The sequence below is a fragment of the Mauremys mutica genome, chromosome 5, assembly GCF_020497125.1.
Source record: "Mauremys mutica isolate MM-2020 ecotype Southern chromosome 5, ASM2049712v1, whole genome shotgun sequence".
Classification (NCBI taxonomy): Eukaryota; Metazoa; Chordata; order Testudines; family Geoemydidae; genus Mauremys; species Mauremys mutica.
In genome coordinates this window covers 130,547,628-130,619,716 of record NC_059076.1, presented here as the reverse complement: position 1 = coordinate 130,619,716, position 72,089 = coordinate 130,547,628, and the positions used below count along the sequence as shown (strand labels likewise).

The following is a 72,089-nucleotide window of genomic DNA, read 5'->3' as shown; positions in this document are numbered from 1 at the left end:
GTCCTGTCAGAAAGGTTTGCTGCTAGGCTTGTTCAAGATAGAAGTTTTGGGGCAGGACTGATTTTTATCCCCCAGCAGCTAAATTGGGGCATTTGTTGCTGCCTAAATGATTTTATTCTCTGATTCCCTAAAATAATTCCTACTTGCTGACCACTCTGAGCATTTCAGGATTAAAAGAGGCACAGCCCTCCCAGAGCTTTTATGAGCAGTGCTGGCGTGTGAAGGGACTGAACCAAGTTCCCGAACTCCAGAGCTAGCAGAGGCTAGGAGGGTTGAGGAGGCTTCGAGCTCACCTTCCGGAAGGAAGGAACAATTCCTGTCACTCTCTAGCGAACCGCTCTGCTGGGGACTTGGAACAACACAGACCGGAGCTATTGGCTGTGTCCAGCCTTCCTCGGGCAGAGAGAAGACTGCAGCAGTATGGGGCCTTTGAGGGAGCAGTTGGGGACTTGTCATGTTCACAAGGTGGCTCAGATGGGAAAAAGCACAAACACGTATTTTCTCCTTTAGATGAGGGCACTTGATATTTGTGGGGGGGGTGGGAAGGGGCTGAGGACAGAGGTTGAGGTTTGAAGATTTAGTTGGTTTTACCCAACCCGGTACTGAGCATTGGAGGTCCTGGTTGCTTGGCTGGGGTTTCCTTCCACTGAGCTCCACCCCAATGCACTGTCAGCATCCAGATCCCTGCAGAGAGGACTCAGGGGCCAAGGTCCTACAGGACAAAGGTAACCTACAAAAACGCAGGTTTTATGAGACATTCATGGGCTCGAGGGGATGCTAAGGGCTGGAATTCCTCTGGGTTTGCACAGGCTTATTCCCCTGCAATAGTAATCACACCAGGACAGCAGGTTACAGCAACCCAAAGTGACTGCCAGCTGCATCCCCTATGTTATGTACTGCAGGTATAGCATGAATCCCTGATTACAAACACAGGCACATACACAAGGTTGGAGCCATCTTTTGTCCTCCCAAAACAAAACGGGTGCTGCTCCTCGGAAGTACTTGTGGCAGGAACAAAAAAAAAGGTCCAGTTACAAGTCATGTCCTTTAGTGGCTTCAGGATCTCTCTCTCTATGCCAAATAATGAATCTCCCCCTTGAGTTTAGTCTCTTCCATATCCTACGGTAACAGCTCTAAAATGATGGGAGAAAACATGACTATAGGGAGAAGACCCCAAAGCCCGACAGAACCCATTTCCTTATGAAAGGACAGCAGGTGCACTGGTACTGTCATTCTGTACAGGAAGCAGCAGTTACAGTGAGGAACAGAAACTGAGGAAAGCAGGGTACTGATCGGTATCACCGTGATGAGCTGTAGCCTTGCTGACAGTCCAGCATCATCTGCTTCAACCCTGCTGATGGTAAATGTGTCGTCACTGCCGGACCCACTCACTGAACCCAGTTGAGGCACCAGACGCATGGGAGGAGGCGGGATAGAAGGAACTTAGGAGCTCATCCCAATGTCTGTTGATACCAGGCTACGTTGCTTGTAAACATTGGAACTGGCTTTGCAGTTGATAGTGACACTGTCTTCTGGAGACACTCATAGTGATTCTGGAGTCTGAGTCTTCACAGTGTCCCCAGTGGAGTCTGCATGGGTAAAAAATTAGAAGAAATATGGATTCATAGACTATAAGGCCAGAACATGCCATTGTGATCATCTATACTGACCTCCTACATAGCACAGGCCATAGCACTTCCCTGAATTGATTCCTGTTTGCTGCAGCAAGGCTTTTAGAAAAACATGCCAGCTTGATTAAAACATTTCCAATAATGGAGAATCCAACACAACCCTTGGTCAGCTGCAATTTCCTTTTCAAAAAATATGCTGAATTGGATTTTTCTTACCTCAAGATCCAGCGGCAGAAAGTTGAAGGTAGACAAATTTCAGCTATGAATGAGGTGCAAATGTTTAAGAGTGAGTGAAATTAACCATTGGAACAACTTACCAAGGGTTGTGTTGGATTCTCCATTACTGGAAATTTCTTAATCAAGCGGGTATGTTTTTCTAAACAATTTGCTCTAGTTCAAACAGGAATTAATTCAGGGAAGGGCTATGGCCTGTGCTGTGCTGCAGCTCAGACTAGATGATCTCAATGGCATGTTCTGGCCTTATAGTCTATGAATCCATATTTCTTCTAATTCACCCCCACCTCCCACCATGCAAACTCCATTGGGGACACTGTGCTGAATCAGACTCCAGTGTCTCCAGAAGACACAGTCACTATCAACTGCAAAGCCAGTAACAAATGTTTACAAGCAACCTCGCTAGGTATCGACAGACACTGGGATACGCTCCCCAAGCTCCTTATCTATCCTGCCTCCTCCCATGCGTCTGGTGCCTCAGACCGGTTCAGTGAGTGGGTCTGGCAGGGATGACACATTCACAATCAGCAGGGTTGAAGCAGATGGTGCTGGATGTCAGCAAGATTACAGATCATCACAGTGATACCGATCAGTACAAAAAGCACCCTGCTTTCTTCACTTTCTGTTCCTCACTGTAACAGCTGCTTCCTATACAGAGTGACAGTACCAATGCACCTGCTGGCCTTTCATAAGGAAATGGGATCTGTCAGGCTTTGGGCTCTTCGCTCCAGCGTTCTGTTTCTCCCATCATTTTAGAGCTGTCACCATGGCATATGGAAGTGACTAAACTCAAGGGGGGGATACAGAGAGAGAGACCCTCAACTGGTGTAAATCAGTGAAGTTACTTGGGCTATGCTGATTTACACTAGTGGAGGATCAGTCCCATACAGTCACTGCTACTAAACTCTGTTGCTCTCCAAAGCTGCACATTACATTGCAGTCCTAGCACTTTCTTAATGAGCTTGGAAAATGCGGAGAATATAGATTTCAGCTCTACAAAGGAATAAGCCAGTAAATAAAACTCCAGAGCAGCAGAAATGTTAAAAGAAAATCAAAGCTAACCTTTAAAAATACATATTTCAGTAAATTAATGTTTTTAGATGATGAAAAGAGATTGTTCATATAGCAAGATTGTCTGGTTAGCAAGTGTCTAAAAGAATTCCAGCATATCCTTATGTACCTTTATACACGTGAGCATTAGACCAAAATCTCTGCAAGCCTACATCCACTGAAGTGAATACAATACCAGCAGCAGATAATATAGCTCAAATTGAATGTATTAATTCCTATCTTTCTATTAATGCTACAGAACATTCATATCAAGGCCACAAGATGGCAACACATACCCATGCTACTCTCCCTAAGTAATTTGTTACAGTCCTTAACTATGCTTACTGTTAGGAAGTTTTTTCCTAATATCTCACCTAAATCTCTTTTTTCACATTCTTGAAGACTGTTATGTCCCCCCTCATGGTCTCTTGTGTAGACGAAACAAATCCAATGTTTTCAATCTTTCCTGATAGGTCATGTTTTCTAGACTTGTAATTATTTTTGTAGCTCTCCTCGGTACTTTCTCCAATGTTTTCACGTCTCTCCCGAAATGTGGTGCCAAGAACTGGACACAAGACTCCAGCTGAGGCCTTAACAGTGCTGATTAGAGTAGAATTACTACTTCTCGTGTCTTTCTCTCAGAGGCAACATTAACTCTTCCACAGCCCGCTCTGTGTTGCGGGAAAATGCCCATGGAAGAGAAGGCCCCCAGAAGAGGGTGGCCGGGGTTCCTTGACAGTCCAATGGGTCAAGACTGAGGGGAAAGGGGAGACTGCCCTAGAGCCAGCAAAGAAGCTCAGTTCTCCCACAACCAGATGGCTCTAAACAGCTGTACATCCCCTAGAATGTATAGAGTTATGGGGCTGGATGTGCTGACTCTTCCACAAGGGACCCCAGCAACAAAAGGGATTGGCGAAAGCTATAGGAGAGGATTCTTGCAGTTTTCCTTCCTCTCCTTCAGAAAAACTCTAGTTGTTTAAATCCCACTCAACTCACAGTTCCTTACAGCCCCTAATATCCCGCTTCTCTGCCCAGGAAGAATTATAACTACAAGGGATGAGTTATTGTGAAATTAAACATCCTTGTGAAGACCCTTCTGTGAATCTGCTGAAGGCCCAAGGCTCTGATGAGACCAAGAGACACATACTGGAGGCAGACATCAGAGATCCACATCCACGCTGGATGCTGGTTTGAGAACTTTGTTTAGACCAGGGGTAGGCAAACTATGGCATGGGTGCCAAAGGCGGCACGCTTGCTGATTTTCAGTGGCACTCACTCTGCCTGGGTCCTGGCCACTGGTCTGGGGGGCTCTGCATTTTAATTTAATTTTAAATGAAGGTTCTTAAACATTTTAAAGACCTTATTTACTTTACCTACAACAATAGTTTAGTTATATATTATAGACTTATAGAAAGAGACCTTCTAAAAATGTTAAAATGTATTACTGGCATGCGAAACCTTAAATTAGAGTGAATAAATGAAGACTTGGCACACCACTTCTGAAAGGTTGCCAACCCCTGGTTTAGGCCCTTGATAAAGTGAGTGACCAATACTGAAAGTTGCTTCTAGATGCACAGACAAACTTGTCCATCATTTGGAGCTCTTTGTTTCTGGGATTTTTGTTCAGGTCCAACTCTAATCTAAACTTTGCAAATATAGGAAAAAGTTCTATCATCCTTTGGCCTGAGCTACAACTTAATACTTCTCACCAGCACAGCTACGCCAGCATAGCTGTGTTTTTTGACCAACATAGCTATGTTGCTATAAGAACTAGTGTAGATGCAGATATGGAGGCATAAAGTGCTTCTGCTGGTATAGATTACATCTCTAGGGGAACTGGTGTAAGCTGTGCTGGCAGTAGAAATTTTATACTGATAGAAGTTGCTACTACACTAGGACAGTTTGCCAGTATAGTTCAACCGGTATAGCTATGCCAGCAAAACATTAATATAGACAAAGCCTAACTCACTGTGAAGAAGAGACTATGCTAATATGAAATAGTATAATATCAGATGCTGTTAAAGGACAAGAGATGCTAAGTGGAGTTGTATGATGGTGTATGTTGTGGGACGAAGATCAAGAGGAACATATGCCATTAGGTGGACAGAGACACAGGGGATTGAACTCCTGGATGGAACCTCCACCGAGACTGCCTGCTTGTATCTTTGCCGGGGTGGGGGAAATTGGGAGGGTCATCAGGAGGCGAGAGGGAGAAGGGTGACAGAGGGTGGTGGACAGCTAGACAGTGATCAGGAAGGGTAGCACTGACGGGCTCTTATAAGATTATGTTTTCCCACTAGAGTAGGACATAGCAGAGTTCTTGAAAGCTACTGTTATTATCATTTTTATTCTGGTTAAATAGAAGTTTAGTGTTTTTTTCAAATCCATAAGTTTAAGACGCTGAAGGGGTCTGCAGGGCCCTAGAAACAGTTAGGAAAAGCGACCAGGATCACCCAACGTTCACGGGGAAGTGTCCTGAGAGGAAGATCAGGGAGGTAAAAGGGCTGCACTGGCAACCTAAAGATGAGGGTGTTGAACAAAGTGCCTGTCTTGGAAGGTGCAGATAAGGACACACATACTAAGCAGTATCAATAAAAGGACTTACAAAGTAAGATACTCATGGAATATCAGAGCTGGAAGGGACCTCAGGCAGTCATCTAGTCCAACCCCCTGCTCAAAGCAGGGCCAATCCCCAACTATTTTTTTGTCCCAGATCCCTAAATGGCCCCATCAAGGATTGAATTTACAACCCTGGGTTTAGCAGGCCAATGCTCAAACCAATGAGCTATCCCTCCCCCTCCACAAAGGAAGCTTTTCAGGTTCTGGCTGAAAGTTACCAGTGATACAGACACACACACACTGGGTACTGCATAAAACATACATTAATAACAAGATCCATTGCCAACTTTATGTGTGCAATACTCAGTTCAATCTACAGAACCTGCATTCTGAGACTGAGGGCAATACAAGATCCTCTCTTTGAACTGGGGAACAGAGAACGGACATTTACAGAGGGCAGCTGCTTTGCATATTTCCACCTGAGTGACATCTCCTTGCAATGTAGAACTCATATAAAGTGTTATTTCTTAGACTTTATACTGTAGATTCACACTGTCTTTCAGACTAGAGGGACAAAAATGATTTCACAGACTCATCTCATCTGGCTCCTAGTGCTCTGGATTCAGGGTAAGAACAACATCATGGGAATCAGTAGATGAAGAATCTCTCACCAAGACTTAATCATCATAGATTTCTTCATCAAACCTACATTAATTCTTCATCCCATGAGCTCACTGGAGAGCTCTCTCCAACAGACACAAATAATGCAACTAGATGGTTTAAATGAAAATTAGACAGTAGATATTTGCAGACTTATTTTTATAAGAGGTCTATTTCATGTAATATTTTTCCTCTCACCCAGATGCCACGGGACAGATTCTGATGACTCAGACTCCAGAATCCCTGGCAGTGTCTCCAGGAGACAGAGTTACCATCAACTGCAAAGCCAGTTCCAATGCTAATAGCAACATACAGTGGTACCAACAGAAATCAGGACAAGCTCCAAAGCTCCTTGTCTACACTGCTTCCACCCGTCCCTCTGGGATCCCAGACCGGTTCAGTGGCAGTGGATCTGGCACTGATTTCACTTTTACAATCAGCCGGGTAGAAGCTGATGATGCTGGAGATTATTATTGTCAACAATCTCAAAGCTGGCCTCTCACAGTGATACAGAGCAATGCAAAAACCTCCCTGCTTTCTTCAGCTTCAGTTCCTCACTGTAACAGCTATTTCCTATAGACAGAAAAGGCATTGTTCCAACTGCTGCTGTGTCAGAGTGGGGTGGAGTGTCTGTCCGTTTCAGGCACCTCACCCCTTATCCATTCCTTCCTGTCATTTCTACAGCTCCCCTGCACTGTAGTAGCACAATGATTGGATTTTTTGCAGGGTGATTATTAATAGCTTCCTTTTAACTACTGAAGAGTATTTGCTCTTATAGGCTGGATCCAATTGCACACTAACTTTACAAGATAGGTCTAACATTTCAGATGACAAATGGCTACCACTGTATAAAGCATCCAGACATTACTTGTGTAAGCAGAATGAGCAGAGTGGCAATATCCCTCCCCATACAAGCATAAAGCAGTAAAACCCCTTTCCCTAATCTGGTGCATGCCCATAAAGCAGCTCACAGATGGGACAGAGAAAAGGATTGTCTACACTACAGTTCCTGAGTCACTTCTGTATTCAAGTAACCTACAGATTCTGGTCTAGATTTCAGACAATCTCAAGTAGGAGAGGAAAAATGCTGACACCAGTTCAGTGTTTAGCCTATAGCAGTTACACCTTATCTGCCCTGGGCAGCAGCACACAGTGTCAATACCATTGACCATGCTGCTGTTCTCTGCAGGGGTTTAGCGGTGGAGGCAGTCTCTCCAGCAAGTCTACAGCAGCCTCCATCGCCCTTACACATCCTCAGCACCAGGGACAGGGACAATGGGAGGATGTGGCTAGCAGCAAATCCTGCTGCATTTCTCCTGCCCTTCCTTAGGCCTTATCCTAAGTAGCCCCCACACTCTGGTGTACATAGATTTCCTGCAGAGCTAGGAGCATTTCATTATCTGCTCATGCTAAGTTTCATTCCATTACTTAATATAAACAGTGATAGTATTTAATACCGTCTCAGCACTGTACAGACAACCCTCCCAATGCCTCTCTTAGGTTGGTAACACTATCATCCCATTTTACAGAAGGATGAAGTGCCTTGCCTAAAGTCACACACTGAGTCAGTGGCAGGATTAGAATTCACATCTCCAGCTTCCTAAACTTGTGCGTATGCTCTCATGCCACACTGCTTACTAGCAACAGAACGTGCTGTCGGGCAGAGTGAGTGTGTGATTTACAATCAGCCTTGCAAAGAAATATTTACTTGCCCAGGGAACAAAACTCACCCTCCTCTGACTTGGTAAGAATTAAAAAACTCAGTCCTTTGGTTAGAATGCTCCCATTAGTAGAAGTTCATAGTCCAGAGATTTGAGCAGGAAAGAGGTAAAATGGAGATGTTTCCAGAGCCTTTTATAGCTTCTGCCAAGTGAAGGGAAACCCATTTTTCTCACTGTGGACAGTTACAGGTAACAAGATGGTGTTTGGAGTCACAGGAGCAAGTCACATGTCCACACATGCTTTGCTTAGTTATAGTACAGACCATCCTCCATTCTCTAGTTAGAATGTTCACAGAAAAGATCATTAAGTGTAGATAGGTGTTTTCCATTGTGAGTTAGGTGTTCTTTGATGAGCCATTCAACTTGAATAGTTTCTTCACAATGTGCTGGCTAAACACCTTGTTGGTGTTTCCACAGGAGCAAACATTTGAAATACAGATACATAGTTAATATTCATAACTTCAGATACAAAAATGATACATGCATACAAATAGCATAATCAAATATAGCAAATCATAACTTTTCTATTGACACCTTACTTGACACACTGTATAAGATTTGTTGCAATTATATAACAGTGGCAGCAACAATGATCTGCGTGGTCATATTTTAATCAGATAACATCACAGTGCTATGTTGCTAAATCAATTAAAAGATATTGAAAAATCAAGTGTATTCACTTCCGTTATCTATTCTTTTAACAGGTCAAAACATAAAAATGACCATACTGGGTCAGCCTAGTGGTCCATCTAACCCAGGATCTTGTCTTCTGACAGTGGCAGGTAAATTAACCTTTCAGGACATAAAGAAGTTATTCATGTAACATGTTTTTCACACTACTGAGTGTCACTATTGACAGGTATTTTTGGTGGGGTTTGAGTATTTAGTTTGCTTGTGCACAAAATACAGTATTTCTTTGAAGTGAGTTCTACCCACCTACACCCTGCACAGGCCATGGCTATTTCCAGAGCAGCTGAGTTGCATATCTATCCTCCTTAAACAAGAAGCTAAACTTCCCCACAACTGACACTAGATGGCCACATTCAACTCTCTTTCCAGTGGTAGCTGAGAGCTCCGTGTTGTTGAAAGGAGGCCAGACAGTTTAAGGGCTGAAATATGGATTTAAGAGTCTAACTTTAAATCACCAGGAATAATAATCATGGTCTAGTTATACAATGTTAAACAGAACACACGGAGCACCGCTACATGGTTCCCAAACCATTTAATGGGACATTAGCCTATTCCTAGACATTAGCCTATCCCATTATACCATCCCCTTTTAAAAACCTTATTTACTTTACATACAACAATAGTTTAGTTATATATTGTAGACTTATAGAAAGAGACCTTCTAAAAACATTAACATATATGACTGGCACGCAAAACCTTAAATTAGTGTGAATAAATGAAGACTCAGCACACCACTTCTGAAAGGTTGCCGACCCCTGCTAAGCCCTGATAGCACGGGTTGAAAACATTTTTATTTCATTCTTATGTAACAGTAAGGAACATTTGATGGTTTAGATAAAGTCAGAACACGCAACAGGGAAGGGTTTTCCTGGGGGTTACAGCAAAATCTGAGACCAGTCTCTACCACACCACACGCGGCAAATAGACTTAAATCCCTCACATACTATTCTTGTCTCTTCTATATACTGTTTCGTCAAATTACAACACTATTCATTTGCTTCTGAAGGTAAGGTACTACTCAGAATCGGGCTGTAACTTATCAATGATACAGACACAAACACTGGATGTTCACCTAAAGCTTATAATGATTATCAAAGCCCGAGCTGACATGTGAGCAATAATACCCGGTTTCATCCATAGACACTCAATTCTCGGACCAGAGGTTGTACATGGCTCTCTCTCTCCACACCCTCTGCACTGGGCCACAGGGAATGCACATTTATACAGAGCAGCTGCTTTGCATATTTCTGCCTGAGTGGCATCTCCTTGCAATGCCGGGCAGATATAAAAGTTTTATTTTTCAGACTTGATGCCTTAGATTGTCAGTGTCTGTCAGACTTGACGAATCAGGATGATTTCACAGACTCATCTGATATGGCTCGTAGTGCTCTGGATTCGGGGTAAGAACACCGCCAGGGGAGCTATTAGATTAAGATAATCATCTCTCACCAAGCTTTAGTTATCATAGAGCTCTTCATCAAATCAACATTAATTCTTCATCCCATGAGATCACAAGGAGACATTTCCAGTGGATGTAGACTTTAATGTAATCAACTTATTCAACTGAAATTTAGTCAATAAATATTTACAGTTTTCCTTTTTTTAATAGCATTTAATTTGATTCTCCTAATTTTTCTTATAATATTTTTCCTCTCTGCCAGATTCCAATGGGCAGATTGTGATGACTCAGACTCCAGAATCCCTGGCAGTGTCTCCTGGAGACACAGCCACTATGCGCTGCAAAGCCAGTGCCAGTGCTAGTAGCTATATGGCCTGGTACCAACAGAAATTAGGACAAGCTCCTAAGCTCCTTATCCACAGCGCTTCCACCCGTCCCTCGGGGATCCCAGACCGGTTCAGTGGCAGCGGGTCTGGCACCGACTTCACTTTTACAATCAGCCGGGTTGAGGTGGATGATGCTGGAGATTACTATTGTCAGCAAGGACAGAGCTTCCCTCTCACAGTGATACAGACCAGTACAAAAACCTTTGTTCCATTTCTGTTACTCAGTGTAACAGCTGTTTCCTAGCCACTCCCAGAGCAGGCAAGCGTGTGCCAGATTTTGGGCAACTTTGGAGAAACCACAAACCACAGTCTAATTTCATCTTCTCATTTCTATAGCCCCCAGCCTGCTGGAATTTACAAGCTCATTTATTACAATAAACCCAGCAGCTTCCCTTTGTCCACTCAAGTCTACGCACTCTTTCCTGTAGGCAGGTTCCAAGCTCCCACTATCATTACTATACAAGCCATACGTCAGCTGACAAATGGTGACCACTGTACGAAGCCTCCAGAATCTACCTGCGTGAGCAGAAACAGCAGATTGGCTGCTTTCTTCCCCAGCGGGCCATACAAAGACTAAGGCCCCGTCTACACTAGAAAGCTTGTGTAGCCACTTTATGACAAGGAGGAAGAGCTCTCCCGTCAACATAATTAATTCACCCACAACGAGCAGCCATAGCTCTGTCGGCAGGAGACGCTCCCCAACCGACATAGTGCCGTCCACACCAGCACTTATCTCGGCAAAACTTATGTCACTCAGGGGGATGGAATATTTACACCCCTGACCGACATACGTTTTGCCGACATAAGTGCTAGCGTGGACATAGCCAAATGCACGTAGACCCCTTTCCATATGTTGCAGTCACACTTATGAGGCCAGCTGAATCTGCTCCATCTCTGGTGTCTCCCAGTGTATCCCCACAGGTGTTAAACCTCTTCCCTCACCCGTCTTACAGTGGAATCATACAATCCTCTGACTCTTTGATCATGACCAAGAAATCATATATACCTGCCCCTTAACACCCGCCAGGTCTAACTGGATTCCGAGCAGCTGGGTTTCATAGAATGATAGAAATGTAGGCCTGGAAGGGACCTTGAGAAGTCAAGTCCAGCCCCCTGCGCTGAGTCAAGACTGAGTCAACCTAGACCATTCTTGACAAGTGTTTGTCCAACCTGTTCTTAAAAACCTCCAATGACGGGGGTTCGACAGCCTCCCTTGGAAGCGTATTTCAGATCTTAGCTACCCTTAGAGTTAGAAAGATTTTCCTAATATCAAACTTAAATCTCCCCTGCTGCTGATTATGTCCATTACTTCTCATCCTGCCTTGAGCAGACCTGGAAAACAACTGATCACAGGCCTCTTTATAACAGCCCTGAACATTATTGAAGACTCTTGTCCTGTCCCCCCCTCTGTCTTCATTTCTCAACACGACATTTGCCCAGTCTTTTTCCTACACCTTTCCTCATAAGTCAGGTTTTCTAAACCCTTTATCACTTTTTGTTTTGTTTCCTCCTTTTGAGAACCTGTGACCAATGATAGTGACCAACAGCCTCCTTAAAACAAAGTGTTTCTATTTAGCAGTTGGAATAAAGTATCAGAGAAAGAAGGATTTTAAAGAATAAAGAGAAAGCAGGTGTGTTTGATCTTATCTAATCTTACACTTTACAACAGGCGAGATCAAACAGGCTAGCTTCTTAAATTACAGAACAAGAACTGAACCAACTCATATTCCCTTAGCGCTTATCTACACATGGAGTCATTCCTGAATAGCTGTTAACTATTAATAACTATTCTTGAATAACTATGAACACAGAGTAGCTATTCCTGAATAGCTCCATGAGTAGACAATCATATTCGAGAATAAGTGTGCTTGCTCCTCTTTAGCTGAACCCAGTTTGCAAGAGTATTAAGCACAACAAGAACAAGGCGCTTTTAGGCTATATCTACACTAGAAATGCTAGAGCAGGGTAGCTGCACAGCACTTAAGTGTAGACAGGTTACAACAATGGGAGGAGTATTCCATCTCTGGAGGAAATCTACCTCTCCATGAGGAAGTAGCTATGTCAATGGAAGAATTCTTCCGTCAACTTAGTGCAGTCTGCTCTGGGGCTTAGGGTGGCTTACGTTACAGCGACAGAAGGAGACACTTCATACTTAAGTCGATCCCGCGAACGCGCTCCTGTCGACTCCGGAACTCCACCAACGCAAACGGCAGTAGCGGAGTTGACGGGGGAGCCGCAGACATCAATCCCGCGCCGTGAGGATGGTGGGTAACTTGATCTAAAATACTTCGACTTCAGCTACGCTATTCACATATGTGAATTCTGCTCTCACTGCATGTTTGAATCTCTCATTCCACTCAATATGAGCTGAAGTCTCAGCCTGAGGGCTGTGCATGGCCCTTTCTCTGCAGTCTGTGCTCCGAGGAACATTCACAGAACCCTTTTACACAGAGCAGCTTTTTGCATATTTCCACCAGGTTGACATTTCCAGGTTCTACAGGGTACGTATAAATCTTTCATTCCCTAGACTTTAGGATTCTGAGCTCAGGATCAGTCAGTCCAGAAATCTTAAGATGATCTTTCAGATGTAGCTTCTCTGACTCCTAACGCTCTGGATTTAGTGTAACAACAACAACAGGATACACTGGAGTAAGATAATCGTATATAAAGAATTAAAGGTTGTTAATTTCTTCATCAAACCAACAATACTTCTTACCACATAAGAATGCAGAATCAGACATTTACAGTATACAAAGCGCTTCATGTAACTAAGTAGATTAAATGGAAATGAGACATTAGACATATTAAATTTCCTTTTTAAAAATATTCTTAATTGAATTTATTGTATCTCAAGATCCAGTGGCTGGAAGGTGAAGGTAGACAAGTTTAGACTAGAAAGAAGGTGAAAATGTTTAAGAGTGAAGGATATTAACTATTGGAACAACTTACCAAGGGTTGTGTTGGATTCTCCATTACTGGAAATTTCTTAATCAAGCTGGCATGCTTTTCTAAACAATTTGCTCTAGTTCAAACAGGAATTAATTCAGGGAAGGGCTATGGCCTGTGCTGTGCTGCAGCTCAGACTAGATGATCTCAATGGTATGTTCTGGCCTTATAGTCTATGAATCCATATTTCTTCTATTTTTTCCCCCATGCAAACTCCACTGGGGACACTGTGCTGACCCAGACTCCAGAATCACTATCAGCGTCCCCAGGAGACAGTGTCACTATCAACTGCAAAGCCAGTTCCAGTGCTAACAGAATCAACAGAACGTGATGTGGTATCAACAGACACTGGGTTAAGCTGCCAAGTTCCTTATCTATGGTGCCTCTGAGACCGGTTCAGTGAGTGGGTCTGCCAGTGACGACACATTCACAATCAGTAGATGATGCTGGACTGTCAGCAAGGCTACAGCTCATCACGGTGATACCGATCAGTACAAAAAGCACCCTGCTTTCTTCACTTTCTGTTCCTCGCTGTAACAGCTGCTTCTTATACAGTGTGGCAGTACCAATGCACCTGCTGTCCTTTCATAAGGAAATGGGATCTGTCGGGCTTTGGGTTCTTCTCCCTTTAGTCCTGTTTTCTCCCATCATTTTAGAGCTGTCACCATGGCATATGGAAGAGACTAAACTCAAGGGGGAGATAGAGAGAGAGACCCTCAACTGGTGTAAATCAGTGAAGTTACTTGGGCTATGCTGATTTACACCAGTAGAGGATCAGTCCCCCAGAGTCACTGCTACTAAACTTGTGCTGCTCTGCAAAGCTGCACATTACATTGCAATCCGAGCACCTTCTTAATGAGCTTGCAAAATGCAGAGAACATAGACTTCAGCTCTACAAATGAATAAACCAGCCAGGAAATAAAAGTCCAGAACAGCAGCCAATGTTAAAACAAAATCAAAGTGGACCTTAAAAAATACCTATTTCTGAATATTAACCTTTGAAATGATGAAAGGAGGTTGTTCACATAGCAAGATTGTCTGGTTAGCAAGTGTCTAAAAGAATTCCAGCAGATTCTTATGTATCTTTATAAAACGTGAGTATTAGGCTGAAATCTCTGCAAGCCTACACTCATTGAAGTCAATACAATCCCGGCAGCAGAGAATATGGCCCACCATATTCAAGGTATTAATTCAAACTCTTCAGTGCTACAGAACATTCATGTCATAGCCACAAGATGGCAAAACATACCCATACTATTCTGGAGCATTTGAAATTTCATCTAAATAGTTTATAACAAAGCTAATAAGATTAGTAAACTCACTCCACACATTTGGAAGGAATGCAGATAAATCAGTTCTACTGTCACCACCCTCATCGGCCCTGCTCTTGATTACTGTCACATCCTGCTCCCAGCCTCCCCAACACTTCCTGTGGGTCCTTTCGCCATGCACTGGTGGAAGGGGCCTCACAGGTGGACAGAGCTGTAATTTAACCTCCTTCCTTCACTGTCACTAAAAATGTCTACTGCTAACAGGAACCTGGACAAGTGCCTACTCTCCTTAGCTCTTATTCTGCCTCCTGTCCTTGGGAACTCCAGACCAGTTCAATTTTAATGAGTCTGACTTTTACAACACTCCTGTAATCAGCAGATTCAAAGCAGATGATGCTGGAGTTCACTATTGTCAGCATTACCATAGTCCCCACTGCTTTCTACATCCTCCTTCTGTTTAAAAACATCTCAACTCGCAAACTGCAAATCTCAGTTCTCTGTTTCTGTTTAATAGAAAACATTCCACATTACTCTAATGTTAAACTCGGCCCACCCTCCCAATATCACTGTTAACTGTAAACGGTGAGAAGAGTTAGATTAATAGAAAAAACCCCGGATACCCAACAAACACTCAGATTGTACAGGCCATTTCCAATTTGAGTTGTTTCTTAAAAGCCTCACTCTGCTGCTTGCAGCCCAATCAGTAATCCGTTCTGGAACTTCCCAGCCCAGAACCTTGGGAAACCTCTTGGGTTTCCGTAAGAACAGGTCGTGTGTGGTCAGTACGGGAGCTAGAGAACTAGGCTGTGCCCAGCATCTTCAGTAAAGCTTCCCTTTTACATCCACAATAACAGAGTGCCTGTGCCTGCTCTGTCACCTGACAACACTGTTCTCTTGCCAGGCGCTCCCTTCACTTGACACAATGGAAGAAAAATTAGAGAGAAGCAAAGTGTGTTCAGTAAAGAACATTTTTGCTGTTAGCCAATTAAAATTAAATAAAACAGTAACAAACAAGGCCCAGATCCATCTCTGAGTTAAGCTGATATAAACAGGGAGGAAATCCATAGACTTTGGGTCCTAAGGACAGCATGAAACTCTGCACTGACAGTCCATCAAATACTCCACACACACCATCCCATCATTTAGCTTTTCCTCCCTATTAACGTGTAAACACACGTGAAAGGGAAGAAACATGCAGTAGCTCAGACATCATGGCTGATGAGTTAGAGCAGTGGCTCCAGACTACTGTACCCCTTTCAGGAGTCTGATTTGTCTTGTGTACCCCCACATTGCACCTCATTAAAAACTACTTGCTTACAAAATCAGACATAAAAATACAAAGGAGTCACAACACACTATTATTGACAAATGGCTGACTTTCTCCTTTTTACCATATAATTATGAAATAACTCAACTGGAATACAAATATTGAACTTACATTTCAGTGGATAGTATATAGAGCAGTACAAAAAGTCATTGTCGCTATGAAATTTTAGTTTGTACTGACTTTGCTAGTGCTTTGTATGTAGCCGGTTGTAAAACTAAATAAACATCTAGATGAGTGAATGTACCCCCGGAAGACCTTTCAGTGCCGCTGGTTGAGAACCACGGAGTTAGATTGTCTCAGTACCTCTGGGACCTGGTAGGTCTGTGCAGTGAAACGCCATAGAACAGACATGGGTGATGAAGTAACATACCTAGCGCTTATCTGCTGCTCTCTGCGCACAGTTCTCAAGTGCTGTCCAGTACAGGGTCACTGCTGTTACTGATAGGAAAACTGAGGCAGGGACAAGGGAAGGCACTTAGACAAGCTCCTCCTGCAAGCCAGTGGGCAGAGCTCATTGTCCATCCAACCTGAATACCAGCAGAAAAGCCTTCAGTGAGATACTGCAGCCTGATTAACTCTTCCACAGCTCCCCTGTGTTGTGGGGAAACACCCCTGGAAGTCAGTGTCGCGGAAGACTGTGGCCAGGGGAAGCCTTGGTAGCCCAATGGGTCAGGGCTGAGGGACAAGAGCAGACTGCCCTAGAGCCAGCACAGAAGCATGGATTCCCCCACACTGATGACCCCGACCAACTAGCATCCCCCAGGGTGAGCTGAAATCTGGGGCTGCCTCTACTACAAGGGACCCCAGCAACTGAATGGATTGGAGAGAGCTCTAGGGGAGGATCTTTCCACCTTTCTTCAGAAAAACTCTAGGTGTTTAGATCCCGTTCAACTCCCAGACCCTTAAAGCCCCTAATATCTCACTTCTCTGCCCAGGAATAATTATAACGACATGGAATGATTCACTGTGAAATTAAAGATCCTTGTGAAGACCCCTCTGTGAATCTGCTGAAGGCCCAAGCTACCAATGGGGCCATGACACATATATTGGAAACACACACTGGCGATCCACATCCACACTAGAAGTTGATTCGGGGGCTGTGTCCTTGATGGAGAGAGCAACCGATCACGAAAGTCACTTCCCACAGACAAACTCTTCCATCATTTGGAGCCGTTCGTATCTGGGATTTTGGTTCAGACCCAACTCTAATCAAAACGCTGCACATATAGGGCCAAGTTCTATCACTCTTAGGCCTGTGCTACATTTAATACTTCTCACAGCACAACTGTGATTTTTCACCAGCATAGCTATGTTACTATAAAACCCAGTGTAAATGCAATTATGTAGGCATAGAAGTGCTTTGGCTGGTATAGATTATGTCTCTTGGGGAACCAGTGTAAACTGTGCTGGCAGAAGCACCTTTATGTGGAAGAAGCTGCATCCATACTAGGAGGATTTACCAATATAGTTCAACAGGTATATCTCTGCCAGCAAAACTTTTTGAATGTAGACAAGGCCTAACTGACTGTAAAGATGAGACTATGTTAATAAGAAATTATATGATATGAGATGTTGTTATAAGACAAGAGATGTTATGCTGAGTTGTATGATCGAGTATATTGTGGGACAAAGACCAGAATGAACATATATTGCTAGGTGCACAGAGAGACAGTCTGGGACTCCTGGACAGAAGCTCCATCCAGAAAGCTCACTTGGATCTCTGTGGGGTGGTTGAATTGGAAGGGGCACTGGTTGGCTCCTTAGAAGAGAGGGAGCGGGGTCACAGAAGGGGTTGGAGAGCTAGACTGTGATCGGGAAGGGAAGCACTGCTGGACTCTTTTCCTCTGCCAGTAGGACTCCGAAGGACTCCTGAAAGCTACTGTCATATTACTATAGCGCTTATTCTGGTTAAATAAAAGCTTAGTAGCTTTTCAAACCCAAAAGTGGGAGACCCTGAAGGGATCTACAGGGTCCTGGAAAGAGAGTTAGGGCTTTTAACCAGGATCGCCAGATATTCATAGGCAAGTGTCCTGAAAGGAAGAGCAGAGAGGTAAAAGGGCTGCACTGGTGACCCAACCACACCAGTGTTGATCAAGGGGGGAGGGATAGCTCAGTGGTTTGAGCATTGGCCTGCTAAACCCAGGGTTTTTACTTCAATCCTTGACAGGGCCACTTAGAGATCTGGGGCAAAAATCAGTACTTGGTCCTGCTAGTGAAGGCACGGGGCTGGACTCAATGACCTTTCAAGGTCCCTTCCAGTTCTAGGAGATAGGCATATCTCCTATTATTATTAAGGTGTGTGTCCTGGAAGGATCTGATCTTGACACACTCACTGAGTAAGTACCTCACCTCACAAGCAGTCCCACTGATATCAATAGAAGGGATAGCAAAGTCAGATACTACTCAAAACAAACTTCTCAGATTCAGGCTCAAAGTTACCAATGGTCAGACACACACACACACACACACACACACACACACACACACAGGGTATTAAAGCATATCTTGATAACAAGGCCAGAGCCAACTCCATGTGTGCAATACTCAGTTCCATCAACAGGAGCTGCACTCTGTGGCTGAGGGCTATACAAGGTCCTTTCTTTGCACTGGGCACAGGGAATGGATCTTTACAAAGTGTGGCTGCTTTGCATGCTTCCACCCACACAACGGTTCCTTGCAATGAAGGACACATATAAATGTGTTATTTGCTAGACTTGCTACCTTAGATTCTCACAGTCTGTCAGAGTAGAGGGGCCAAAATGATTTCACAGGCTCATCTCATCTGTCTCCTAGTGCTCTGGATTCACGGTAAGAATATCTAGGGAGATATTAGATTAAAATAATCTCTCACAATTGTTTATCATAGATTTCTTCATCAAACCTACATTAATTCTTCATCCCATGAGATCACAGGCAGATACATTTCTAGTGGACACAAACAATGTAACTAAGTGGTTAAATGAAAATTAAACACTAGATATTGGCAGATTTATTGTTTATAATAGTATTTCATTTGTTTTTTCTTGTGTTTTTCCTCTCATCCAGATGGAAGTGGGCAGATTGTGATGACTCAGACTCCAGAATCCCTGGCAGTGTTTCCAGGAGACAGAGTCACCATCAACTGCAAAGCCAGTTCCAGTGTTAGTAACAAGATGTCCTGGTACCAACAGAAATCAGGACAAGCTCCTAAGCTCCTTATATACAGGGCTTCCACCCGTCCCTCTGGGATCCCAGACCGGTTCAGTGGCAGTGGGTCTGGCACTGACTTCACTTTTACAATCAGCCGGGTAGAAGCTGATGATGCTGGAGATTATTACTGTCAACAAGGCTATAGCTTACCTCTCACAGTGATACAGAGCAATACAAAAACCTCCCTGCTTTCTTCAGTTTCTGTTCCTTACTGTAACAGCTGATGCCTGTAGAAAGTCAGAGTATTCTCTCCAACTGCTGCTGCCTCAAACTGATGGAGTGTCCATGAATTTCAGACACCTCACCGCATGGTCCATGCCTTCCTTCCATTTCTACAGCTCCCTCACTGCAGTAGTGCAGAGACTGGAATTTACAGGAAAAAAAACAGGAGTACTTGTGGCACCTTAAAGACTAACAAATTTATTGTAGCATGAGCTTTCGTGAGCTAAAGCTCACTTCTTCGGATGCATCCGAAGAAGTGAGCTTTAGCTCACGAAAGCTCATGCTACAATAAATTTGTTAGTCTTTAAGGTGCCACAAGTACTCCTGTTTTTTTTGCGGATACAGACTAACACGGCTGCTACTCTGAAACCTGGAATTTACAGGGTGATTCTTAATATACTCAGTGGTTCCTTTTATCTACTGAGGAGTATTAGCTCTTATAGGTTGGATCCAATTTCCAACTAACATTATAAAACAAGACCAACATATAAAGCATCCAGAAATTACTTGCCTAAGCAGAATGAGCAGAGTGACTGCCTCCCTCCCTGTACAAGCCCCAAAGCAAGTGGCCCCCGTTCCACAATATGGCGCATGCATGTCCTTAAGGCTGGTGGCAGATGGGACAGAGAGAAGGATTGTCTACACTACATTTCCTGAATCACTTCTCTATGGTCCAATAACCTACAGCTTCTGGTCCTTATTTCAGACAATACAAATAGGAGAGAAAAAGTGCTGAGCCCAGTTCAGTCTCTAGCTTGTAACCATTGCGCATCCTCACCACCAGGGATAAAATGACTGCAGGCTGTGGCTAGCAGTAAATCATCACACCTCTCCTGCCCTTCTCTGGGCCCTTCCCCAGATAGCCCCCACGCACTGACATACCTAGATTCCCTGCAGAGATGGTAGCATTTCAGTGTATGGCTTAATCGAAACACAGAACAAACAAGGACAGTATTTGCTAAGCTCAGAGCACTGACCAGACAAACCTTCCCACTAGCACTATCACCCCATTTTACAGAAAGAGTCACTGAGGCAGAAGGGTACTGGAATGAGCCTTGAAGATTTCAATATCAAAAGCTTATGAGGTCTATTTCCCATCTCATCCACTAACTCACTAGGCAACTTTGGATGCAACATTTCTCTCTGCCTCAGTTTACTCATCCTCTTAAAACAAAGATCTCCCCTATTTACAATGTATGCTCCTCAGGACAGGGATGCCAACACTTAAATACTCATCACGTGTTGAATAGAATTGTTTAGCACCAAGCTCCTTTTCCACAAACATGCATCTGAACTTGCCTTTTAAAGGGAAAAGAAAATAGCTCATTGGGTCAAAATTATTTTTTACTAATATGGCTGATTTCATCAAATAGGTTAAGTAACGGACTGAAGCAAAGGAGAGACTTGGACATGGATGGGACTTTACTGACAAAATGGTTTTTCATTGGAAAACATCAATTCAGCAGAACCAAAACTTTTTGAACCGTAGAGGACAATAAGCAGGGATGGCACAGACTAGGCTAATCAGGATTTACCTCTGCTAACTGAGGATTCTCGCTGCCTAAACACCCTCACCCCCAGTACTGTTTCTCTGTCAAAGGTGATCACACCATTTTGTATCACCAGTTCTGAGGAGATCTCCAGTGTAGCAGTGATATTAACCAGCATCCCAGAAATCACAATATGCTAAGAACTTTTATTCCTTGTAATTCCAGACAAATGTCATTTTAACACAGACACTTGTACCCAGGAGTTGAACACCTGGTTGAACTCGCCTATGCCACCCATGGCCCTTTCACTTCCCTTTTTGTACAGGGTCATGGACCAGGTGTGAATTTTCATCTTGGAACCCAATTTGCATATTTCACACCCTTCCCCTCTGCTGCTGAACTGTTATAAATGCTCCGTGTCACTCGTTACAGTTTGTTGATCAGAACTGAGCCACTCAGACGTAACAAGATGATCTCACAGGCTCAGCTCATCTGGCTGTTAATGCTCTGGATCCAGGGTAAGGATTAAACCCAGAAGGAATTTGATGAATTAAAAGTACAATGATCCTTTGAAAAGCTTAAAAGAACTAGAAATGTTGTACATTGACCCATAAACTATAATCTACAATCAAAATCCATTTAGTTAGTTACCTCTTTCTGGCAGGGACTGTTACTTTTTGTTTGTTCAGCATCTGGCATCAAAACTGTTAGAGGCGTTCAGGGATTACCAAAATATTAATGTTAAAGAATAAACAGGTGCCAAGAATGACGCTGATTTATGAAAATCTTGATCTTATCTTAGCTGGAATTAAGCCAAAGAGATTTGAGAAAATTATGAGCCATAGGCAAAAGGGCTAGAATGAAACAGTGTCTGGAGCTCAACGTTAGCATCATGCCCAGCTGACAAGGGAGAGTCATTGTGTAAAGATGCACATGGGAATATTTTAAAGATACAATGTTGTAGAGTTTGATTGTATTTGTTAGATCTGTATTTGTATTAACTTACATTCTCTTTGCGAATTCAGGCTCCAGTGGGCAGATTGTGATGACTCAGACTCCAGAATCCCTGGCAGTGTTGCCAGGAGACAGAGTCATTATCAACTGCAAAGCCAGTTCCAGCATCACCAGTGGTAGCACTCACTACTTAGCTTGGTACCAACAGAAAGCAGGACAAGCTCCGAAGCTCCTTATCTACTATGCTTCCACCCGTGACTCTGGGATCCCAGACCGGTTCACAGGCAGTGGATCTGGAACCGATTTCACTCTCACAATCAGCAATGTTCAAGCTGAAGATGCTGGAGATTATTATTGTCAGCAAGGCTATAACTTACCTCTCACAGTGATACAGACAAATACAAAAACCTCCCTCTTCTGTTCCATTCTGTGTCACAGCTGCTTCCTTCAAACAGCCGCCTTCTCAGTGCAAATGCTATATGTTATTTGAGGGCAAACTTTCAGCCCCAGAAACACATATACCTGCTGTCTCCACATGTAATACACATAAATTAGCACACAGTCTGCTGCCAGAGAAACTTCCCTCCACACAGAAGAGTTTTTAACTTCTACACAACCACAGTGGTATTTTTTTTTATTTCTGGCTTTTAATTACTTTACTCACCTCCTAATTACTGTCATCTGGTGTCTGTGCCTTGTCGTGGAGGGACAGCTTGTATGCTCTAACGATTCCCAGAGTTTCTGTCGGTGGGGGCTTTTTGCTCCTGGTAGGTTCAACCAGGCCGGATTGGTCTGTGGGGGAGAGGCCAGACAAAACAGACACCCTGGTCCTCCAGTTGAGGGTTAGGCACAGGGCTAACAACCCTGTCCCGTAAAAAACAAAATATGTTACAGAACCACAGCAGAGAAATTAGTGTGTGTGATGGCTTTCAGGAGTCAATGACCTGTAAGACTATCAGTGGTGAAAGCCGAAAGGAAGCCACTGGCATGAAGACTGAACTGCTCAACACCAAGACAAAAACCAAACTTGGTAATTGGAACGTATGGACAATGTCTGAAACAGGGAAGCTAGCTCAGGTCCCAGCACAGATGAGACGCTACAGCTTACACATCCTGGGTGTCAGCGAGAGGAGATGGACAGAATCAGGAAGATTATCAACAGCCTCAGGAGCAACTTTGCTTTTTTCTGGATGGGATGATGGACAACATCATGAGGGGGTTTCTGTCCTTTTTAAGAAGGGAGTGGAGCATTCCCTGCTTGAATGGAAATGCATCAGCTGCAGACTTATGAGAGCCAGACTGAAAGGGAAACATAATAATATCACCCAAATTCCTAATATCTAACTTAAATCTCCCCTGCTGCTGATTATGCCCATTACTTCTCATCCTGCCTTGAGCAGACCTGGAAAACAATTGATCACAGGCCTCTTTATAACAGCCCTTAACATTATTGAAGACACTTGTCCTGTCCCTTCTCTGTCTTCATTTCTCAACACGACATTTGCCCAGTCTTTTTCTTACACCTTTCCTCATAAGTCAGGTTTTCTAAACCCTTTATCACTTTTTTGTTTTGTTTTCTCCTTCTGAGAACCTGTGACCAATGATAGTGACCAACAGCCTCCTTAAAACAAAGTGTTTCTATTTAGCAGTTGGAATAAAGTATCAGAGAAAGAAGGATTTTAAAGAATAAAGAGATAGCAGGTGTGTTTGAGTTTATCTAATCTGACACTTTACAACAGGCGAAATCAAACCGGATAGCGTCTTAAATTACAGAACAAGAACTGAACCAACTCATATTCTCTTAGCGCTTGTCTACACATGGAGTCATTCCTGAATAGCTGTTAACTATTAATAACTATTCTTGAATAACTATGAACACAGAGTAGCTATGCCTGAATAGCTCCATCAGTAGACAATCATATTCGAGAATAAGTGTGCTTGCTCCTCTTTAGCTGAACCTGATTTGCAAGAGTATTAAGCACAACAGGAACAAGGCGCTTTTAGGCTATATCTACACTAGAAATGCTAGAGCAGGGTAGCTGCACAGCACTTAAGTGTAGACTCATTACAACAACGGGAGGAGTTCTTGCATCTCTGGAGGAAATCTACCTCTCCAAGAGGCAGTAGCTAGGTCAAGAGAAGAATTCTTCCATTAACTTAGTGCAGTCTGCTCTGGGGCTTACGTTGTCTTAAGTACGTCTCCCACAGGTGTGAATTTTTCACACCCCTGATCAACATAGACAGGGCCACCTAACTTTCTAGTGAAGGCCAACCCTTATTCCAGAATAAAAATATCCACACATGGAGTTATTCAATAATAGTTATTGCACTTTAAATTCACACCATACCATAAATCAAATTATATTTCAAGTGTACACAAGTCCCTAAACAACATAGATCCTCCTCTGACCCACCCTGGTCACAACGACCTGCATGTCCTGATGATGTTTCCTCTCTCCCCCGCTTGTCCATTTTGTCACAACCTCTTTCAAGGAAGCACCAATGAACAGTGTCCCTCACTTGAGTCTGGGCCCAGTTGCCAGGAAACTCTGCAAGCCTGCATCCATTGAAGTCAATACAATCCCAGCAGCACAGAATATGGCCCACCATATTCAAGGTATTAATTCAAACCCTTCAACGCTACAGAACATTCATGTCATGGCCACAAGATGGCAACACATACCCATACTATTCTGGAGCATCTGAAATTTCAGCTAAGTAGTTTATAACAAAGTTAATAGGATAGGAAACTCACTCCACACATTCGGAAGGAATGCGGATAAATCAGTTCTACTGTCACCACCCTCATCGGCCCTGCTCTTGATTATTGTCACATCCTACTACCAGCCTCCCCAACACCCTCTCTGGGTCAAGTTGCCATGCACTGGTGGAAGGGGCCTCACAGGTGGACAGAGCTGTAATTTGACCTCCTTCCTTCACTGTCACTAAAAATATCTGGTGCTAACAGGAACCTGGACAAGTGCCTACTCTCCTTAGTTCTTATTCTACCTCCTGTCCCTTGGGAACTCCAGACCGGTTCAGTTTTAAGGAGTCTAACCCTTACAACACGCCTATAATCAGGAGATTCAAAGCAAATGATGCTGGAGTTCACTACTGTCAGCATTACCATGGTCCTCACTTCTTTCTACATCCTCCTTCTGTTTAAAAACATCTCAACTCGCAAACTGAAAATCTCAATTCTCTGTTTATTTAATAGAAAATATTCCACATTACTCTAATGTTAAACTTGGCCCAGCCTCCCAATATCACTGTTAATTGTAAACTGTGAGAAGAGTTAGATTAATAGAAAAAACCCCGGATACCCAAACATGCAGATTGTCTGTATGGGCCATTTCCTATTTTAGTTTTTTCTTAAAAGCTTCACTCTGCTTCTTGTAGCCAACCAGCAACCCATTGCATAACTTCCCAGCCCAGAACCTCAGGAGGCCTCTTAGGGTCCATAAGTGAAACAGGTCGTGTGTGGTCAGTACGGGAGCTAGAGAACTAGGCTGTGCCCAGCAACCTCAGTAAAGCTTCCCCTTTACATCCACAATAACAGCGTGCCTGTCCCGGCTCTGCTCTGTCACATGACAACACTGTTCTCTTGCCAGCCTGTGCTCTTCACTTGACACGATGGAAGAAAAATTAGAGAGAGAAGCAAATTTTGTTCAGTAAAGAACATTTTTGCTGTTAGCCAATTTAAATTAAATAAAACACTAACAACCAAGGCCCAGATCCATCTCTGAGTTAAGCTGATATAAACGGGGAGGAAATCCATAGACTTTGGGTCCTAAGGACAACATGAAACTCTGCACTGACAGTCCATCAAATACTCCACACACACCATCTCATCATTTAGCTTTTCCTCCCTATCAACGTGTAAACACACATAAAAGGGAAGAAACATGCAGTAGCTCAGACATCATGGCTGATGAGTTAGAGCAGTGGCTCCAGACTACTGTACCCCTTTCAGGAGTCTGATTTGTCTTGTGTACCCCCAAGTTGCACCTCACCGAAAAGCTACTTGCTCACAAAATCAGACATAAAAATACAAGAGAGTCACAACACACTATTACTGAAAAATGCCTGACTTTCTCCTTTTTACCATATAATTATAAAATAACTCAACTAGAATATAAATATTGAACTTACATTTCAGTGGATAGTATATAGAGCAGTACAAAAAGTCATTGTCGCTATGAAATTTTAGTTTGTACTGACTTTGCTAGTGCTTTGTATGTAGCCGGTTGTAAAACTAAGCAAATATCTAGATGAGTGAATGTACCCCCGGAAGACCTTTCAGTGCGGCTGGTTGAGAACCAGGGAGTTAGATTGTCTCAGTACCTCTGGGACCTGGTAGGTCTGTGCAGTGAAACCCCATAGAACAGACACGTGCGATGAAGTAACATACCTAGTGCTTATCTGCTGCTCTCTGCGCACAGATCTCAAGTGCTGTACAGTACAGGGTCACTGTTGTTACTGATCGGAAAACTGAGGCAGGGACAAGGGAAGGCACTTAGACAAGCTCCTCCAGCAAGCCAGTGGGCAGAGCTCATTGTCCAGCCAACCTGAATACCAGCAGAAAAGCCTTCAGAGAGATACTGCAGCCTGATTAACTCTTCCACAGCTCCCCTGTGTTGTGGGGAAACACCCCTGGAAGTCAGTGTCGCGGAAGACAGTGGCCAGGGGAAGCCTTGGTAGCCCAGTGGGTCAGGGCTGAGGAACAAGAGCAGACTGCCCTAGAGCCAGCACAGAAGCACGGATCCCCCCACACACTGATGACCCCGCAACTAGCATCCCCCAGGGTGAGCTGAAATCTGGGGCTGCCTCTTCTACAAGGGACCCCAGCAACTGAATGGATTGGAGAGAGCTCTAGGGGAGGATCTTTGCACCTTTCTTCAGAAAAACTCTAGGTGTTTAGATCCCATTCAACTCCCAGACCCTTAAAGCCCCTAATATCCCACTTCTCTGCCCAGGAATAATTATAACGACATGGAATGATTCACTGTGAAATTAAAGATCCTTGTGAAGACCCCTCTGTGAATCTGCTGAAGGCCCAAGCTATCGATGGAGCCATGACACACACATTGGAGAGAGACGCTGGCGATCCACATCCACACTAGAAGTTGATTCGGGGGCTGTGTCCTTGATGGAGAGAGCAACCAATCACAAAAGTCACTTCCCACAGACAAACTCTTCCATCGTTTGGAGCCGTTTGTATCTGGGATTTTTGGTTCAGACCCAACTCTAATCAAAACGCTGCACATATAGGGCCAAGTTCTATCACTCTTAGGCCTGTGCTACATTTAATACTTCTCACAGCACAACTGTGATTTTTCACCAGCATAGCTATGTTACTATAAAACCCAGTGTAAATGCAATTATGTAGGCACAGAAGTGCTTTGGCTGGTATAGATTTTGTCTCTTGGGGAACCAGTGTAAACTGTGCTGGCAGAAGCACTTTTATGTGGAAGAAGCTGCATCCATACTAGGAGGATTTACCAATATAGTTCAACAGGTATATCTCTGCCAGCAAAACTTTTCGAATGTAGACCAGGCCTAACTGACTGTAAAGATGAGACTATGTTAATAAGAAATTATATGATATGAGATGTTGTTATAGGACAAGAGATGTTAAGCTGAGTTGTATGATCGAGTATATTGTGGGACGAAGACCAGAATGAACATATATTGCTAGGTGCACAGAGAGACTGTCTGGGACTCCTGGACAGAAGCTCCATCCAGACAGCTCACTTGGATCTCTGTGCGGTGGTTGAATTGAAAGGGTCACTGGTTGGCTCCTTAGGAGAGAGGGCGAAGGGTCACAGAAGGGGTGGGAGAGCTAGACTGTGATCGGGAAGGGAAGCACTGCTGGACTTTTGCCCTCTTCCAGTAGGACTCAGAGGGACTCCTGAAAGCAACTGTCATATTACTATAGCACTTATTCTCGTTAAATAAAAGCTTAGTAGCTTTTCAAACCCAGCAGCGGGAGACCCTGAAGGGATCTGCAGGGCCCTGGAAAGAGAGTTAGGGCTTTTAACCAGGATCGCCAGATATTCGTAGGCAAATGTACTGAAAGGAAGATCAGAGAGGTAAAAGGACAGCACTGGTGACCCAACCACACCAGTAGTTGCTCAAGGGGGGAGGGATAGCTTAGTGGTTTGAGCATTGGCCTGCTAAACCCAGGGTTGTGAGTTCAATCCTTGACAGGGCCACTTACAGATCTGGGGCAAAAATCAGTACTTGGTCCTGCTAGTGAAGGCAGAGGGCTGGACTCAATGACCTTTCAAGGTCTGCTCTAAGAGATAGGTATATCTCCAATTGTTATTATTATTAAGGTGTGTGTCCTGGAAGGATCTGATCTTGACACACTCACTAAGCAGTACCTCACCTCACAAGCAGTCCCACTGATATCAATAGAAGGAACAGCAAAGTCAGATACTACTCAAAACAAACTTCTCACATTCAGGCTCAAAGTTACCAATGATCAGACACACACACACACTGGGTATTAAGGCATATCTTGATAACAAGGCCATAGCCAACTCCATGTGTGCAATACTCAGTTCCATCAACAGGAGCTGCACTCTGAGGCTGAGAGCTATACAAGGTCCTATCTTTGCACTGCAGCACAGGGAATGGATCTTTACAGAGTGTGGCTACTTTGCATGCTTCCACCCACACAACGGTTCCTTGCAATAAAGGACACATATAAACCTGTTATTTGCTAGACTTGCTACCTTAGATTCTCACAGTCTGTCAGAGTAGAGGGGCCAAAATGATTTCACAGACTCATCTGATCTGTCTCCTAGTGCTCTGGATTCACGGTAAGAATATCAAGGGAGATATTAGATTAAAATAATCTCTCACAATTGTTTATCATAGATTTCTTCATCAAACCTACATTAATTCTTCATCCCATGAGATCACAGGCAGATACATTTCTAGTGGACACAAACAATGTAACTAAGTGGTTAAATGAACATTTAAACACTAGATATTGGCAGATTTATTGTTTATAATAGTATTTCATTTGTTTTTTCTTGTGTTTTTCCTCTCATCCAGATGCAAATGGGCAGATTGTGATGACTCAGACTCCAGAATCCCTGGCAGTGTTTCCAGGAGACAGAGTCACCATCAACTGCAAAGCCAGTTCCAGTGTTAGTAACAAGATGTCCTGGTACCAACAGAAATCAGGACAAGCTCCTAAGCTCCTTATATACAGGGCTTCCACCCGTCTCTCTGGGGTCCCAGACCGGTTCAGTGGCAGTGGGTCTGGCACTGACTTCACTTTTACAATCAGCCGGGTAGAAGCTGATGATGCTGGAGATTATTACTGTCAACAAGGCTATAGCTTACCTCTCACAGTGATACAGAGCAATACAAAAACCTCCCTGCTTTCTTCAGTTTCTGTTCCTTACTGTAACAGCTGATGCCTGTAGAAAGTCAGAGTATTCTCTCCAACTGCTGCTGCCTCAAACTGATGGAGTGTCCATGAATTTCAGACACCTCACCACATGGTCCATGCCTTCCTTCCATTTCTACAGCTCCCTCATTGCAGTAGTGCAGAGACTGGAATTTACAGGGTGATTCTTAATATACTCAGTGGCTTCCTTTTATCTACTGAGGCATATTAGCTCTTATAGGTTGGATCCAATTTCCAACTAACATTATAAAACAAGACCAACATATAAAGCATCCAGAAATTACTTGCCTAAGCAGAATGAGCAGAGTGACTGCCTCCCTCCCTGTACAAGCCCCAAAGCAGGTGGCCCCCGTTCAACAATATGGCGCATGCATGTCCTTAAGGCTGGTGGCAGATGGGACAGAGAGAAGGATTGTCTGCACTACATTTCCTGAATCACTTCTCTATGGTCCAATAACCTACAGCTTCTGGTCCTTATTTCAGACAATACAAATAGGAGAGAAAAAGTGCTGACCCCAGTTCAGTCTCTAGCTTGTAACCATTGCGCATCCTCACCACCAGGGATAAAATGACTGCAGGCTGTGGCTAGTAGTAAATCATCACACCTCTCCTACCCTTCTCTGGGCCGTTCCCCAGATAGCCCCCACACACTGACATACCTAGATTCTCTGCAGAGATGGTAGTGTTTCAGTGTATGGCTTAATAGAAACACAGAAGAAACAGGGACAGTATTTGCTAAGCTCAGAGCACTGACCAGACAAACCCTCCCACTAGCACTATCACCCCATTTTACAGAAGGAGTCACTGAGGCAGAAGGGTACAGGAATGAGCCTGGAAGATTTCAATATCAAAAGCTTTTGAGGTCTATTTTCCCATCTCATCCACTAACTCACTAGGCAACTTTGGATGCAACATTTCTCTCTGCCTCAGTTTACTCATCCTCTTAAAACAAAGATTTCCCCTATTTACAATGTATGCTCCTCAGGACAGGGATGCCAACACTTAAATACTCATCACGTGTTGAATAGAATTGTTTAGCACCAAGCTCCTTTTCCACAAACATACATCTGAACTTGCTTTTTAAAGGGAGAAGAAAATAACTCATTGGGTCAACATTATTTTTTACTAATATGGCTGATTTAATCAAATAGGTTAAATGCCGGACTGAAGCAAAGGAGAGACTTGGACATGGATGGGACTTTAATGACAAAATGGTTTTTCATTGGAAAACATCAATTCAGCAGAACCGAAACTTTTTGCACTGTAGATGACGATAAGCAGGGATGGCACAGACTAGGCTAATCAGGATTTACCTCTGCTAACTGAGGATTCTCCCTGCCTAAAGACCCTCACCCCCCAGTACTGTTTCTCTGTCAAAGGTGATCACACCGTTTTGCATCACCAGTTGTGAGGAGATCTCCAGTGTAGCCATGATATTAACCAGCAACCCAGAAATCACAATATGCTAAGAACTTTTATTCCTTGTAATTCCAGACATATGTCATTTTAACACAGAAGCCTGGTCTACACTACGCATTAAAACCGGTTTTAGGAGCGTAAAACCAATTTAACGCCACACCCGTCCACACTAAGAGGCCCTTTATATCGGTATAAAGGGCTCTTTAAACCGGTTTCTGTACTCCTCCCTAATGAGAGGAGTAGCGCTAATATCGGTATTACCATATCGGATTGGGGTTAGTGTGGCCGCAGATCGACGGTATTGGCCTCCGGGCGGTATCCCACAGTGCACCACTGACCGCTCTGGACAGCAATCTGAACTCGGATGCAGTGGCCAGGTAGACAGGAAAAGCCCTGCAAACTTTTGAATATTTCCTGTTTGCCCAGCGTGGAGCTCAGATCAGCATGGGTGGTGATGCAGTTAAAAATCAAAATAAAGAAAGAGCTCCAGCATGGACGATGCGGACGTGATCGCTGTAAGGGCAGGCAAATCTGTTCTATCAGCGCTTCGTTACAGAAGACGAAATTCAAAATCATTTTTTAAATATCTCCAGACAGATGCCATAGCAGGGACTCAGCGCACTGCTGCGTGACAAGCGTAACGGAAAGCCAAAGAATCAAATGGACGCTCAGGGACTGGAGGACTCCAGCTATCCCACAGTTCCTGCAGTCTCTGAAAAGCATTTGCATTCTTGGCTGAGCTCCAAATGCTTCTAGGGTCAAAAACAGTGTCCGCGGTGGGTCAGGGCATAGCTAGGCAATTTACACACACACCCACCCACCCCCAGAAGTGAAAGGGAAAACAATCCTCTCTTGACTCTTTTACATGTCACCCTATCTTTACTGAATGCTGCAGATAGACGCGATGGTGCAGCACTCAACACCAACATCCTTGCTCCCCCCGCCCCCGCCATGGGTGGCTGATGGTACAATAAGACTGATACCCATCGTCATCATCAGCCTATTGGCACATGGGGCAGTGCAAAAGGACTGGTAACCATGCTGACTAGCATCCGTCAGGTCAATCAAGGGCGCCTGGCCCTAATTTTTCCTGGTAGATGGTACAATATGGCTGATAACCATCATCATCATAGCAACAGGGGGCTGAGCTTCATCAGCCCCCACCCTTCATGTGTAAAGAAAAGATTCAATTGCCCCTGGACTAGCAGCAGGATGCTGGGCTCCTCTCCTCCACACTCCTTAATGTCCTATGTGGACTATCATAGCAACTGGAGGCTGCCTTCCACTCATTTCTCACTAACAAGTATTCCTGCATTCTTTATTACTTCATCACACAAGTGGGGGGACAATGCTATGGTAGCCCAGGAAGGCTGGGGAAGAATGGAATGAACAGGTGGGGTTGTTGCAGGAGCACCCCCTGTGAATAGCATACAGCTCATAATCTATGCAGGATCTGACACAGAGCAGCTGTGCTCTCTGGTTCTCTGATACAGTGGTTCTCTAGTACACTTGCCCATATTCTAGGCAGGACTGATTCTATTTTTAGATACCAAAAAGGAGGGATCGACTCAGGGAGTCATTCCCAATTTTGGCTTTTGCGCCCCTGGCTAAGAGCAGCCAGGGGCACTTATGACAGCAGCAAATGGCACAGTGCAAAAGGACTGGTAGCCATGATCATCTTATTACCAATTTATGGTATGGTAGATGGTACAATATGGCTGGTAACCATCTCTGCTATCATGCAAAAGCAAAAGCATGCTGCTGTGTAGCGCTGCTGAATCACCTCTGTGAGCGGCATCTAGTACACATACGGTGACAGTCACAAAAGGCGAAACAGGCTCCATGATTGCCATGCTATGGCATCTGCCAGGGCAATCCAGGGAAAAAAGGCATGAAATGCTTGTCTGCCGTTGCTTTCCCAGCGGAAGGAGTGACTGACGACATTTACCCAGAACCACCCGCGACAATGATTTTTGCCGCATCAGGCACTGGGATCTCAACCCGGAAATTCCAAGGGGCGGGGGAGGCTGCGGGAACTATGGGATAGCTACGGAATAGCTACCCACAGTGCAATGCTCCAGAAATCGACGCTAGCCTCGGACCGTGGACGCACACCACCGATTTAATGTGTTTAGTGTGGCCGCGCACACTCGATTTTATACAATCTGTTTTGTTAAACCGGTTTATGTAAATTCGGAATAATCCCGTAGTGTAGACGTACCCATACACTTGTACCCAGGAGTTGAACACCTGGTTGAACTTGCCTATGCCACCCATGGCCCTTTCACTTCCCTTTTTGTACATGGTCATGGACCAGGTGTGAATTTTCATTTCTGAACCCAATTTGCATATTTCACACCCTTCCCCTCTGGTGCTTAACTGTTATAAATGTTCAGTGTCACTAGTTACAGTTTGTTGATCAGCACTGAGCCACTCAGACGTATCAAGATGATCTCGCAGGCTCAGCTCATCTGGATGTTAATGCTCTGGATCCAGGGTAAGGATTAAACCCAGAAGGAATTTGATGAATTAAAAGTACAAAGATCCTTTGAAAAGCTTAAAAGAACTAGAAATGTTATACATTGACCCATAAACTATAATCTACAATCAAAACCCATTTAGTTAGTTACCTCTTTCTGGCAGGGACTGTCACTTACTGTTTGTTCAGCATCTGGCATTAAAACTGTTAGAAGCGTTCAGGGATTACCAACATATTAATGTTAAAGAATAAACAGGTGCCAGGAATGACTCTGATTTAAGAAAATTTTGAACTTGTTTTAGCTGGAATTAAGACAAAGAGGTTTGAGAAAATTATGAGCCATAGGCAAAAGGGCTAGAATGAAACAGTGTCTGGAGCTCAATGTTAGCATCATGCCCAGCTGACAAGGGAGAGTCATTGTGTAAAGACGCACATGGGAATATTTTAAAGGTACAATGTTGTTGAGTTTGATTGTATTTGTTAGATCTGTATTTGTATTAACTTACATTCTCTTTGCGAATTCAGGCTCCAGTGGGCAGATTGTGATGACTCAGACTCCAGAATCCCTGGCAGTGTTGCCAGGAGACAGAGTCACTATCAACTGCAAAGCCAGTTCCAGCATCACCAGTGGTAGCTATAACATCTTAGCGTGGTACCAACAGAAACCAGGGCAAGCTCCGAAGCGCCTTATCTACTATGCTTCCACCCGTGACTCTGGGATCCCAGACCGGTTCACTGGCAGTGGGTCTGGAACCGATTTCACTCTCACAATCAGCAATGTTCAAACTGAAGATGCTGGAGATTATTATTGTCAGCAAGGCAAGAGCTCACCTCTCACAGTGATACAGACCAATACAAAAACCTCCTTGTTCCGTTCCATTCTGTGTCACAGCTGTATCCAACTTGAATACCAGCAGAAAAGCCTTCAGTGATTAACTCTTCAGCCTGATTAACTCTTCCACAGCTCCCCTGTGTTGTGGGGAAACACCCCTGGAAGTCAGTGTCGCGGAAGACGGTGGCCAGGGGAAGCCTTGGTAGCCCAATGGGTCAGGGCTGAGGGACAAGAGCAGACTGCCCTAGAGCCAGCACAGAAGCACGGATTCCCCCACACACTGATGACCCCGACCAACTAGCATCCCCCAGGGTGAGCTGAAATCTGGGGCTGCCTCTACTACAAGGGACACCAGCAACTGAATGGATTGGAGAGAGCTCTAGGGGAGGATCCTTGCACCTTTCTTCAGAAAAACCTCTAGGTGTTTACATCCCGTTCAACTCACCGTCCCTTAAAGCCCCTAATATCTCACTTCTCTGCCCAGGAATAATTATAACGACATGGAATGATTCACTGTGAAATTAAAGATCCTTGTGAAGACCCCTCTGTGAATCTGCTGAAGGCCCAAGCTACCGATGGGGCCACAACACTCATACTGGAAACACACACTGGAGATCCACCTCCACACTGGAAGTTGATTTGAGGGCTGTCTCCTTCATAGAGAGAGCAACCAATCACAACAGTCACTTCCCATGGGCAAACTTTTCCATTGTTTGGAGCCGTTCGTATCTGGGATTTCAGTTCAGGACCAACTCTAATCTAAACACTGCAAATATAGGGCCAAGTTCTATCACTCTTAGGCCTGAGCTACACTTGACACTTCTCACAGCACAGCTGTGCCAGTAGGGGTGTGATTTTTCACCAATAAAGCCACATTACTATAAAACCCAGTGTAAATGCAATTATGCAGGCATAGAAGTGTTTTTGGCCAGTATAGATTACGTCCCTCAGGGAACTGGTGTAAACTGTGCTGGCAGACGCACTTTTATGCTTGGAGAAGCTGCCTCCACACTAGGAGGATTTGCCAGTATAGTTCGACAGGTATAGCTCTGCCAGCAAAACTTTTCTAATGTAATTGACTGTAAAGACTATGTTAATAAGAAATTATACGATATGAGATGTTGTTATAGGACAAGAGATGTTAAGCTGAGTTGTATGATGCAGTATATTGTGGGATGAAGACCAGAATGCTATGTGCACAGTCTTGGACTCCTGGACAGAAGCTCCGTCCAGACAGCCCACTTGGATCTCTGTGGGGTGGTTGAATTGGAAGGGTCACGGGTTGGCTCCTTAGGAGAGAGGGTGGAGGATCACAGAAGGGGTTGGAGAGCTAGACTGTGATCAGGAAGGGAAGCACTGCTGGGCTCTTATACGATCACACTTTCCTCTGGCAGTAGGATGAAGAGGGGTTAATGAAAGCTACTGTAATGTTACTATAGGGCTTATTCTGGATAAATAAAAGCTTAGTAGCTTTTCAAACCCAGAAGTAGGAGGCCCTGAAGGGATCTGCAGGGCCCTGGAAAGAGAGTTAGGGCTTTTACCCAGGATCACCTGATGTTCACAGACAAGTGTCCTGAGAGGAACATCAGCGAGGTAAAAGGGCTGCCCAGGTGACCCAGTGACACCGGCATTGAACAATGTGTGTGTCCTGGATGGGGACGATTGTGACACATGCACTGAGTAAGTACCTCACCCCACAAGCAGTCCCACTGATCTCAATAGAAGGGATAGCAATAGGGCTTTGGAGCTGTGCTCTGCGCTCCAGCTCCAGGCTCCACTCCAGAGCCCTGGAAAGCAGTCAGATACTACTCAAAACAACCTTCTCAGGTTCTGGCTCAAAGTTACCAATGATACAGACACACGCTGGGTATTAAAGCCTATCTAGATAACAAGGCCAAAGCCAACTCCATGTGTGCAATACTCAGCTCCATCAACAGGAGCTGCACTCTGAGGCTGAGGGCTATACAAGGCCCTTTCTTTGCACTGGGGCACAGGGAATGGATCTTTGCACAGCGTGGCTGCTTTGCATGCTTCCACCCACACGAACGGTTCCTTGCAATGCAGGACACATATAAACGTGTTATTTGCTAGACTTGCTACCTTAGACTCTCACAGTCTGTCAGACTAGAGGGACCAAAATGATTCCACAGACTCATCTCATCTGTCTCCTAGTGCTCTGGATTCAGGGTAAGACAATCAAGGGAGATATTTAATGCTGCTCACACGCAGATATATTTCAAGTGGACACGTGCAATGGAAGGAGGTGCCTTAAATGAAAATTAGACACTAGATAGTCCCAGAGTTAAGCTTTATAATAGTATTTCATTTGGGTTTTCTTATAATGTTTTTTCTCTCATCCAGATGCCAGTGGGCAGACTGTGATGACTCAAACTCCAGAATCACTGGCAGTATCTCCAGGAGACAGAGTCACCATCAACTGCAAAGCCAGTTCCAGTGTTAGTAACAAGATGTCCTGGTACCAACAGAAATCAGGACAAGCTCCTAAGCTCCTTATATACAGGGCTTCCACCCGTCTCTCTGGGGTCCCAGACCGGTTCAGTGGCAGTGGGTCTGGCACTGACTTCACTTTTACAATAAGCAGGGTAGAAGCTGATGATGCTGGAGATTATTATTGTCAACAAGGTAAAAGCTCTCCTCTCACAGTGATACAGAGCAATACAAAAGCCTCCCTGCTTTCTTCAGCTTCTGTTCCTCTTTCTAACAGCTGATGCCTGTAGAAAGTCAAAGGATCTCTCCAACTGCTGCTGTCCCAAAGTGATGGAGTGCCCATGAATTTCAGATACATCCCCCATTGTCTATTTCTTCCTTTCATTTCTACAGCTCCCTCACTGCAGCAGTGCAGAGACAGGATGGTTCTTAATATACTCAGTGGCTTCCTTTTAACTACTGAGGAATATTAGCTCTTATAGGCTGGATCCAATTTCCTACCAACATTACAAAACAAGATCAATATATCAACTGACAAATGGCAACCACTGTATAAAGCATCTGGAAATCACTTATGTAAGCGGAGTGAGCAGAGGGACTGCCTCCCTCCCCATACAAGTCCCAAAGCAGGTGGCCCTCTTTCCACAATACGGTGCATGCATGTCCTTAAGGCTGGTCACAGATGGAACAGAGAGAAGGATTGTCTATACTACATTTCCTGAATCACTTCTCTATGGTCCAATAACCTACAAATTCTGGTCCTTATTTCAGACAATATCAACAGGAGAGACAGTGCTGACCCCATTTCAGTTTTTAGCTTGTAACCATTGCACTTTATCTGCTAGTCACTTAGTCCAGACAGCAGCACAGGGCCAGTATCATGCCGTATGCTGCTGTTCTCTGCAAGGCTTTAGCTGTGGAGGCAGTTGCTCTGTGAAGACTACTGCGACCTCCATTGCCTTGATGCATCCTCACCACCAGGGACAAAAGGGCTGGAGACTGTGGCTAGCAGCAAAACATCACATGTCTACTGCCCTTCCCCAGACAGCCCCCACACACTGACATACCTAGATTCCCTGCAGATATGGTAGCCTTTTACTGTATGGTTTAACAGAAATACAGAGCAAACAATGAAAGTATTTGCTAAGGTCAGAGCACTGCACAGACATATCCTCTCAATTGTATTATTACCTCATTTTACAGGAGTCGTCACTGAGGCAAAAGGGTGCAGGGTCTTGACAAAGGCCACACAGTGAGCAGCAGTGGCAGAATTAGAACTCAGAGCTCTGGCTTCCTAAGCTTCTGCTTTTGCTTTCATGTCACACTGCCTAACAATAACAGACCAAACTGCAGGGTAGAGCAAGGATGTGATTCATAATCCACCTCGCAAATAGTCATAAATATTTACTAGCCTGGGAGCCAAAACTCATCCATTGCTGCCTTTGAGAAGAATGAAAAACCCCTTAATGTTCATTTTACTTTAATCCCATAAAAATCACTCTTGCCAGGAGACTGGTATTTTGAGGGGTGTTATGAACACTTACTCAGGGCCATGTGCTGCAGTCATTACGTGAGCAACAACACTACCAGTGAAGTCAATATACCGGAGTGAAGCGAAGGAGAGACTTGGAGATGGATGGGAAATTTCTGACAAAACGTTTTGTCATTCGAAAACATCAATTCAGCAGAACTGAAACTTTTCACAATGTAGGTGAGGATCAGCAGGGATGGCACTGACTGGGCTAATGAGAATTTACAGCTGCTAACTGAGGATTCTCCCTGCTTCAAGACCCTCACCCTCCAGTACTGTTTGTCAAAGGTGGATCACACCATTTTGTATCACAAATTGTGAGATCATCTGCAGTGTAGTCGTGATATTAACCAGCATCCCAGAAATCACAATATGCTTAGAACTTTTATTCCTTGTAATTCCAGACAAATGTTATTTTAACACAGAGACACTTGTACCCAGGAGCAACTGGTTGAACTTGCCTATGTCACCCAGGGCCCTTTCACTTCCCTTTTTGTACATGTTCATGGACCAGGTGTGAATTTTCATCTCTGAACCCAATTTGCATATTTCACACCCTTCCCCTCTGCTGCTGAACTGTTATAAATGCTCCGTGTCACTCGTTACGGTTTGTTGATCAGCACTGGTCCACTCAGACGTAGCAAGATGATCTCCCAGGCTCAGCTCATCTGGCTGTTAGTGCTCTGGATCCAGGGTAAGGGATTAAACCCAGAAGGAATTTGATGAATTAAAAGTACGATGATCCTTGAAAAGCTTAAAAGAACTAGAAATGTTGTACATTGACCCATAAACTATAATGTAAAATCAAAATCCATTTAGTTAGTTAGCTCTTTGTGGCAGGGACTATAATTTATTGTTGGTACAGTGTCTGGCACAACTGGATCAAAACTGTTAGAGGTGTTCAGGGATTACCAAAATATTAATGTTAAATAATAAACAAGCGCCAGGAATTACTCTGATTTATGAAAATCTTGATCTTATTTTAGCTGTAATTAAGACAAAAGAGGTTTGAGAAAATTATGAGCTGTAGGCAAAAGGGTTAGAATGAACCAGTGTCTGGAGCTCAATGTTCGCATCATGCCCAGCTGACTAGGGAGAGTCATTGTGTAAAGACGCACATGGGAATATTTTAAAGACACAATGTTGTTGAGCTTGATTGACTAGATCTGTATTTGTATTAACTTCTATTCTCTTTGTGAATTCAGGCTCCAGTGAGCAGATTGTGCTGACTCAGACTCCAGAATCCCTGGCAGTGTTGCCAGGAGACAGAGTTGCTATCAATTGCAAAGCCAGTGCAGGCATTACAAGTGCTTATACCTACTTAGCCTGGTACCAACAGAAACCAGGACAAGCTCCGAAGCTCCTTATCTACCATGCTTCCGCACGTGCCACTGGGATCCCAGACCGGTTCACAGGCAGTGGATCTGGAACCGATTTCACTCTCACAATCAGCAACGTTCAAGCTGAAGATGCTGGAGATTATTAGTCAACAAAGCTATGACTTACCTCTCACAGTGATACAGACCAATACAAAAACCTCCCTGTTCTCTCTTGGGGATATATTGGAAGAAAATCCATTGATTTTGGCTCCTTTGAGGAAAATATTCAACTCTACATTCCATGAAAAACTCTCCAGCTGGGAGCCCACTGGTTAGCTTCTGTGCACTCTATGAAGTTGTAAACACATGTACATGGAAGGAAATGTGCCAGCCAGCAGCCCTTGTGACTAATCAGTTAGTTCTCCAGCATCTTAGCAGATCTGTGCAGCAAAGGCCTACGGAACAGTCATGTGCCATGAAGTCACAGTACTTAGCGCTTCTCTACTGGTCTTCGTGCACTGATCTCAAAGTGTTCTACAGGGAGACTTACTATAACTACGGATGGGGAAACTGACGCAGAGGTGAAGTAACTTGACCAAGCTCCCCCAAAGACTTCACAGACCTAATGCAACATGAGTGAGCATTAACTCTTCCACAGCTACCCATGTGTGCCTCTGGGGGTGGTGGATGTCCCAAGGGGAAGTCAGCCGGGGAAAACCTTGTCAGCATGGTCCCAGTGGCTTAGGGGGGCTGTGGCAGAAAGGCAGACAGGCCTAGAACCAGTACAGAAGCATAGTCCCCTCCACACCGATGGCCCTGACCTCCTGTGCATCGCCCAGGCTGTGCAGTGTCCGGGGACTGAAGTGCTGCTTCTTGCACAAGGGGCCCCAGCAACAGAATGGATTGGAGAAAGCTCTTTGAGAGGCTCTGGGCACAATTTACTTGCACTCCCCATGGAAGGAGATGGTCAGGTCCCAGGTTTTCTATTCCCAAAGCTGTCGATCCACCACCTATCACCAGCACAAACCTCACACATACTTCCTAAATGGACTCGGGTGTTGTTATGGATAATGGCATTTTTAAGCAAGATCTTTAATTGCTTAAAGCTCATTCAACCTTAAAGCCCTTCCTATCTCACTGCTCTGCTCATGGCTATTCCAGGTGACTAGGTGTGAACTATCCAGAACTATGATGGCCTGTCCATGAATGTGCTGCAGGATCCAAGCTACAGATGGGCCAGAGTGGCATATACTGGAGACAGACTGAAAGCCACATTTATTAACATTGCAAGGAGGTTGGACTTAGGACTTTGGTTTAGTCCTTTAAAGAGAGAGGGGCCCGTCACGACAGTCAGCTCCATGTGCACAGCCAAACTCTTCCATAGTTTAGAGTTGCATGAACCTGGGATTTTGGTTCAGGCCCAACTCTAATCTAAAGGCGGTAACTGCAGAGCTGAATAGAACCTTCCTGCACAAGCAGTCCCAGGGAAATCAGTACGATTGCTTCTGAAGTGAGGTACTTTTCAGAAACTGGCTCTAACTTCCAAATGATACAGACTCAAACACTGGATGCTCACCTAAAGCTTATAATGATTATAAAAGGTCTAACTGACATGGGAGCAATAATACCCGGTTTCATCCATAGGAGCTGCATTCTAAAACCAAAGGCTGCACACGGCCCTTTCTCTCTACACCCTCTGCACCGGGGCACAGTGAATGCTCATTTACACAGAGCAGCTGCTTTGCATATTTCCGCCTGAGTTGCATTTCCTTGCAATGCAGGGCAGATATAAATGTTTTATTTCTTAGACTTTATGCCTCAGTGTCTGTCAGACTAGGGGGACCAGGATGATTTTACAGATTTATTTTATCTGGCTTCTAGTGCTCTGGATTCAGGGTAAGAACAACAAGAGAGCTATTGGATTAAGAACATAATCTCTCACCGAGATTTAATTATCACAGATTTCTTTATCAAATCAACATTAATTCTTCATCCCATGAAATCACAAGGAGATGTATTTCCTGAGGATACAGAGATTAATGTAACAGAGTGGTTTTAGTGAAAATTAGGCGCTAAATATTTGCAGTTCTCCCTTTTTTACAGTAGTTAATTTAATGTTACTTATTTTCCTTACAATGTTTTTCTTCTCATCCAGATACCAAGGGGTAGACTGTGATGACTCAGGCTCCAGAATCTCTGTCAGTGTCTTCAGGAGACAGAGTCACTATCAACTGCAAAGCCAGTTGATAGCAACTAGCAACACTATAGGCTGCAACAACAAACAGGACAAGTTCCTAAACTGTTATATATAAAGCTTCCACCCATGCATCTGGGGTCCCAGACCGGTTCAGTGGCAGTGGGTCTGGCATTGACTTCACTTTTACAATCAGCCAGGTTGAGACAGATGATGCTGGAGATTATTATTGTCAGCAGGGACAGAACTATCAACTGCAAAGCCACTTCCAATGCTTATAGCAAACATGGCCTGGTGTAAACAGATTCAGGACAAGCTCCAAAGCTTTTTATCCACAGCGCTTCCACCCGTCCCTCTGGGATCCCAGGCCGGTTCAGTGGCAGTGGGGTCTGGTGCTGATTTCACTCTCGTAATCAGTAGCGTTGAAGCTGATGATTCTAGAAATTATTACTGTTGGCACCATCTCAGAAGTGATACAGAGCAGTACAAAAACCTCCCTGCTTGTTTCAGTTTCTGTTCCTAACTGTAACATCTGCCTCCTATACAGTGTGACAGAACCAATGCAACTGCTGTCCTTTCATAAGGAAATGAGGTCTGTCAGACTAGGGGTTACAGTGGACAAGAAGCTGGATATGAGTCAATGGTGTGCCCTTGTTGCCAAGAAGGCTAATGGTATTGTGGGCTGTATAAGTAGGGGCATTGCCAGCAGATCGAGGGACCTGATCATTCCCCTCTATTCGGCATTGGTGAGGCCTCATCTGGAGTAGTGTGTCCAGTTTTGGGCCTCACACTACAAGGAGGATGTGGAAAAATTGGAAAGCATCCAGCAGAGGACAACAAAAATGATTGGGGGCTGAAGCACATGGCAGATGAGGAGAGGATGAGGGAACTGGGATTATTTAGTCTGCAGAAGAGAAGAATGAGGGGGGACTTGATAGCTGCTTTCAACTACATGAAAGGGGGTTCCAAAGAGGATGGATCTAGACTGTTCTCAGTGGTAGCAGATGACAGAATGAGGAGTAATGGTCTCAAGTTGCAGTGGGGGAGGTTTAGGTTGGACATTAGGAAAAACTTTTTCACTAGGAGGGTGGTGAAGCACTGGAATGGGTTACCTAGGGAGGTGGTGGAATCTCCTTCCTTAGAGGTTTTTAAGGTCAGGCTTGACAAAGCCCTGAGTGGGATGATTTAGTTGGGGATTGGTCCTGCTTTGAGCAGGGGATTGGACTAGATACCTCCTGAGGTCCCTTCCAACCCTGATATTCTATGATTTGAGCTTTTCATCCAATGGTCCTGACCTCTCCCATCATTTTAGAGCTGTCACCATGGGATATGGGAAAGACTAGAATTCATGGGGACAGACACTTTACCCTTAGGGACAGATCCTCAGCTAAATAAAAGTCCAAAGCAGCAAGCACTCTTATAATAAAATCAAAGCTAACCTTCTAAAAAGGTACCTATTTCACTATATTAACCTGTTCAAATGATGATATTAACATGTTGGAATGAAGGTCATTCACATAGACACTTGTCTGGTTAGCAAGTGTCTAAAAGAATTCCAGCATATCCTTATGTATCGTTATACGTGTGAGAATTAGGCCAAAATCTCTGCAAGCCTGCATCCACTGAAGTCAATGCAATCACGGCATCAGAGAATGTGGCCCATTATATTCAATGTATTATTTCAAACCCTTCAACTAGTGCTACAGAATATTGTCATGGCCACTAGATGGCAACACTTACCCATGCTGTTCTGCAGCATCTGAAATTTCAGCTAAGTCGTTTATAACAAAGTTAAGACGATAGTAAAACCGCTCCACGCATTTGGAAGGAGTGCAGATAAATCAGTTGTACTGCCCCCATCCTCATCAGCTCTGCTCTTCATTATTCTCATGCCCTCCTCCCAGCCTTCCCACCATCCACCGTCCCCGGGTGGAAGGGCCATAACTGGTGGCCAGAGGCGTAATTTAACCTCCCTCCTTCACTGTCACTGAGAATGTCTGGTGCTAACAGGAACCCGGACAAACACCTGCTCTCCTTAGTTCTTATTCTACCTCCTGTCCCTTGGGAATCCCAGACCAGTTCAGTTTTAGTGGGTCTGACCCTGACGACACTGCCACAACCAGTAGACGAAAACGGATGATGCGGGAGTTCATTACTGTCAGCATTACCATGGTCCCCAGTGCTTTCTGCAGCCTCTTTCTGTCATTACTTAAAAACTTCTCAACTCAAAAAGTTCTCTGTTTCTGTTGAATGGAAAATATTCCACATTAGTCTAATGTTAACCTCAGCTCAGCCACGCAACGTCTCTGTTAACTGTCAACTGTGAGAAGAGTTAGATTAATAGCAAAAAAAAACCTGGATACGCAACAAACACTCAGGTTGTCTCTATGGGCCATTTCTGTTTTTATTTTTTTCTTACAAGGCACACACTGCTTCTCGTATGTCCATCAGCAACACGTTCTGTAACTTCCCAGCCCAGAACTTTGCCAAAGCTTCTGGGTTTCCATAAGTGAAACAGGTCGTGTGTGGTCAGTACGGGAGCTAGAGAACTAGGCTGTGCCCAGCAACCTCAGTAAAGCTTCCCCTTTACATCCACAATAACAGAGTGCCTGTCCCTGCTCTGCTCTGTCACATGACAACACTGTTCTCTTGCCAGCCGCTCCCTTCACTTGAAACGATGGAAGAAAAATTAGAGAGAGAAGCAAAGTGTGTTCGGTAATGAAGATTTTTACTCTTAGCCAATTTAAATTAAAAAAAAAAACCCTAACTAACAAGGCTCAGATCCATCTCTGAGTTAAGCTGATCTAAATTGGAAATAAATCAATTGGGGGAGGGATAGCTCAGTGGTTTGAGCATTGGCCTGCTAAACCCAGGGTTGTGAGTTCAATCTTTGAGGAGGCCACTTAGGGATCTGGGGGGAAAAAAACTATAGTTGGGGGATTGGCCCTGCTTTGAGCAGGGGGTTGAACTAGGCGGTCCTGAGGTCCCTTCCAACCCTGATATTCTATGAGTTAGAGTGTCCCAGTACCTCTGGGACCCAGTAGGTCTGTGCAGCAAAGCCCCATAAAACTGGTGTGTACCATGAAGTAACATAATTAGCACTTATCTACTGGGTTTTGTGCACAGATCTCAAAGTGCTGTACAGTACTGGGTCACTGTTGTTACTGATGGGGAAGCTGAGGCAGGGACAGGGGAAGGCACTTAGACAAACTCTCCCAGCAATTCATTGGCAGAGCTCATTGTCCATCCAATTTGAATACCAGCAGAAAAGCCTTCAGTGAGATAATGCAGCCAGATGCAACATTAACTCTTCCACAGCTCCCCTGTGTTGTGGGGAAACGGCCTTGGAAGTCAGTGTCGCAGAAGCCTTGGCAGCCCAAGTGGGTCAGGGCTGAGGGACAAGATCCTTGTGAATACCCCTCTGTGAATCTGCTGAAGCTCCATCCAGACAGCCCACTTGGATCTTTGTGGGGTGGTTGAATTGGAAGGGTCACTGGTTGGCTCCTTAGGAGAGAGGGTGGAGGGTCACAGAAGGGGTTGGAGAGCTAGGCTGTGATCAGGAAGGGAAGCACTGCTGGGCTCTTATACGATCACACTTTCCTCTGGCAGTAGGATGCAGAGGGGTTACTGACAGCTACTGCAATGTTACTATAGGGCTTATTCTGGTTAAATAAAAGCTTAGTAACTTTTCCAATCCAGAAGCTGGAAGCCCTGAAGGGATCTGCGGGGCCTTTGAAAGAGTGAGTTAGGGCTTTTAACCAGGATCACCTGACGTTCACAGGCAAGTGTCCTGAGAGGAAGATATTAGAGGTACAAGGACTGCACTGGTGACCTGGTGACACTGGTGTTGAACAAGATGTGTGTCCTGGACGGGGCAGATCTTGACACATTCACTGAGTAATACCTCACCCCACAAGCAGTCCCACTGATCTCAATAGAAAGGATGGCAAAGTTATATACTACTCAAAACAAGCTTCTCAGGTTCTCGCTCAAAGTTACCAATGATACAGACAGACACACTGGGTATTAAAGCCTATCTAGATAACAAGGCCAAAGCCAACTCCACGTGTTCAATACTCAGCTCAATCAACAGAGGCTTCGCTCTGAGGCTGAGGGCTATACAAGGCCCTTTCTTTGCACTGGGCACAGGGAATGGATCTTTACACAGAGTGGCTGCTTTGCATGCTTCCACCCACACGAGGGTTCCTTGCAATGCAGGGCACATATAAAAGTGTTATTTGCTAAACTTGCTACCTTAGATTCTCACAGTCTGTCAGAGTAGAGGGGCCAAAATGATTTTACAGATTCATCTCATCTGTCTCCTAGTGCTCTGGATTCAGGGTAAGACAATCAAGGGAATATTTGATTAAGATGATAATCTCTCACCAATGTTGCTCACAGGCAAATATATTTGAAATGGACTCACACAATATAACTGGGTGCCTTAAATGAAAATTAGACACTACGTATTCATAGTATATTTTTTATAATAGTATTTCATTTGGCTTTTCGTATAATGTTTTTTCTCCTATCCAGATGCCAAGGGGCAGATTGTGATGACTCAGACTCCAGAATCTCTGGCAGTGTCTCAAGGAGACAGAGTCACCATCAACTGCAAAGCCAGTTCCAGTGCTAGTAGCTGGATGTCCTGGTACCAACAGAAAACAGGACAAGCTCCTAATCTCCTTATCTACAGCGCTTCAACCCGCCCCTCTGGGATCCCAGACCGGTTCAGTGGCAGTGGATCTGGCACTGACTTCACTTTCACAATCAGCCGGGTAGAAGCTGATGATGCTGGAGATTATTATTGTCTACAAACTAATAGCTGGCCTCTCACAGTGATACAGAGCAATGCAAAAACCTCCCTGCTTTCTTCAGCTTCTCTTCCTCTTTCTAACAGCTGATGCCTGTAGAAAGTCAAAGTATCTCTCCAACTGCTGCTATCCCAAAGTGATGGAGTGTCCATGAATTTCACACACCTCCCCCCATTGTCTATTTCTTCCTTCCATTTCTACAGCTCCCTCACTGCAGTAGCGCAGAGACTGGAATTTACAGGGTGGTTTTTAAATACTCAGTCAGGGCCGGCTTTAGAAAGCACAGGGCCCGATTCGTACTCACCTGGCGGCGCTCTGGGTCTTTGGCGGCACTTCAGCAACGGGTCCTTCACTCGCTCCAGCTCTTCGGTGGCACTCAAGGACCCGCCGCCGAAAACCCGGAGCACCGCCGGGTGAGTAAAAATTAGAAAGGCGCCGGCACGGGGCCCTCTTAGGCACAGGCCCTGATTCAGGGGAATCAGGCAAATCGGCCTAAAGCTGGCCCTGTACTCAGTGGCTTCCTTTTAACTACTGAGGAATATTAGCTCTGATAGGCTGGATCCAATTTCCTACCAACATTACAAAACAAGATCAATATATCAACTGACACATGGCAACCACTGTGTAAAGCCTCTGGAAATCACTTACATAAGCAGAATGAGCAGAGTGACTACCTCTCCCCATACAAGCTCCAAAGCACATGGTCCTCTTTCCACAATATGGTGCATGCATGTCCTTACGCCTGGTCGCAGATGGGCCAGACAGAAGGATTGTCTACACTACATTTCCTGAATCATTTCTCTATGGTCCAATAACCTACAGATTCTGGTCCTTATTTCAGACAATATCAAATAGGAGAGAAAGTGCCAACCCCAGCTCAGTTTTGAGCTTGTAACCATTGCACCCAAGCAGCAGCACAGGGCCAGTCTCATGCAGTGTGCTGTTGTTCTCTGCAGGGGTTTAGCTGTGGAGGCAGTTGTTCCGTGAAGCAGGGGCGGCTCCATGTTTTTTGCTGCCCCAAACACAGCAGTCAGGCGGCCTTTGGCGGCGCGCCTCCAGGCAGTCCATTGGTCAGGCAGATTCGGTGGTGTTTCTGGCGGGTGATCTGCCGGTACCGTGCCTTCAGCATACCCGCTGCCGAATTGCCACTGAAGCCACATGATTGGCAGACCTCCTGCAGGTGTGTCGCTGTAGGCCGCCTGACTGTTGCCGTCACATTGACTGGCAGGCCACTCCCCGTGGCTTGCCGACCCAGGCACACACTTGCAGCGCTGGTGCCTGGTGCCGCCCCTGCCGTGAAGACTACTGCAGCCTCCATTGCCCTGATGCATCCTCATGACCAGGGATAAAAGGGCTGGAGATGTGGCTAGCAGCAAAACATCACACTTCTCCTGTCCTTCCCTAGCCCGTCCCCAGACGGCCCCCAGACACCGACACACCTAGATTCCCTGCAGAGATCGTAGCCTTTTATTTTATTGGCTTAACAGAAACACAGAACAAACAATGACAGTGTTTGCTAAGGTCAGAGCACTGTACAGACAAATCCTCCCAATTGTACTATCACCTCATTTTACAGGAGTCGTCACTGAGGCAAAACGATGAAGGGCCTTGACAAAGGCCACACAATGAGCAGCAGTAGCAGAATTAGAACTCAGAGCTCTGGCTTCCTAAGCTTCTGCTTTTGCTTTCATGTCACACTGCCTAACAATAACAGACCAAACTGCAGGGTAGAGCAAGGATGTGATTCATAATCCATCTCGCAAATAGTCATAAATATTTACTAGCCTGGGAGCCAAAACTCATCCATTGCTACCTTTGATAAGAATGAAAAACCCCTTAATGTTCATTTTACTTTAATGCCATAAAAATCACTCTTGCAAACAGACTGCTATTTTGAGGGGTGTTACGAACACTGACTCAAGGCCACGTGCTGCAGTCATTACGTGAGCAACAACATTACCAGTGAAGTCAATGGGAATTTTTGCTCAGATACGGACCAATGAGAGGCAGCTCTAGAGGAATGAGACCAGAAAATTCCATCATCAAAAGCTTATGACGTCTACTTCCCATTTCTCCCACTAACTCACTAGGCACCCTTGGATGCAACATTTCTCTGCCTCAGTTTCCTCATCTTCTAAAACAAAGATCTCCCCTATTTACAATGCAAGTTCCTCAGCACAGGGATGCCAACACTCAGCACTTGTTGGATAGAATTGTTTAGCAGCAAGCTTCTTTTCCACAAACATGTACCTGAACTTACCTGAGGAGAAAATAGACCATTAGGTCAAAAACATTTTTTTTTACTAATATTGCTATTTAATCAAATAGATTAAATACCGGACTGCAGCGAAGGAGAGACTTGGAGATGGATGAGAATTTTCTGACAAAACAGTTTTTCATTAGAACACATCAATTCAGCGGAACTGAAACTTTTCGCAGTGTAGGTGAAGATGAGCAGGAATGGCACTGACTGGGCTAATCAGGATTTACCGCTGCTAACTGAGGATTCTCCCTGTTAGAAGACCCTCACCCCCCAGTACTGTTTCTCTCTCAAAGGTGGATCACACCATTTTGTATCACCAGTTGTGAGGAGATCTCCAGTGTAGCCGTGATATTAACCAGCATCCCAGAAATCACAATATGCTGAGAATTTTTATTCCTTGTAATTCCAGACAAATGTTATTTTAACACAGACACTTGTTCCCAGGAGCAACTGGTTGAACTTGCCTATGCCACCCATGGCCCTTTCACTTCCCTTTTTGTACATGGTCATGGACCAGGTGTGAATTTTCATCTCGGAACCCAATTTGCATATTTCACACCCTTCCCCTCTGCTGCTGAACTGTTATAAATGCTCCGTGTCACTCGTTATATTTTGTTGATCAGCACTGGGCCACTCAGACGTATCAAGATGATCTCGCAGGTTCAGCTCATCTGGCTGTTAGTGCTCTGGGTCCAAGGTAAGGATTAAACCCAGAAGGAATTTGATGACTTAAAAGTACGATGATCCTTGAAAAGCTTAAAAGAACTAGAAATGTTGTACATTGACCCATAAACTATAATGTAAAATCAAAATCCATTTAGTTAGTTAGCTCTTTGTGGCAGGGACTGTCACTTATTGTTTGTACAGCGTCTGGCACAAACAGACCAAAACTGTTAGAGGCATTCAGGGATTACCAAAATGTTAATGTTAATAATAAACTGTTGCCAGAAATGACTCTGATTTATGAAAATCTTTAACTTATTTTAGCTGGAATTAAGACAAAGATGTCTGAGAAAATTATGAGTCGTAGTCAAGAGGGTTAGAATGAAACAGTGTCTGGAGCTCAATGTTAGCATCACGCCCAGCTGACTAGGGAGAGTCATTGTGTAAAGACGCACATGGGACTATTTTAAAGACACAATGTTGTTGAGTTTGATTGACTAGATCTGTATTTGTATTAACTTCTATTCTCTTTGTGAATTCAGGCTCCAGTGGGCAGATTGTGCTGAGTCAGATGCAAGCAGCCGTGGCAGTGGCGTCAGGAGACAGAGTCACTATCAACTGCCAAGCCAGTTCCAGCATCACCAGTGGTAGCACTCACTACTTAGCCTGGTACCAACAGAAACCAGGACAAGCTCCTAAACTCCTTATCTACCATGCTTCCACCCGTGCCTCTGGGATCCCAGACCGGTTCACAGGCAGTGGGTCTGGAACTGATTTCACTCTCACAATCAGCAACGTTCAACCTGAAGATGCTGGAGGTTATTATTGTCAGCAACACTATAGCTCACCTCTCACAGTGATACAGACCAATACAAAAACCTCCCTGTTCCGTTCCATTCTCTGTAACAGCTGCTTCTTTCAAACAGCCGCCTTCTCAGTGCAAATGCTACATGTTATTTAGGGGCAAACTTTCAGCCCCAGAAACACATAAACCTGCTGTCTCCACCCACATAAATTAGCAGACAGTTTGCTGCTAGAGAATCTCCCTCCACACAGAAGAGTTTTTAACTTCTACACAACCACTGTGATATTTTTTTTTTATTTCTGGCTTTAAATTACTTTACTCGCCTCCTAATTACTATCCTCTAGTGTCCATGCCTTGTTGTGAGGGAACAGCTTGTGTGCGCTAACGATCCCCAGAGTCTGTGTTGGTGTGGGCTTTTTGCTCCTGGTAGGTTCAACCATGCCGGATTAGTCTGTGGGGAAGGGGCCAGACAAAACACCAACAGTCATCCAGGTTGGGGGTTAGGCACAGATTAATAACCCTGTCCCATAAAAAACAAAATGTTTTATGGAAACAGCAACACAGAACTCAACCATTACTATGTGTGATGGGCTTCAGGAGTCAATGACCCGTATGACTGCCAGTGGTGAAAGCCAAAAGGAAGCAGACGGATGGAATCAGGAAGAGTAACGGCAGCCTCAGGAGAAATTTTGCTGTATCTTGGACGGGATGATGGACAACACCATGAGGGTGTTGCCATCCTTTTGAAGATGGGAGTGGAGCATTTCCTGCTTGAGTGGAAGTCCATCAGCAGCAGACTTAGGAGAGCCAGACTGAAAAGGAAAGATGATAGTATCATCCTGATTCAGTGCTGTGCTCCGACAAATGACAGTGATGCAGAAATAAAGGACAAACTTTACCTTACATTACAGGTTAGAGAGTTAGAGAGAGTACCATGCCACGACCTAATTATCACCATCGGAAACCTGAATGCCAAGGTCGCTAAGGACAACACAAACAACGACAGAGCAATGGGAAGACATGGGTGTGGCAACATGAATGAAAACGGAGAGAGGCTTGTTGATTTCTGTAATATGAATGACCTAAACATCGGTGGAACCCTATTTCAACATCGTGAAATTCACAAGCTGACATAGTGCTCTCCAAATCAAATGGCAATGCTCACTGATGGATGTGAAAAGGAGAAGGGGTGCAGATGTTGGCAGCAACCACCAGCTCGTGACAGCCTCTGTCAAGCTCAAACTGAGAAGTGTGGGTTCACCAAACAAAGGACATAGACGTTATGACATTGACAAGCCAAAGGCCCCTGAAATACAGAAAGCCTTTGTACTGAAGTTAAAGAACAGGTTTCAGGCACTTGCAGACCTTGATGAAGAGGAGGGGAATGCAGATGAAGAGATCAACAAGAAGTGGGAAAAGTAACAACAATATACCTATGCTACAGGTGGAAGAGAAGGAAGGAGTGGATTACACCCAGCACATGGAACGCCACAGAAACCAGACGAGCCCTGAAGAAAAATGTTTTAGACACAAAATCCTAGAAGCTAATGGACAAATACCTCGAGCAATATAGCAAGGCACAGCGGGAGGTCAAATGCTTTGTGAGAGCAGACAAATGGCATTATATTGATAATCTAGCAACACAAGAAGATGATGCACCTGCTTGCAGTGAACATTCACATACTTGGGCATCACCATTAGCCAGCATGGTGGAACAAACCAGGACACCCGGAACAAAATCAGTAAAGCCAGGAACACCTTCAGGAGTTTAAATACAGTCTGAAAATCATCAACATACCAAACCAAAAGGAAACTCAAGATTTATCAGAGCTGCGTACTTTCAACACTACTTTGTAGTGCAGAATGCTAGGGAATGAGAAAGTAGGATATGTCCAAACTATCTTCATTTTATACAAGCTGCCTCAGAAAACAGAACAATCTCAAACCAAGACCTATTGACACAGTGCAGCCAAGAGGATCTGAGCACCATCATTGCCAGGAGGTGTTGGAGATGGATTGGCCATGTGCTTCAGATGGAAACTGATTCCATCACCAGAGCGGCAATAAGATGGAAATCGGAAGGCAAGTGAAATCAAGAGCACCACAAAAAAAACCATGCAAAGAGCTGGGGAAGTCGAGCTGAAAAACCTGGGGCACAGCTGGAGAACCATTTAAAGACTTGCCAGAAAAAGACAGGAGTGCAGGAGCGTCGTTACTGCCCTAAACACCAGAGGCGTAATGGGAACATGATGATGATTAATTACTGCCCTAAAAAGACTGCGAGCATTTCAGGTTAGCCCAGTGCTTTACAGATAGTTCTGCCAGGGTAGGGAGCAGAAGTGATGCCCTGAGCTCTACAGTTTCCAGATGCTGGACAGGAACAACTCACCTCATCATCTAGTGACCCACTCTGGTAGATGCCTGGTATGACAGGAGGTGGAACCCAGGAAGCTTCCCTGTAAGAGGAAACATAGTAGATATGCAGGCCTTTGGAGAGGGGAAGGACATTTGTACCTGAGAAGGGTGATGTGGAGTTCCTGGAGACACAACAAAACCAGCATTATAAGTGAACCACTGAGAAGAGACACACAGGGGCAGCTCAGAGAGGTGGAGAATGGAGCCAATCCCCTTTCTATTGGGTCTGCCAGTGAACTCCAGTGGGAACCTCCTAAATCCTTCACTCAGCAGCTAAGAACAAATATTTCCAGCTGAAAGGGGCAGAGAAGTAACAGGAAATAATTTTGTTAGCAACTAGGCACAAGGGTTTAGACTGAAAGATCTTTCTTAAGTCTAACATTATTGTTGTCAACAAGGCTATGATACCTCTTGCAAAATGATGCAACCAATACGTAACCCTCCCTCAGCTGTTTGGTTCAGTGTATCGTTTCTACTACTTCCCACTGATCTCAGTGGGAACAGGTTTAATTCTCCCAATTAAATCGATGAGAGCAGGATTGCTGCCATAGGATCCACAACAACAATCTTAAATCATCTTGCTTAATTCCAACCTGCTTTCTTCTACTGAGCTTCTTGAGTTTACTATTTAGCTTAAAGGCTGTTGGGCACCCACCTGGGATGCAGCAGATCCCTGTTCAAATCCCTTCTCTTGTCAGGCAGAGAAAGAACTTGAATAGGGGGCAGGGAACCACAACCCTGGTGATAGCTCTAACCACTGGCCTAAAGATTATAAACAAGTCCTCTCTTTCCTGCCCCGGACCGTTTTGGGTGGAGGAAGGCAATCTCTGAGCACATCTACTGGACCAAGCCCAACATGTGAGACCGGCGTTCCTCCATCTACTTTCCCTGGTTTTTGGATTGCTCTGGGGCTTAGACAGGAGACAGGCACATGGATGCCTTGGGTGAGTTATCATTGCACATGCACAGAGGCATAAACAGACACCCAGGGAACTATTACAGCAAAAATGTAGGCAACAAGTGTGTTTAGATGTGTACAGGGTTAGGCAGCAGCTGAGCGGGAGTTTTATGTATCACAGTGGTGCCTAAAAATGGGACTTAGGTGCCTACATCTGAGGTTTAGGCATTTAAGTACCTTTGTGGATCTGGACCTGGGACTCTTTCCATTGATCTCTATCCATTTTGTATCAGGTCCTAAATGAACAGAAGAAAAGAGCTTCCTCAAGTTGAACATCAGCATCACAGCTGGGTGACGAGCTACAATGCTTACGTAAAGATGCACAAGAATTTTTACCAAAATACAATATGATTTAGAGTAACAGTCACATTTCTATAACTGACATATTTTATTCATAAATTCAGACTCCAGGTCAGAGGGCAGCTGGCCCTGTGCATGGGCTGGGGCCAAGCCTACCTCTGACAGGCTCCACAAGAGGGAATGAGACAGCTGAAGTTCACCTGGTACTGGTTAATTCACTGAGTAACTGAGAGGCAATTAATTATGCAGGGAAGCACCTGGGCCTGATAAAAGACTAAGGACTTCAGTCAGAGAAAGACTCCTGGGGAGAAAGGAAACTCCAGACTTGGGAAGCTCCCAAGGAGCCTGAGCTAAAGAGAAACTGTGCTCCCAAGGCAGGAAGTCTGAGTAAGCAGAAGGCAAGGTCCTAGGATGGACAGAGAGCCTAAAAAACTGGGGTCCTGGAAAGAGGACTCCCTGAGGAGCCTACCAGGCCTGGAAGTCTAGAAGAAGTGCTCCAGGAAAGTGAAGGATGCTAGAAGAGAGTCATAGTGGGCAGAGAGATACCTCCACAGACTCTGACATCAGATAAGACTCCACCCAGGCAGCACCAGGAGACCTGAGGTGAGAGCAACCTGGACAGTGGCAAACACTGAACTCAAGACAGGTGACAGACTGTGACTGACGGTGTCCCTCAACCAAGAAGCTGAGATAGAAAAGTGTCGTGCCTGTGTGAGACTTTGTTAAACAAAGGAGCCTGTCTGGGGAGGGGACCTTTAATACCTGAAGCTGATCTGTATTTATTATATTCCAGGTGGAGGGAAATTGAGTCAGAACCAATTTTCCCTCTAATTTTTTCCATCCATGGGCAGAATTAATTTTGTTATGTGCACCAAATTATCGAGGTAATGTGTGGATGTGTGCCATCAAAAGGAAAAAAACCCTAGATATAATATATATTTTTAAAAAGTTACTATAGGGGTAATTACTCTAGCCAGGACAGGCTAGGCATTTTAGAACTCACTACTCAAAGAATTACATTTAAGTGTAAGAGAAATAAAAATTATGAAATGCATACCGGTAGATCAGTCAAAAAACTCAAATAACAGCACCGTGAGAGAATAAAATTACAGAGAATATATGTGCATTGCAGGAAGTATCAAGTAGCGGCAGCAACAACAGTAATAATACTATGTGTTGGGAGGTGAGTGTGAAAGAGTGAGTGAGTGAGTGTGTGTGTGTGTGTGTGTGTGTGTGTGTGTGTGTGTGTGTGTGTGTGAGTGTGTGAGAGAGAGAGAGAGAGACACACACACACACACACACACACACACAGTGTGTGAGACAGAGACAAGTGTTGCCCCTTTAAGTATGTTCACGGCCTGGCAGAACTCCCCAGGGGACTGCAGGTGCTCTGGGGCATCCTTCAGATAATCAATATTGCTAACTCTCACGCTATATGGATACTGGGCTAGATGGACCTTTGGTCTGACCCAGTACGGCCATTCTTATGTTCTTATATAAATTCTGGGAGAAGTGGAGTGGCTTCCTCCCATTCTCGGTTATAGTTTATATAAAACTTCAGGTATCCATTCGCCCAAAGTGTGGAGTCCTGGCTGACAGCTCTGCCATGGAGCTGTGCGCTGAGAGAGAAGTGAGGCCATTGCCCCAGTCCCGGACAACATGGATCCAGGGTGGGAGAACACATCTCCCAGCCCACATTCCTCACTGAAAGGGGCCCTTTTCTTATTCTACAGAGGACCCAGCCCTCTCTCTCCACCAGCAGCAGCTCTAGTGTCATTCTAGTATTTACACATCAATTTACAGTGTTATTCATAATGGAAAAAGATAGAAACTCAGGGATTGTTTGAATTAAAGAGCAGAATTTCAGATGATGGCAAAATGCAGCCCAAATGTCCCACTCCTGAGCCCTGTTGCATCCCACCCCTGCAGAGATGGGGTACAGGAGTGGGGAAGGGGGGCACCGTGACAGCAACACCCCCATTCCAATGGGGAAATTGTGATGACTCAGACTATAGAATTCCTGTCAGTGTCTTCAGGATACACTATCATCATCTGCAAAGACAGTTCAAACCTTACCAGCAGCAGCAGAATGAATAAAATTTCCACCTGGCACCACTGCAGTATGAACAAGCTCCTAAATTTCTATTTATTATGCTTCCATATTGCAATCTGGGGTCCCAGCCCGGGTCAGTGGCACTGGATCTGGAAGCAATTTGACTCTCAGTCCTGAGCTTTAATGTGAGCAGAAGCAGCCCATTCAAAAATTTGCAAATGCCGTAAATTGAACCATGAACATTCCTCAGAAAGCTACACTAATGGATGAATATGTACACGTCATTGCAGAGAAATAACAGGGGAAATAATGTTATGAGCAACTGGGTACAAGGTTTTAGATTGAAAAATCCTTCTTAAATGTAACATCAGCATCCCTTCCAGGCTACACAGTATAACGCACATGCAATCATTTATGACAGAATATTGTTTACTGTGATTGATCACCCCTGTGTTAATTCAGATTATATTTCTAATTTCAGACACCAGGGGCAGATTGGGCCAGTATCTCCAGGAAGCAGAGTCACTATTGACTGCAAGGCCAGAGCAGGCATTGCAGTGCTTTAACCTACGACCACCAGAAATCTGGGCAAAATCCTAAACTTCAAATGTATCATGCTTGCTCTCTTCTCACGGGGATTCCCACCCATTTCAGCGCAATAGATCAGAGTAGGATTTCACCTTCATAATCAGCTGAAGAGGATGGAGATTATCTTCATCAATAAGGTTATGATACCCCTTGCATAACAATATACAGAATACAGAACCCACCCATTCCTACCTAATGCCAACCATACGCCGGTTTATGCTGGCTTATACCGTAATGCAGGAAACTCTCAACCAACAGTCTGCAGATGCACAAAGCACCTAGAGCAGTGCCTAATCCACACAGAGTACAGGGGCTGTGCAGCCCAAACAACAGGTGGCATTGCCAGGATGAGCGTGTGTGTAGCATGGCCAGAAACTGTGCTGGTCTCTCTCTCTCTCTCTCTCTCTCTCTCTGACTCCTAGGCAAAATTTAAAATGACCCAACCGCAGAAGGAATCCCAAAGGATGGTAGCAGCAGCAGAACCACATGCTCCAGGCAGGTCTCTGACACCATTTATAATCCTGTTGTCATTAGTGAGAGTTGCAAAGATCATGGAGTCTATATGGTCCTGCACCAGGGCATAAAGAAGGGATGTTTCCTGAGTGGCTACTACAGGGCCGGTGCAACCATTTAGGCAAACTAGGCGGCAGCCTAGGGCGCCTAGTGGTTGAGGGAGCCTAAAAGCCCGCTCAGGCGAGGAGGTGGAGTGGAGGTGAGCTGGGGTGGGGGGCGGCGCGGGGAGGGCCGCCGGCAGTAATGGGGGTGGGGAGGCGCACAGGGGAACCGCTCCCCGCCCCAGATCACCTCCACTCTGCCTCCTCTGCTGAGCACACAGCCCCTGCTCTAAGTCTCCTCCAATCGACGTTGCAAGCCTGGGAGGAGAGGAGAATTACAGCAGTGCCAGCGTGCTCAGCGGAGGAGAGCTGGGGTGGGCTCCCCAGGTTGGGTTAGCTGCCAAGGTGGGCGGTGTTAGCTGCTGCGGGGGGGCTCCACGGGCCGGGTTACCTGCCATGGAGGAGGGGCTTTCAAAGGGGGGTACCTGCTGCGAAGGGAGGCGGGTTAGCTGCAGTGGTGGGTGGGGTTAGCTGCTGCGGGAGGGGGGGTTCCTCGGGTGGGAGGGATGAGTGGCCGTGGTTAGATGCCACGGTGGGGCGGTTGGAGGGGTTAGCTGGGGGCGGGGGTGGCGCAAGGTGGAAGTTTTGCCTGGGCACGAAACTTCCTTGCACCCGCCCAGGGCTACTATGCATATTTAACCTCCTTTAAACAAGAAGCTGAACTTCCACAGAACTGACACCAGATGGCCACATTCAACCACCTTTCCAGCATTGCCCAGTGGCTGTTCCACGCTTTTGAAAATTAGACCAAATATTTTAGTTGTTAAAATATGGACTGAGGATTCTAACTTTAAATCTCCAGGAATTGTTACCCCAGAATTTGACATTCCTGTGTGGTGCCCCAGAATTTGACATTACTACAGTCAGCAATTTTGTACGTTTACCCACTGCTAGCTGAAAACCCAACATCACATAGCTAGGAAAATCTTGGGCTCTGAGAGGCAAGGCCAAATAACAGCCTGTTTGCAGCTTTTGCTACCGGAATGGGAGGATGGGCTAAGAAGAGAACGTTCCATGAAAATCGAAGGAATGTTTGGGCAGCAACCTTGGTTTTAGGTGCCTCTAACGTGTACGTTTTATTATTATGACTAGAAATGTTATGTGATTATTATAAGCAATAATGAGTAGTTTTGCTGAAAGTAGGAGAATTGGTGACCCACTAGGAGTCACAATAGGTTATGTGCTTTGTTTGAAGTTAACTATAAAAGATCAGACCAAAGAATTTGCTTTGAAGCAGTCCACGGAAGCTTTCTTTGGGCAAGGATCTGACAGCTACGTTCCTCAGCAGCTAGACTGAAGGTGGGGCCCACTGAAGCCTGGTTGCTGATCCCTCACAACCATTTCTTAACTCTAGGTAAATACACTTGTTTTGAAATGCTCTCACCCTACTGCAACAGCATGTGTGTGTGTGCTTGAGAGCTAATAAAAAAGTAATTTTAGATGTAAGCACTCCTGCTTGTGCAACTGTTTATCAGAGGGATGAGCTGTGCTCCCATAGATTTATTCCTGACCCTGCCTGGAGAGAAACAGTTGTTACCACTGCTTTGGGCTCTGAGAAACTCCAGGTAACAGATTGATAATCATGGTCCATTGATACAATGTGACATGGAACACAGGAAATGACAGGGCTGACAAACTATTTAATGGGATATCAGCCTGTTCCTATACACTACAGCTACCTTTGGGATTTAAAGGGCAGAATAGTCAGGAAACTAAGGCTCCCACAACCCTGTACATAACAATAGGGTCTTTAAGGTTATGACTAATAAACTCAGAAGGGAGTAGTAGGTAAGAGAGGGGTTAGCTCCTGCACACATCCCCGAATGCAGGGAGATCACATCGATATCTTTTTGAGGAGATTCCTAGTAGAACAATGATTCTATGGTCATTAAATGTAAATGAGCAGTAAGGTAATACTGACAGGCTGAGAACATTTATTCCCATTCCACCCTCACAAATGCCATTTCAACACAATGTGAGGGACGGTGACTATGACCTAATATGTAGTTGTTTATCACGCAACAAAATAGGGTCCTGATTCAGATATGGACATCTGGGCACTACAATTAGAACTGCCTCATTGGAACACAGATTGGCGGGGCTGCCGCAGGGGCCGTCGCATTGACCTTGCCTGTTTCCTCCTTGGTCCTTTTTACTTCCCTATCTCTGCACATTTTTAGGTCAGCTGGAAATTTTCATCTCTGAACTATATTTGCATATTTCACATGCAACTGACACTGCCCTACAGCTCTGAGCGGTTATAAATGATCCATGTCACTCGTTACTGTTTGTTGATCGGCATCGGGCCACTCAGACGTAGCAAGATGATCTCACAGGCTCAGCTCATCTGGCTGTTAGTGTTCTGGACCCAGGGTAAGAATCAAATCAAGTGGGTGCTGGATGATTTAAGCTATAGTGATCTATGGAAAAATTGAAGAGATGTAGATATATTGATATATAAACATTCCTCAGTTAGCGACAGTAACTTCTGAAATGCTTGTCTCCTTCTAAGTGCAACTAAGAGAAAAAACAGGTTTCTGAAAAAACACAAGAAATTAGAACCAACGAGGAATGAAAGAACCAGATCAAACAAAGTTAGCATCATTTTCAGAAAAATTGCTATCATTAGTATGTAAAGAGGCACATGTGAATATTTATAAAGACAAAATATTGTGTATTTTAAAACATGATACATATACACACACACACACACACACACGAGTCAGAGTGACACTATATAGAAAGGCTGTACATGTATATGCTAACTGACATTCTTTGTGTTAATTCAGACTCCAGTGGGGACATTGTGATGACTCAGACTCCAGAATCCCTGGCAGTGTTTCCTGGAGACACAGTCACTATCCGCTGCAAAGCCAGTTCAAGCCTCACCAGTGGTAGCAATCACTACTTAGCCTGGTACCAACAGAAATCAGGACAAGCTCCGAAGCTCCTTATCTATCTTGCTTCTACCCTGCAATCCGGAGTCCCGGCCCGGTTTAGCGGCAGTGGATCTGGCACCGATTACACACTCACAATCAACAGAGTTGAAGCGGAAGATGCTGCAGTTTATTATTGTCAACAGACCTATGAAGCCACTCGCACAGTGATACAGACCAATACGAAAACCTCCCCACGCTGTCCCTTTCAGTGTAACAGCTGCATTCTATATATAGCGTCGCTGCTACACTAGATTACAGTCCGAATTTTGATCAGTCTTTGATCACCAGGCAACACTCCCCTACTCCTACAGCTGACCTTTCTATAATACAGTTGTCTCTTTCCAGACACCAGTGCTGACACTTTGCTGAGCAGTAGCAGATGTCCTGCACTCGCAGCTCAGCTTCTCAGTACAGGAGAAATCAGTGATGAGGAGTCTTAGGTTACAAAGCATAACTTGTTTTATTTACAGCAACACCTGTCCTGAAACAGAGGTGATCACAAACTGCATGCAAGCAAACCCTCTTTCAGGAATCTTATCCCAACACCAATACTCATATCCCAAGAAGCAAATCTGCTTTGACAATTTAATCAGAGAGCAAGACAGACCCCCTTTGAGCAGGGGGTTGGACTAGATGACCTCCTGAGGTCCCTTCCAACCCTGAGATTCTATGATTCTATGAAACTCTCCTGCTAATTACACAGCTCCCTTTTCTCAAGCCCCTGCATAGCCAAAATTAACAACCACACAGCATGTCTTCCCAAAACACTTACTCACACACTCTGGCCTGGTCTACACTACGAGTTTATATCCGAATTTAGCAGCGTTAAACCAAATTAATCCTGCACCCGTCCACACAAGGAAGCCCTTTATATCGATATAAAGGGCTCTTAATACCGGTATCTGTAATCCTCCCCAACGAGGGAGTAGCACTGAAATCGGTATTGCCATTTCGGATTAGGGTTAGTGTGGCCGCAATTCGACGGTATTGGCCTCCAGGAGCTATCCCACAGTGCACCATTGTGACCACTCTGGACAGCAATCTGAACTCGGATGCACTGGCCCGGTAGACAGGAAAAGCCCCGCAAACTTTTGAATTTCATTTCCTGTTTTCCCAGCATGGAGCACCGATTCGCACAGGTGACCATGCAGTCCCAGAATCAAAAAAGAGCTACAGCATGGACGGTATGGGAGATGCTGAAGCTGATCTCTGTATGGGGAGATGAATATGTTCTATCAGAACTCTGTTCCAATAGACGAAATGCCAGAGCATTTGAAAAAATCTCCAAGGCTATGATAGAGAGAAGCCACAACAGGGACTCAACACAGTGCTGCGTGAAAATTAAGGAGCTGAGACAAGCGTAACGGAAAGCCAAAGAATCAAATGGATGCTCATGGAGGGAGGGAGGGGGGACTAAGGACTCTAGCTATCCCACAGTTCCTGCACTCTCCGAAAATCATTTGCATTCTTGGTTGAGCTCCCAAAGCCTGAAGTGTCAAAAACATTGTTGTGGGTGGTTCAGGGTATATGTCATCAGCGCCCCCATGAAAGAAAAGGGAAAAAAATAGTTTCTCGCCTTTTTTCAGTGTCACCGTATGTCTACTGGATGCTGCTGGCAGGCGCGGTGCTGCAGCGCTAAACAGCAGCATCTGCTCCCTTCCTCTCCCCGATAGCATACTGTGCAATATGACTGGTATCCGTCATCATCATCCCATGAGTGCTCCTGGCTGGCCTCAGTAAGGTCAGCCGGGGCCGCCTGGGCAAAAATGGGAATGACTCCCGGTCATTCCCTTCTTTAAGTTTTGTCTAATGGAGATTCAGTCCTGCCTGGAATATCATAGCAGCTGGAGGCTACCTCCCCTCCCACCCACACTTTTATCTCTGACTGCAGACGCAATAAAGTCAGTTTCTTATTCATGCATTCTTTATTACTTCATCACACAAATGGGGGGATAACTGCCATGGTAGCCCAGGAGAGGTGGGGGAGGAGGGAAGCAATGGGTGGGGTTGTTGCAGAGGCACCCCCTAGAACGGCATGCAGCTTATCATTTCTGCTGGATGTCTGGGGCTCTGACCTGGAGCGGCTGTTTGCCTCTCTGGTTCTTTAGTAGACTTGCCTGATATTCTAGGCAGGACTGACTCTTCCTTTAGACAAAACGTAAAGAAGGGAATGACCTGGGGAGTCATTCCCATTTTTGTCCATGCGCCCCCGGCTGACCTCAGCGAGGCCAGCCAGGAGCACCCATGACAGCAGCAGATGGTACACTATGACTGGTAACCGTCATTGCCAATTTGCAAAGCAGCAGATGGTAAAATATGACTGGTAACCATCTCTGCTAACTTGCAAAGGCAAGTGAATGCTGCTCTGTAGCACTGCAGTACCGCGTCTGTCAGCAGCATCCAGTACACATACGGTGACAGTGAAAAAAGTCTGAACGGGCTCCATGGTTGCCGTGCTATGGCGTCTGCCAGGGCAATCCAGGGGAAAGGGCGCAAAATGATTGTCTGCCGTTGCTTTCAGGGAGGGAGGATTGACTGACAACATTTACCCAGAATCACCCGCGACACTGTTTTTGCCCCATCATGCACTGTGATCTCAACCCAGAATTCCAATGGGCGGGAGAGACTGCAGGAACTATGGGATAGCTATGGGATAGCTACCCACAGTGCAATGCTCCAGAAATCGACGCTAGCCTCGGTACATGGAAGCGCACCGCCGAATTAGTGTGCTTAGTGTGGCCGCGTGCACTCGATTTTATACAGTCTGTTTCCAAATACGAGTTTCTGTAAAATCGGAAAAATCCCATAGTGTAGACATCCCCTCTGAAAAACTTGGAAGACTGTGTAACAGCGCCATCTGGTGTCACATATATAGCAAAGTATACTGTCCTGCAAAAAAGGTTGCCGCTAGACACATTTCTTTCAATAAAGAAATCTTTTTGCTGCTGCAGCAGCTGAATCGGAGGCATTTTTTCCTGAATAAATCATTTTACTCCACAATTCACCAAAAGAATTTGTACTTGCTGCCCTCTCTGAGCATTTCAGGATTAAAACAGACACAGCCCTTCCTAGAGCTTTATTGGCAGTGCTGCTTTTTGGAGAGGTTGAAGCAAATTCCTGAACTCCAGAGCCAGCAGAGCCTAGAAAGGTTGAAGGAGCAACAAATACATCTTCCCGAATGAAGGAACAACTCATGTTACTCTCTAGCGACCCACTCTGGTGGACACATGAAATAACACAGTCAGGAGCTATTAGCTGTGTCCAGTCTTTCTCTGACAAAGTGAAAGTTGCAGAAGCCTGGGGCCTTTGAGGGAACAATTGGGCAGTTGTCAGGTTCACAAGTGGGCTCAGATGGGAAAAAGCACAACATGTATTTCCTCCTTTGTCTGAGGGCATTTGACATTGTTTAGGACTGGGGGCAGGGGTTGGGATTTGAGGACTTATTTGGTTTTACCCAAACTCATAGTGACCATTACAGGTGCTGGTTGCTTGACTGGGGTTTTCTTCCATTGAGATCAAACCAACTGCACAGTAGAGAGGACTCAGGTGCTGAGATCTTACAGGACAAAGGTACAGGCTGGGTAGTGACAAAATGGTCGAGCTTGAGACAGCAATGCATTCTGCAGAGCTGGAATTTCTCTGGGTTTGCACAGGATTATTCCCCTGCAATAATAATCACAGCAGGAGATCAGGTCACAGCAACACAAAGTGGCCACAACCTCCTCTATCACGGGTCATCCAAAGGGAAGCAACGTGAAATAGAAAGTGCTGGGCGGGGAGGGGCAGGACAGGGTAGTAAAGACTGGCCCCTTGTCAGCTTCCACCAACAGAACGTTCATGTTCTTATACAGTGGACGCAACAGTCGGAAGCAGCTGAGGCTGGGAAGGCTGCAGAGGCAGCAAAGGAACAATTCTTGGTGCTCCCTAGCCACATGCTGCGATGACAGTGGTGGACACATGGAATGACACTAACAGTCTGCGTGAGGAGCTGCATGCAGCCCTCCTCTGCTACAGGGAAGAGGGAACAAGAACATGGGGTCTGTGAGAGAGGTTAACAGTGGGGGCAGGGATTGGGGGCCTGAGGATTTGTTTGACTTTATGCAAACTGGTACTGAGCCCTGGAAGTGCCAGCTGCTTTCCTGGGGTTTCAGTTCAGTGAACTGCACCTGACTGGGCTCTGAGCATAAAGGTCTGAAGATTCACACAGGGTCTGTGTCATAAAGTACCGTGTGTTTTGGGAGTGTAAGCATGACTTGATTGGTGCACAGCTTTGTGCTTGCCATTTTCATAGGGATGAATTAAATCTTGAGGAGAATTAATAGTGATAGACACATTCTAGACACCCAGCTAACAGACAGATTGATTGTAACATCCTTATGCACAGATCAGCTCTGTACCTGCAGCCTCTGCCCTGTGGCTCAGGGGATGTACAGTTACAAAAAGAGTGTCCGTTTGTATATTTTGACTGGATTGTTTTATATATTTCCACACAGCGTGACAGTCCCCTGATTGTCGGTGCTAACATACAGGGTTTAACACTTAAACACAATGTTTCTAGGGTGAGGATCTGTCACTTTCGATGTATCAGTTGATCTCTCAGGCCAGGTCTACTCTACAAACTGTTGCTGATATACCTGTGTCAGTCAAATGTATGATAATGTCTGAATTGTGACCAATATGGAGGTGCTGATAAAAGCCCCTAGGGTAAATGCGATTATAAAGACAATATTGTGCTTTTATTGGTACAGTTTGTTATGCCGGGAGGTGGGAGTGCTGGAATAAGCTATACGGATAAAAGCTATACATAGTTTAGCAGGTAGAAACTGTGCCCACACTAGAAGTACTTTGCTCATATAGTGAACGGGTATATCTATCCTGGCAACATGCTCCTAGTGGCTTCAGCCACTGCTTCTCTCACTCCTTATACTCTGGATTCAGGCTAAGAACAACAGTGGAGAAACTAGTTTAAATAGACCATCTAATGTGTTATTAATTTATTTAACAGACTGACAATAGAGCTTAATCCAATTCACAGAGTACACAGGCATGAATTGACTGGGGATTAAACTATCATTCTAAATCACACATAGAAAGATTGCCTTTCATTAATCAAACTAAATAATGTTGGTGGATATTATACACATTTATTTTAATAGCATTCCCCATGCAGACCCTGCAGGGACATTGTGATGATCTGACTCCAGAAACCCAAATATTCTGAGATAAGGCAAATAAGTCAGTTCTTTGAACACTATTCTCTGCTCTAGGATACAAGGAAATCTCATTGGGCTCCATTATGATCTCACTGTAAGCCAGGCGTAGCTCTGTTGAGGTAAATGGAGTTAAAGCAGAGTATCAGAGTCAGGCCCGTGGACTTTATGAGATTAGCTTGTATTTTGCCATGTTAGAATCAGCCCCTATTTCTCTGATGGCCAAGTCTGTCATAAAAGGTGAGACAAGATGCTTTGCATGTTCATCGGTGCCTGATCCTTCCCTCCTGCTCTGAGCTGTTATAAACATTTTGTTTCAGGCTCCGTGGTTTAGTAATCAGCACTGGACAGCTCAGACACAGCAAAATCATTCCGCAGGCTCAGTTCATCCAGCTCTTAGTGCTCTGGATTTAGGGTAAGAACTGACCCAAAAAGGGACTGGATGAATTAAAACTTGATTGTCCTTTAAAAAAAAATAAAAAGATCTAGAACTCTTGCCTATCAAATCCTAAATATTCCTTATTAACACTAACTGCTTAGCCACTTCATCTCATTTAAAATTGAAAAAGAGAAAAAGCGAGAAAGCATGTTTTAAAAAAACAAAACCTAATCAACAACCCATGGAAGTCAGTGCGAGTCTTTCCACTGATTTGTACCCAATTTGGACCAGGTCCGAAATGAGCATAATAAAAGAATTTCCTCAAGCTGAACATCAGCATCACAGCTAGGTGATGGGCTATGATCATTATGCAAAGATGCACATGTAAATATTTATAAACAACACAATATTGTTTAGAGGAACATTCATATTCATATTGACTAAATATTTTATTCTTAAAAGCAGATGCTAGCAGGGACATTGTGTTGATTCAGACTCCAGAGTCCCACTCAGTGTCTCTTGAAGACATAGTCACCATCAGCTGCAAAGCCAGTTCAAGCCTTACCAGCAACAGCGGAATGAATAATAATTTAACTTGGTACCAACTGAAACCTGCAGAGACTCCTAAACTCCTTACCTGTTATACTTCTACACTGCACCCTGGGTCCCAGCCCATATCAGTAGACCCCTGTGCGGATTTAAAAATTTGGATCCACATCTGATCTGCAATAATTAACTTGTATCTGACCTGCAATCCACACTCCACTTTTTATATGTATCTGCATTCACATCTGCACCCACACCAGTGCCCTATCTCACTATAAGAGCTCTGCGTGGATACAAAAATTTGGAGCCGCATCCAATCCACGATCCATAAAGATGGTAAACAATACAACCGCATCCGTGGATGCAGAGATCCATGGATATAAAGTGGATACCTGCAGATTTGCAGGGCTCTACACGTCAGTGGCAGTAGAACGGGAACTGATTTCACTCTCAGAGTCAGTTCTGAGCACTAATGTTTGCTGAGGCAGAAACTCAAAAATCAAAAACGTCATAAATTGATCAATAAACATTCCTCAGGCAGCTACACTAATGTGTGAACATTTACATGTCATTCCAGAGAAATAACTGAGGAAATAACGTGAGGAGCAACCAGATAGAAGGTTTTAGACTGAAATATTCTTCTTAAGTGTAACATGAGCATCACTGGCTGGGCAAATGCACATACAATCATTTATGACACAATATTGCTTAGTAAATAAAACTTAAAATAAATAAATTTTAAGTTTAATATATAAAACTCTCAGTAAATAAAACTTGAGAGAAGCAATAAATAAATAAAATAATAATAAATAATAACTAATAAAAAATAAATAAACAAAATAAATAAATATTAAATTTAATAAATAAAAACTCTCAGTAAATAAAACTTGAGGGAAGAAAAATGGAAAAATACATTTAAATACAAATCTAAAAAATTACCTCAGGCAGATAAAGTGCTTCTGTAACCATGTAATCTGGTTAGCAAGTACTCTATATCTTGAACATAATCTAAACAGAGAAGTATATTTTGTGAAATATTTCATAAGAAATTTCTTTTTCATTTTAGTTGAAGTTCTGTGAAATTGCTCATTTTTACCCGGACAAAAATTCTAAACAATTTTTCAGGAAAAACTGCATTTCGTTTTTATCAACCCTCACTCCCCCCACTCTCTCTCTCTCTCTCTCTCTCTCTCTCTCACACACACACACACACATTTATTTCCCCCTCCCTCTGGACGTAGTGTACAGAGGAGGGAAAATATTTGGGAGGGGATCAGTGAACTGAAAATACAGAGTTCAAAATATTTTGAAATCTTGTTGTGAAACATTTCCTCAGCTCTAAATCTAAAACCTCCATAAACACAAAGCTGACTTTCCACATAAGTGCAACCAGATGGCATCACTTTACCATGTTTCATTTTGCAGCTGCTGGATGCTAAGTGCTTTGAAAATGAGGCCACTTATTTTGGGTGTCTAAATATGGCCTCCGGAGTCTAACATTAGGCCACCAGGTTTAACCTACGTTCATACTAACATAGGAACACATCAGAAGATTCACAGTTAAGGTTTGGGTGCAGAAAACAAGGTCTCTAATATAATAACTCAAGGGTAGCAGGAAATATGAGGGCAGAGGGTGTCCCATCCCCCAGTTCCCCTAAGGAAGGAGATCACACCATTTATGGCACTGCACTGAGATTTCTAGGATAATAGTAAAACTAAAGTTCATTAAATTTAAAGTGGCATCCAGGCCACAATGATGAGTTGAGACCATTTATTTCCATTCAACCAAGTCAACTGCCATTTCAACACAACACAAGCATCAGGGATTGTGTGTTCGTGTGTGTTACTACACCCTCTGCCACAATGGGGCACTGATCCCGGTAGAGGTTTCTGGGCGTTACTACTATAGACTTAATTGGTAACAACAACTCTTCCCATTTCAACACAACGTGAGGGAGCGGCCACAGGCCCTGCTGAGTTGAGCTTGTCTATTACCCTAATGCCCCATCCCTTCCCTTTTTCTGAATGTTTTGGATCAGATGGGAATTTTCATATTTAACCCAAATTTGCATATTTCACACCCAAGCAACTCTCCCCTGCAGCTCGGGGCTGTTATAAATGATCCGTGTCACTCGTTACAGTTTGTTGATCGGCATCTGTCAATTCAAACAAACCAAGATGATCTCCCAGGCTCAGCTCCTCTGGCTGTTAGTGCTCTGGATCCAGGGTAAGAACCAAACCAAGAGGGACCTGGGTTGGTTATAAGCAAGATCCTCCTTTAAAGAGAAATGAAAAGACCTAGGAACCTTGTCTATCAAACCCTTAAGATCCCTGAGAGGGTTCCGCTAACTTCTGAGCATCTTTGTCTCATATCAAGCACCAATGAGAAAGCAAGACCACGTTTAAAATATTTGGGCCTGTTGTAAAGTGCATGGGAGTCTTTCCATGGACTCCAATGTGCCCTAAACGAGCAAATGAAAAGTGTTACAGTGACAGAGCTGCCTCAAGCCTAACATTAGCCTCTCAGCCAGGCAATGAGCTATCGTAAATAGGGAATGTGTGCAGGAGACTATGAAAAAACATCTTGTTTGCTTTGACCTTCTGTATATTAAAAATGTATTCATTTATATTCTGTTTTAACTTCAGATTCCAGTGGGCAGATTGTGCTGACTCAGACTCCAGAATCCCTGGCAGTGTCTCCAGGAGACAGAGTCACCATCAACTGCAAAGCCAGTTCAAACCTCACCCATAGCGTTACAGGCAAAGAGCATTTAGCCTGGTATCAGCAGAAATCAGGACAAGCTCCTAAACGCCTTATTTATTATGCTGACACCCTGGGATCTGGGGTCGCAGCCCAGTTCAGTGGCAGTAGATCAGGAAGTGATTACACCCTCACCATCAGCAGTGTTGAAGCTGAAGACGCTGGAGATTATTACTGTCAACAAGGCAAGAGCTACCCTCTCACAGTGATAAAGACCAGTGCAAAAACCTGCCTGTGCTGGTCTGTCCAATGTCACAGCTGCTTCCTCAACAGTCACCATCTCAATGAAACTGCTACACTGGAGGTTTGATCAGTCTTTCTGCACCTCAGTATTTGGGCCACAGATTCCACTGCCCTCTTGTTGCTCTTTTGCTTACTAGACAAGTTTGCTGTTGGAGAAATTTGCTCCCATATTGAAGGAGTCTTTTTTCTGAATTAAATGAGTTTACTCTCTGGAGCCTCAGAAATAATTCCTGTTACGAGCCCTGTGGAGACTCCCTGAGCATTTCAGAAAGAAAATGTCCCAATACTATCTTAGGCAGTGTTGTAGCCGTGTTGGTCCCAGGATATTAGAGAGCCAAGATGAGTGAAGTAAAATCTTTTATTGGGCCCCGCTTTACATCTCCAGCCACGCCGTTTTTGGGGGGGGTTGTTTTTTCCCCCCTGCTTTGCCACTCCAGCCGCGCTGGTTTTTTTTGTTTTGTCCCCCCACACAGACTTTGCCGCTCCAGCCGCGCCGTGTTTTTATTTTTTTCCCCTGCTTTGTTGCTCTGCCACCTCCCCCCTTTTTTTTGGCTTGGGGCGGCAAAAAAGCCAGAACCGTACCTGCATGTGGGGAACAGATTTTGGATCATGACTCTAGCTGGGAGGGACTAGAAGGCAGCAGAAACAGTGGGTCCAAGCCCTGGGAGGGAAGGAACAGCTCCTGGTGCTTTCCAGTGACCCACTCTGGTGGACATACACAAGGACAAGGACAAGTTGCTGCAATGGCTGTTGTGAACTTCTCAAAACCACCTCACTGTTCTGCTCTGGTGGTTTTTTCCCCCTTCACATGTTGTCTCTCATCTTAGACTTAGATTGTAGCATCTTTGGAGCAGCGACTGACTTTTCATAATGTGTGTGTAAGCATCAAACACAGCAGGGTCCTGATCCCAGACTAGCACCTCTTAGCACTATGTAATACAAATAAATCATAACAAAGACCTGCATCCAGCCCTCCTCTGCTAGAGAGAACATAGCAGCAATTGTAGTAGCACCAATGCAGATACCTTGTCATAGATAAGAACGGGTGGGAAGGGCACGATTCAGCTAATCATGATTTACCCCTGCTATCTGTGTTCACCCCCAATTGCAGCCCTCCCCCAAGCAGTACAGTATCTCTGTCACCATTTGTATCATTACTGCGAGGAGATCTCCAGCATAACAGTGATACTAACCCACTTCCCAGCATATTATTATTGCTAGGAAAACTTATTGCCATTCTGTCCTGACGAATGTCATTTTAACAGAGAGGTTCTTGCCCCCAGGACCATGGGGTTGGACTTGCCAATTTCACCCGACCCCTTCCCTTTTTTGTATGTCTATGAACTAGGCATGAATTTTCATCTCTGAACCCAATTTGCATATTTCACACCCAGTGACCTCCCAATGATGGTCTGAGCTGTTATAAATGCTTCGAGTCACTTGTTATGGCTTGTCGATCAGCATCAGACCCGACAGACGTATCAAGATGATCTCCCGAGCTCAGCTCATCTGGCTCCTAGTGCTCTGGGTCCAGGGTAAGGCTCAAAAGGAATTTGATGAAGTACAATGATCTACTGAAAATTTTAAAAGACCTAGAAATTATGTATTTTGACCCATAAATTATATCTACAATCAAAATCTATTAAAATAGTAAGCTCACCATGGCAGGGACTGTCACCTATTATTTGTCTGGACAGCAACCGGAACCACTGAGTCCAATCTGCTTGAGATCAGTAGGAATTACTGAGCTATAAATGTTCAAATAGCTGTCAGAAAATTACACTAATTTATCAAAATCTTTATCTCATTTTAACTGAAATTGAGAAAAGGGAGACAATTGAGGAAATAACAAAATGGGAATAGGGGATAGGCTGAAAGAGCCATCCTGAGCTTAATGTTAGCATCACAGCCAGGTAACTAGGTTTAGCAAGTGTGTAAAGATGCACATGGGACTATTTTACAAGTACAATAGTGTTTAATTTGCTTGACTAGATCTGTATTTTTATCAACTTATATTCTCTTTGTAAATTCAGATTCCAGTGCGGACATTGTGATGACTCAGAGTCCAGAATCCCTGGCAGTGTCTCCAGGAGACAGAGTCACCATCAACTGCAAAGCCAGTGAAAGCATTACAGGCTCTTCAGGCACTAGTTACTTAGCCTGGTACCAACAGAAATCCACACAAGCGCCAAAGCTCCTTATCTACGAGGCTTCCACCCGTGTCTCTGGGATCCCAGACCGGTTCAGCGGCAGTGGGTCTGGAACCGATTTCACTCTCACCATCAGCAACGTTCAAGCTGAAGATGCTGGAGATTATTATTGTCAGCAAGGCGGGAGCTCACCTCTCACAGTGATACAAACCAGTACAAAAACCTCCCTGTGCTGTTCCGTTCAGCGTCACAGCTGCTTCCTCAACCAAACCACCTTCTCAGTCAACTGCTACATGCTATTTGGGGCAAACTTTCAGCCCTATAAGCCCCCAACGTGCTCCCTGCCTGCAGTACCAATATAACTAAGCAGGAAAGTTTGCCACTGAAGAAATTTCCTTCCATATAAAAGAAATTTTTAACTTCTCCTGATTTACAATGGCATTTTTTTCAGGATTTCAGTTATTTTATTACACACACACACACTTGCTGCAGTATAAAGACTCTGAGCATTTCAGAATTTAAACAGACATGGCCAGCCCAGTGCTGTCTGGCAGAGCTACCATGTAGAAGAACAAATTGATGCCCTGAGCTCTGGGCTGGGAGGCTTGGAGAGGATGTGAATTCAGATGCTGGGGAGGAACAACTCTCCTCACTTCCTAGCATGCCACTCGGAGACACATGCCATGACAGGAGCAGGTTCCCAGGAGTATTCAACCCTCCTCTGTTAGAGGGATTCTGGTACAAATGGGGGGAGCTTAGAGAGGGGAAGGGAAGTTGTCAGGTCCCCAAGAAGGACTCAGAGGGGCCTGTGGAGAAACAGCATAACTAACATTACTGAGCTGAATCACTGAGGAGCAGCTCAGAGATGAGGGGAATGCATATGATCCCCTTGCTACTGGGGCTGTGAGTAAAATCCTGTGCGAACCTGATAATCATGTGGTTGCTCAACAGAGAAGCTTCCTGCTGAAAGGGCCAGTCCCTTCTCTAACACTGACCTCAACAACCAAATAA

The 72,089-nt window shown here is 44.6% G+C and overlaps 4 gene segments (V, D, J or C); all 4 read left to right on the top strand.

The window, feature by feature from the left end:
- Window positions 1-21,224: 21,224 nt before the first annotated feature.
- On the top strand, window positions 21,225-23,232 carry LOC123371112. The segment is given in 2 exon segments: window positions 21,225-21,293; window positions 21,801-23,232. Coding segments are annotated over 2 exon segments (468 nt in total).
- A 5,243-nt stretch (window positions 23,233-28,475) lies between these two features.
- On the top strand, window positions 28,476-29,233 carry LOC123371115. The segment is given in 2 exon segments: window positions 28,476-28,556; window positions 28,795-29,233. Coding segments are annotated over 2 exon segments (417 nt in total).
- A 3,771-nt stretch (window positions 29,234-33,004) lies between these two features.
- Window positions 33,005-33,985, top strand: LOC123371794. The segment is given in 2 exon segments: window positions 33,005-33,071; window positions 33,579-33,985. Coding segments are annotated over 2 exon segments (456 nt in total).
- A 4,509-nt stretch (window positions 33,986-38,494) lies between these two features.
- On the top strand, window positions 38,495-71,440 carry LOC123371793. The segment is given in 2 exon segments: window positions 38,495-38,558; window positions 70,962-71,440. Coding segments are annotated over 2 exon segments (528 nt in total).
- Window positions 71,441-72,089: the final 649 nt, after the last annotated feature.